The sequence below is a fragment of the Triticum aestivum genome, chromosome 6A (genome assembly GCF_018294505.1).
Source record: "Triticum aestivum cultivar Chinese Spring chromosome 6A, IWGSC CS RefSeq v2.1, whole genome shotgun sequence".
NCBI lineage: Eukaryota > Viridiplantae > Streptophyta > Magnoliopsida > Poales > Poaceae > Triticum > Triticum aestivum.
The window spans coordinates 279292781-279364869 of record NC_057809.1 but is presented as its reverse complement, the minus strand read 5'-3'; positions in this window follow the sequence as shown (position 1 = coordinate 279364869).

The window sequence follows — 72089 nt, the reverse complement described above, 5'->3', positions numbered from 1 at the left end:
GTGGCTGGAGCAGAGAGGTTATGGCGGCCTGGGATTTCGAATGGCGAAAAGGGGGCGATGGGAGGGGGTGAAGCATGACTTAGGGACGCGCTTGTCCAAAATGTAGGGTGTGTTACAAAAGTACCCCCCACTGATTTGAACTAGCGGCCCTTTAGGCTGAGGGTTAGAAGGGGGATTTCATGTGTCGGGATTTGGTATCTGGAGGGAGTTTTCATGCGCGTTGTAATTTCGAGATAGGAAGGCGTGGGTTGTGAAGGCGCCAATTTTGGCAGCACGATATTTGAATTTTCGGGATATAACAAGACACGGGTTGAATTTTAGGGACAAGCCTAACGTGTAGTAATATTGTACTTGTACATACCAAATCAATTCGCACTTCCCTCAACCAAAAAGAAAACGAAAAAAATAAAACTATTCACACCACACAAAGGGAGAGTCTTGCCCCGTTTTACTATACAAATGTTATTCAAAGCCACTCCCTCCTTCCATCTATAAAGGGCCTAATGCGTTTTTCGATGCTAACTTTGACCAAATATTAGAGCAATGATATATGACATGCAACTTACACAAAGCACACCATTAAATTCGTCTGTGAAAGGTTCTTTCAATGATATAATTTTCACATTGTGCATGTCATGTACTATTAATCTTATCAATAGTCAAAGGCGGTCTTAAAAATCTCATTACGCCCTATATAGATGGAAGGAGGGAGTATGAATCCATGTTATGTCCGATTAATTTTTTTCGCTTGTTGTATAATGCATGTAACCTACTCATACCGACAATTTAGTACATTCCAAATGTCTATACTACTGCTGCAATTCGAACTAAATTTGAATTTGTTTCTCTATTTCAATAAGAATCTACAATCATGATTGTTGCCAACTTCAACCATCATAGTTTCCTTGCTATCCGCCAGATATAAATCGGACGGCCTATAATGCAGGATGGCAGGCACACCATCATCAACAACTCCATTTTTTATAAGAGTAGAGATAAAATATATTAAATGTAGTATAACATGTTCATAACCACACCATGTGTATCACCGTTATATATATTCACACATGCGTCGGTTTGAAACACTATGATAAATTCTTCAAATATCTGAATTCGCTTTTTATAATGAAGTATATATGATCTCTATTCCTCTTTTACACCCACACAACCCTCTTATCTTTGTAGCTAGCGCTAACTTTCTCTTGTGCATGCACACGCCCGCATCCATCTCACCCTCCCTCGGCATTCTCTAGCTCCATCGCGCAAATTCGTCTTTTCACTTTAGGTCGTTCACCCACAGTGTGTGTAGGCCCCCAGCTCCTTCTTTACGGCACACATCGATTGATATGCCTCTCTAGCCAGGTGTGCCTAGCACAAACACAAGCTTCCCCTCTTCTCTTGTCACCGTCCATGCCTCACTCCCACCACTCTTTTCATCATTCTCGTACTCGCACACTCCTCCCCCTCGATATAGTATGCCTCTCGTACCACCTACTACATGCATCCCTCTCTCTCTATCCTTCTCCTTGTGCCTCATTTGCTTCTAACACACACATGCATGTATAGCGATCGATCTCCCACCACATACCTACATCGACTTTAACTACCCCCCCATCGATCGACGTACCTCACAAGTTATGTCTCTCCTTTCTCTAACAAAGGGCGATTGATCTTCCTATGTAGTTACGTCTTCTTACCACAGCCACATCGTCCCCCCTCATCATTCGTGCATGCCTCCTGACCCGTCTCTCACACGTACTTGCACAGATAACAAGCACTCCTCTCTTATTGATATTGCGGTCATGCCCTCCATTTGTCTAGCAAGCCTACCCCACCATTTGTTAGAAGCAACTCCACTACCACCCCCTCCAACACTCTAGCTCTGTCTCTCTCCCAACCTTATTCTTCTCCTGCACATATGCATGGATGCCGATCGATCTCCCTTAATACATGAGGCAGATCGATCTCCTTAATACATGAGGTAGGCCTCTCTCCTCCTCCACACATATACCAGCCATTGTACCTCTATAGTTAATTGGGCCTCCCTCTTCCCCCACCACACACCGATAGTCGAGCGCTGCAGGTAGGTATCCATGCCACAGAGACAAACTGCACATGTCCCATCTCACGTTCTAGTAGCCCAGCCACTCTATATCTTTGACGTGGGCACACACAAATTTGATGGCACTCTTTATCGATCGCGCGCGCGCACACACACACATCATCCCTCTCTTCAATTCTATGGACACCTCAAGCCGATGATACCTCCACTCTCTTCTCGTGGATCGCCCCCTCTATATATATGTTATATCCGGGACTCTATTTCACACACATTGCATATGTTACATTTTTTTGATTGACCCCCCCCCCCAAAAAACTCTCAAGAACCCACACACTATATCTCTCTAGGTTTGTATCTCTCTCACACAACCCCATGTAGGTGGTGTATGTATACAAGAAGAGAATAGGTGCACCGTGCACATACTCACGCTTCGTGCCCAGCCACACCTGCGCAGGTACACGGTGGAGCTCATTTCTTTACGAAATGGTAGCCCACGTGCTAATTTGAACGCCTGTAGCGGTTGTTTACCTAGGGAGGTCGTGTACCACGCGTGCATGAAACAAAGTTTGACTTGACGCTTTGTCGAGTTATTTTAAAATAAAGTTATAGCACTCAATGGCACGTACACAGAATATAAAATAATTTTTATGGAGAAAAAGGTAGTACGCTCACTATATACAATGGAGCCTGCCTGCCTGGTTTGTCTCTCTTCAGAGTATCTCACACAAGGCTGCGGTGGCCTCTCTCTCTCTCTCACCGTTGGTCACTGATCCGGCCGCATCCCGTCCGCTGGGGGAAAGGGAGTGCGGTGGCCTCTCTCTCTCTCTCTCACCGTTGGTCACTGATCCGGCCGCATCCCATCCGCCGGGGGAAAGGGAGGAAGTGCATCGTTTCTCCGTTCGACGGCGCCGAGGAAGCACGTCCCGATCTGTGGTACATGTCGTTCTCTCTGACCAACCTCTGGCGCGGCAGGGCCTACGCCACCTGCTCGCAGATTCCGCCCGCTGCCGCTCACCTAGTTAGATACCGATGACCTCCAGGTATCCCCTCCGGCCTTGCTCCATTGCCCATCTTCCCACGTCACTGCATGTGGATATTCCATAGTTCTTTGCCCAAAACGTAGCTCGTCTGGCGTACTTTCCATATTGCATTCTCGTCCTCACACCGTTTTAGACAAACACAACCGTGTTCTTATCTTCCCTTAGGACAAGGACTATGCTTATTTTTTGTCGTCACATGTGTCATCAACTGTTATTGGCCAGTAATTGTTTCCTTTCTACCTCTTTTTTGCAAACAGGGCTATCCATTTCACCTTGTTGCTATTGCGACCTTTTGGTGAACTGCACAAATCACTTTTTTCTTAAGAGTGTTTTGTGCAGTTGTACTATAATGTCACATGGGCAACGTCTCTACAGTTCAGTGCGACTGCACAAAGGGAGATTGGTTTTGCTCTATCCTCCTCATCCAACTCTGAGCCTAATCTTCTCCAACTAGTTAGTCTTAAGAGAGACTACAAAGGTGTTCGGCTTCTATTTGTGTGTTTATTGTTTCATCAACAGTCCTCTATTATCGTAATCACACTTAATATCTTTGGAACAGGGATGCTCAGCTCTATTTTAGTGGAACTGCACAAAATGATAGAAATGTTGCATGCTCCAGACAGCTACTTTTTTCCCAACATGCCTTGTTGATTTAGACATAGCTGGGGGGACATTGCTGCCAATGAAAGCATGGATCAATTTTAATTTAACACCTTCTCACAACTCTGTCTTCAGTTGTGATGTAATTATTAGCTCTGATCTGCTAATAATTGACATGCATTAGCAAGGAAGTTAGTTTTTTATTGTTTCCGAAAGAGCATAGATGGCAAGACACGCGAAACAAAAGCTGAAAGCTCACACCATTGTACAATATCATGTTGTTGGAAAATTATTTGTATAGTATGTCAATTATGTAAACAAATGATGGAAGCTTAATAGCATTGCCAGAAGCCTCTTCATCATCCGGGTCCATGTGCCATGCACAAAATTATACTCCTTCGTTCCTAAATATTTGTCTTTTTACAAATTTCAAATGGGCATATTTTAGAGTGTAGATTCACTCATTTTGCTTCGTATGTGTACTCCCTCTGTTCCTAAATATTCTATTCGTCTTTCTAGAGATTTCAACAAGTGACTACATACGGAGCAAAATGAGTGAATCTACACTCTAAAATATGTCTATATACATCCGTATGTGCCAGTCCATTTGAAATCTCTAAAAAGACAAATATTTGAGTAGTCACTCGTTGAAATCTCTAGAAAGACAAATACTTCGGAGTATATTTAAGAACCGAGAGGGTAGTGCACAACTGCATGCGAGACTCAGCCCAGTCGTTGCGCCGCATTAATAGTGAGTAATGAGCAGTCAAATCATAAGCCCCACCTTTCCCACTGTAAGTTGCTTTGAAGAAGCAACCATTAATACGCTCTTCTTTGAATCCGCTCATACTACTCCATCTGTCACTGTTTATACAGCACGCTTCAGAAAAAAGAAAAAAATCTGTGGGACCAAGGCGACTAGCGATCGGCCTGAAAAATAGCATTGGTAGTTATAGCATGGCGTCTATTACTAGAGGGAATAATGCATACACACATGCATGCAGTGCTTCCACCCCGGGTACACACATGCATGCACTTACTCCACTCTGTAGTAGTACAATACATGGAGAGAAAATTGTGGACTTGATTGCGGTTACCACACCCTAATTAATTGAGCATTAAACCAAACGCGTCTAAAGTCTCTCTGGTGGTGGAAATGCATTGAGAGAAATGCATCATAATGAAGCGTGCCCTGTAAACTGTGACGGAGGGAGGAGTAGTATGAAGATGCAAAATCAAGTAAGCGTATGGCCAGTCGGTCAACGCACTTCCTCTTGGCATATCACTGACATGTGGGACAGGAGTGTGAGCAAACCGATCTCAATTGACGGCAAAGAGCCAGCCCGCCGTTCCTTGAGAGAGACGAGGAGCGAGAACACATAGACGTGATCGCACGGAGGCCAAGATATATTCGAGCATGCTTAGTTGATCGATATCATTCGCTACATGTTGGGCTGCCGTTTTCCGCCCTTCTCCGGAATAAATGTGTACTTTATCAGAGATAAAAAAATAGAGTACAGATGCTCCACCATGCGGTTCTAGTAGTAGTACTACTCGTACTACTGCACTTTATTCTTCGCCTCTTTGTGAAGTCGAACAATGATGGTACTCCGCATGTTGGGTACTACAGTGTATGCCTTTAACAATCTGACACCGAATGGACTGATGCATGTCCACCAAGGGTAGGTTGCATTAGTCAAAAGGCATAAGCGAGCTTCACCTTGTCCTGCAAGCTCCTCCTCGTTCTGCGAGTTGATGGGACACACCAAAAAGTAGTGCTAGTCCATACTCCCTCCTTTCCGGTTAATATGGATTAATCTTTTTTGCGGGTAAATGAGAGAGCTTTATTCATATATAAGCATTCTTAGGATGATCAGCCAAGACACTGGTCACTAGGAAGCGAGGTACCCCGCAAAAAAGTAGGAAGCAATGTATTTCATCAAGCCAGCTCTCGGCCACATTCAAAGTGCAGCAAGCACGGTTCGCACGAAGATGCGCCGCAAGGTTTGCTGACCTGTTTACGTGCTGAATAACAAAAAAAAGAGGAAATATTACCGAGCGCTACTATTTTTAACAGGATATGAGCCAGAATTAAGCGAGAATTGTGGCGAGTGTTCCATGCAATCAACTTCCATTATCACATGCGAGAACCCTCGAAGAGAACCAAATGTGTTGAAGATTGCTTTATCACATTATAATAAGAGTGTAGACGCTCCTCCATCCGGTTCCTAGTACTAGTATAGTACGTACCTTTATAGACTATAGTAGTAGTACTAGTAAACTTTGCGCTTAGCTGTTCGCCTATTCGGGAAGTCGAACAATAATAGCACTAGTAGTATAGTGTATGCTTCTGGTAATCTGACACCGAATTAACTGTTGCACGTCCACAGCCTGAGCGAGGGAGAGCTTGCATTAGTCAAAAGTTTCTCCTTGTCCTGCGAGCCACCGCGCACAAGCTTCTCCCGTCCTGCAACCTTCTCCTCATTTGGCAAGTTGACGGGACACATCAAAGTAATGCTAGTCCATACTACCTCCTCTCCGGTTCATATGGCTTAATTTCAAACGAGATAAATACACTGTCTGATGAGGACATCAATACCATTGTTACACCCACAGCCCCTGCTGCTATACATACTGGACCAATTACTAGAGCTCGCGCATGCCAATTGAATTATCAGGTACTTTCGTTTCTTGGTAACGATTCTAATGTTCATGAGAATATGATGCTGCCTAAATTGGATACATTTGTTTTGCTTACAAATGAAGGGCCTAGCTTGGACAAGAAAGATGAACCTTGGAGCAAGTTCAAGCATGGAGATGATGGCATGCACAAGGGGAACAAGAACAGAGTTACAAGTGATGATTCCAGGACTCTGAAGCCACCATAATGAGTGCATGAAGCATGGGACGAAATATACAAGATGCCACTTCATAAATTTCGTCCAGAGGCTATTTTAGGTGCTGCGTCACCTTATTATTGGGCCAGGCCCATGTATTTTCGAAATACTTAAGTATAGGCTGTTTTTAGAGTCCGTATGTGTGGGGAAACAAGAGTTAGGGTTGGTTTCGGACCCCTCCTCCAAGGGCCACGAAATTCCCCCCTCTTCCTCCATATATACAGCCCTTAGGGCGTCGTTTAGACTTTGGGTTTTGTTTAGATTAAAAGTTCACCATAGCTGCAACTTCGCGTACTTCGTTTGTGTCCAACGACCAGACCAAGACGTCACAGAACCCCACCTTGATCAATAAAGCTTTCATCTTATATTCGCAATATCCAGATTGCAATCTTAGTTTCTTGCTTGTTCTTCGTTTGCTCGCAGGAAACAGACCCTTGTGGTTAGGTTGATCGTGCTCCGGCGTGGTCAATAACCCCTCGGAAGTTGGTTTAGCGATTGCTAAGGCGCGATGTCTCGCACGTTCGTAGTCGGATCGTCAAGGTCGACTCCCACATAAACGATAGCCACCATCTCATCAAAACATCGGGACACCTTTGCCTCTATCAAGTGGTATCAGATTTCCAGGTTGCTCGGTGAGATTTTACAGTTTTTCGTAGTTTAGATCGAGTCTATTCTTCGTACCTATAGTCCACGAAAAAGCCAAAAAAATTAGGGTTAGTTCATCCTATCCGAACCAATCTGAGCCTTTTCATAATCTTTTTTGTATTTGCTTTGTTGAATTTGTGGTTGCATCGTCGTGTCAAGTTGCTGGTCTTAGCGTCTAGTCCTTTAGAGTTTCGTGTTCTGTTCACAGGTTGTCACGTCGCCGCTGCCATGTATCACCACCGCATCATCATCATTGCTGCTGCCATATACCACGACCACACCAACTTCATTGTCGCTGCCATATTCACCACCACATATTCACCATCAATCCGAGTCCATATACGCCACCACATATCCGCCGCCATCACGCCAATCCGAGTCCACCTGCAACATATATCTGCCACCAGTCTGATTTCCACCAGATTCATCGCCGCCACCAGTCCGAGATTCCACCAGATTCATCTACACCACCAGTCCTAGTCCGAGCCCAGTAATTGTTGCATTGTTTTCGATTTCCGAATCATGTGATACTTCGAGTCGTGACAGAATAGGACTCCTGAGATTCCGAACTACCCGCAGAAGAAAAATAGTTCCAAACTCTAAAAAAAATCTAAGTCTGGAAAATTCTGGCTAGGCAGTTTTTAGACCATTTGTAGACTTTTTCGAAAAAAAATTGTTGCGGAGCAAAAAAAGAGAGGAAAAAAGTGCAAAAAAGTGAAAAAAAAATAAAAAAAATTCAGAGAGTGCTCCTCCCTTGTTTACGTGCAGCGCCGTGATTTTGTTAGTGTTCTAGGCTCGCGTCTCTAGCACGGTCTAGCCTAGGTCCAGCACAGTACCATCGTTGAGCGTTTATTCAACTTTGCATCTCTGAATTGATTATTGCTGACCCTTTTTGCTACCATATTATAAGCCTTCCCAGCTCCACATATATCTACGTCGTGCGTTTGACTCTCCCTGGTAATCGCTCTATCCAAGCTTTGAGAGTTTTGACTACGACGGTTGCTGATCACCGCCTGCTGCTGGGTAAGAACTGGTAAGAATCTGAGATTTGCTTGACGGATTTGTGGCATCCACCACCACCTCTTGTTAGTAGTCTGTAGGATCATATTCTTGTGTGTTTCTATTGCTGCTAACCATGGCAGGATCACAAGCCGACGAGACTGACTGGGAGAACCTGTGAATAAGGAGTTGCATGATAAATTTCAGCAAATGATGAGTGGACAGGTGCAAGATGTGCTAAACAGATTTGACGAGGCCATGGAGAAGATAGATGGCATGGAGAAGACGTTCGAAACAAAGCTCGATAACAAGTTTAATGAATTGCTCGCGCGTCTTCCACCACCACCACCGGCTGCCCCTAACGCACCTCTCTAACAACAACAACAACAACAACAACAACAACGTTGCTTTCCAAATCAAGTGGGACGAGCACATCGCGTTCCCATTGACCCTGGGCAAACTTCTGGTGCCGCTGTTGATGCTTCTGCCGCTCATGCTGCTACTGTAGAGGTGGAGGACCATTACGAGGATGAGGTTGACCAAAATTAGAACTACGTGCCACCACCAGCACCACCACCACTAGGTCGTCCTCATGCATATCATCGCAACGGTAGGGCTGCACCACCACCTGAGGTACATGACCATCTTCCTAAACTAAAATTGAATATTCCACCATTTGAGGGTAGATATGTTCCTGATATATATCTTACTTGGGAGTTAGAAACTGAACAACGATTTACATGTTTACAATATACTGAGGAGAGACGTGTTCCTGCTGCCGTTTGTGCTTTCACTAGCTTTGCATGTGTTTGGTGGTCTGAACATTGTAGATTATATCCTATTCCAGCTACTTGGGCTGCTTTGAAAACTGCTATGCGTACTCATTGGGTTCCACCATATTATCAACGTGAATTACTTCAAAAATTGCAGCGTTTAAGACAAGGAAAAAATTCTGTAGAAGAATATTATCAGGAATTACAAACTGGCATGATTATATGTGGTATTGTTGAGGAGAATGAAGCTATGCTTGCACGTTTTATGGGTGGATTAAATAGAGAGATTCAGACCATTCTAGAGTATAAGGAGTATACTAATATCACTCGTTTATTCCATCTTGCTTGTAAAGCTGAACGTGAAGTGCAGGATCGACAGGCATTGGCGCGAACTAACTTTTCTACAGGTCGATCTTCATCATGGACACCACGTGCATCCTCTACTTCCACTCCACCAGCACCTCCATCAGGTGCCACCTCCAGCCGTGATACAAGAAAGCAGGCACAACCACCACTATCTGCCAAGAGCACACCTGTCGGACCTGCGCAGAGCTCTTCTTCTTCCATGGCATCAACAGGGCACACAAGTGATATTATTTGTCATCGTTGTAAGGGAAGAGGACATTTCACGAGAGAATGCCAATCTCAGCGTGTGATGATTGCTACTGAGGATGGTGGGTATGAGTCCGCTAGTGACTATGATGAGGAGACTTTGGCTCTTATTACACGTGAAGAACACGATGGAGATGATTCTGATCATGAGACGCAATACATGGCTCTGAAGATGCTGACAGGTATGAATGTTTAGTTGCTCAACGTGTTTTGAGTGTGCAGGTCACACAAGCTGAGCAAAATCAGAGGCATAATTTGTTCCATACAAAGGGAGTTGTGAAGGAACATTCTGTTCGCGTCATCATAGATGGAGGGAGTTGCAATAACTTGGCTAGCATGGAGATGGTGGAGAAGCTATCTCTCACCACAAGACCACATCCACATCCTTACTACATCCAATGGTTCAACAACAGAGACAAGGTTAAGGTAACACGTACTGTTCATGTGCATTTTAGTATCTCTACATATGTTGATTATGTTGATTGTGATGTGGTACCTATGCAAGCATGTTCCTTATTACTTGGTAGACCATGGAAATTTGATAAAAAATTGTACACCATGGTAGAAACAATCAGTATACTCTTGTTCATAAGGATAAAAATATTACTTTGCTTCCTATGACTCCTGATTCTATTTTGAAAGATGATATTAATAGAGCTAATAAAGCAAAACAGGAGAACAATAAGAGTGAAAATCAGATTGCGGCAAAAGAATTTGAGCAACAAATGAAACCTAATAATAAACCATCTAGTGTTGCTTCTGAAATTAAATTGAAAAGTGCATGTTTACTTGCCACCAAATCTGATATTGATGATCTAGATTTTGGCAAATTTGTTTGCTATGCTTTTGTGTGCAAAGAGGCATTATTTTCATTCGAGGACGTGCCTTCCTCTTTGCCTCCTGTTGTCACTAACATTTTGCAGGAGTTCGCTGACGTCTTTCCACAAGACGTGCCACCGGGATTACCACCTATTCGAGGGATTGAGCATCAAATTGACTTAATTCCCGGTGCATCATTACCCAACCGTGCGCCATACTGTACCAATCCAGAGGAGACGAAGGAGATTATGCGTCAAGTACAGGAGCTACTTGACAAAGGTTATATACGTGAATCCCTTAGTCCTTGTGATGTTCCTATCATTTTAGTGCCGAAAAAGGATGGTACGTCGTGTATGTGTGTTGATTGTAGAGGCATTAATAATATTACTATTCGTTATCGTCATCCTATTCCTAGGCTAGACGACATGCTTGATGAATTGAGTGGCTCTACAATATTCTCCAAAGTTGATTTGCATAGTGCATACCATCAAATTCGTATGAAATTGGGAGATGAATGGAAAACAACATTTAAAACTAAGTTTGGTTTATATGAGTGCCTTTTGGGTTAACTAATGCACCTAGTACTTTCATGAGACTAATGAACGAAGTTTTACGTGCTTTCATTGGACGATTTGTGGTAGTCTATTTTGATGATATACTGATTTATAGCAAATCTTTGGAGGAACATTTGGAACATTTACGTGTTGTTTTTATTGCTCTACGTGATGCACGTTTGTTTGGTAACCTTGGAAAGTGCGCCTTTTGCACCGACCGAGTATCTTTTCTTGGCTATGTTGTTACTCCACAGGGAATTGAAGTTGATAAAGCCAAGATTGAAGCTATTGAGAGTTGGCCGCAGCCCAAAACGGTCACACAAGTGAGGAGTTTCCTTGGCCTCGCTGGTTTCTATAGGCGTTTTGTGAGAGATTTCAGCACCATTGCTGCACCTCTCAACGAGCTTACAAAGAAGGATGTGCCTTTTGTTTGGGGTACCGCACAGGAAGAAGCCTTCACGGTATTGAAAGATAAGTTGACACATGCTCCTTTACTCCAACTTCCTGATTTTAATAAGACTTTTGAGCTTGAATGTGATGCTAGTGGAATTGGATTAGGAGGTGTGTTATTACAAGATGGCAAACCTATTGCATACTTTTTTGAAAAATTGAGTGGGCCTAGTTTGAACTATTCTACCTTAGAAACATGGCAACATTATTTATGGCCCAAGGAATTTGTTATACATTCTGATCATGAATCTTTGAAACACATTAAAAGTCAAGCAAAACTGAACCGTAGACATGCTAAATGGGTTGAATTCATTGAGACTTTCCCTTATGTCATTAAACACAAGAAGGGTAAAGAAAATGTTATAGCTGATGCTTTGTCTCGTCGTTATACTATGATTTCACAACTTGACTATAAAATATTTGGTTTGGAGACCATCAAAGATCAATATGTGCATGATGCTGAATTTAAAGATGTATTGCAGAATTGTAAGGAAGGGAGAACTTGGAACAAGTTCGTTCTTAATGATGGATTTGTGTTTCGTGCTAACAAGCTATGCATTCCAGCTAGCTCCGTTCGTCTTTTGTTGTTGCAGGAGGCGCATGGAGGAGGATTAATGGCACACTTTGGCGTCAAGAAGACGGAGGATATACTTGCTACACATTTCTTTTGGACAAAGATGAGACGGGATGTTGAGCGTTTTGTTGCTCGCTGCACTACATGTCAAAAAGCTAAGTCACGACTCAATCCTCATGGTTTATATATGCCTTTGCCTGTACCTAGTGTTCCTTGGGAGGATATATCTATGGACTTTGTTTTAGGTTTACCTCGAACAAAGAAGGGGAGGGATAGCATATTTGTTGTCGTGGATAGGTTCTCGAAAATGGCACACTTTATACCATGTCATAAAAGCGATGATGCTGTTAATGTTGCTGATTTGTTCTTTCGTGAAATTATTCGCTTGCATGGTGTGCCAAATACTATTGTTTCAGATCGTGATACTAAATTTCTTAGCCACTTTTGGAGATGTTTATGGGCTAAGTTGGGGACTAAACTGCTTTTTAGTACTACTTGTCACCCCCAAACTGATGGACAAACTGAAGTAGTCAATAGAACATTGTCTACTATGCTTAGGGCTGTTTTGAAGAATAACAAGAAAATGTGGGAAGAATGCTTGCCTCATATTGAATTTGCTTATAATCGTTCATTGCATTCTACTACTAAGATGTGCCCTTTTGAAATTGTGTATGGTTTCCTACCTCGTGCACCTATTGATTTGTTGCCTCTTCCATCTTCGGAGAAGGTTAATTTTGATGCTAAAGAACGTGCTGAATTGATTTTAAAAATGCACGAGTTAACTAAGGAAAACATTGAGCGTATGAATGCTAAATATAAACTTGCTGGAGATAAGGGTAGAAAACATGTTGTGTTTGCACCTGGAGATCTTGTTTGGTTACATTTGCGTAAGGATAGATTTCCTAATTTGCGCAAATCAAAGCTAATGCCACGTGCTGATGGTCCTTTTAAGGTGTTAGAGAAAATAAATGATAATGCATATAAACTTGAGCTGCCTGTAGATTTTGGGGTTAGTCCCACTTTTAACATTGCAGATTTGAAGCCTTATTTGGGTGAGGATGATGAACTTTCATCGAGGACGACTTCATTTCAAGAAGGGGAGGATGATGAGGACATCAATACCATTGTTACACCCACAGCCCCTGCTGCTATACATACTGGACCAATTACTAGAGCTCGCGCACGCCAATTGAATTATCAGGTACTTTCGTTTCTTGGTAACGATTCTAATGTTCATGAGAATATGATGCTGCCTAAATTGGATACATTTGTTTTGCTTACAAATGAAGGGCCTAGCTTGGACAAGAAAGATGAACCTTGGAGCAAGTTCAAGCATGGAGATGATGGCATGCGCAAGGGGAACAAGAACGGAGTTACAAGTGATGATTCCAGGACTCTGAAGCCACCATAATGAGTGCATGAAGCATGGGACGAAATATACAAGATGCCACTTCATAAATTTCGTCCAGAGGCTATTTTAGGTGTTGCGTCACCTTATTATTGGGCCAGGCCCATGTATTTTCGAAATACTTAAGTATAGGCTGTTTTTAGAGTGCATATGTGTGGGGAAACAAGAGTTAGGGTTGGTTTCGGACCCCTCCTCCAAGGGCCACGAAATTCCCCCCTCTTCCTCTATATATACAGCCCTTAGGGCGTCGTTTAGACTTTGGGTTTTGTTTAGATTAAAAGTTCGCCATAGCTGCAACTTCGCGTACTTCGTTTGTGTCCAACGACCAGACCAAGACGTCACAGAACCCCACCTTGATCAATAAAGCTTTCATCTTATATTCGCAATATCCAGATTGCAACTTCGGTTTCTTGCTTGTTCTTTGTTTGCTCGCTGGAAACAGACCCTCGTGGTCAGGTTGATCGTGCTCTGGCGTGGTCAATAACCCCTCGGAACTTGGTTTAGCGATTGCTAAGGCGCGACATCTCGCATGTTCGTAGTCAGATCGTCAAGGTCGACTCCCACAGAAACGATAGCCACCATCTCATCAAAACATCGGGACACCTTTGCCTCTATCACTGTCTGTCACTGTATATTTGTAAAAATACGGTCAGCGGACTTCATAATACGCTCATTGTGCTCGATATATATATTTTCTGATGTTTATACGGTCACTAGCTCACCCTGACTGAGTATGTGTGTGCATGCACGTGTAGGTTGAGCACTTGAGCGTGACCGTGTGTGTTCCATCGTGTGCTCGGACATGCATGCATTAGGGCATCGTGCGTGTTTTTGCGTCCATGTGTACGTGTGACTGTTGCATACATGTAGGGGGAGTACGTGTAGGGGCCACTAAGGTGCAGTCAAATCACACAGTAAGTTAGTCGGAAGAAGCAACCATCATCTCACTCTTGAATGACACGTACGCAATATAAAATGGTTGATATGGAGAGAAAAAGAAAACCACTATATATACACTAGCAGGAGCCTAAGCTACAAGCCTGCTTGCTTAGGTTGCTCTCTTCACAAGCATAGAACAACGGGCCTGATCCCGCAGCTGGGGGAAGGGAACAATGTTCTGCATAGACGCAGTCGACATCGGCGAGGGAGAAAACCCACAGTCGGGGCATCCCAATCGGGGGTCACCGCGGTATGGGCTGATGCCGCGTCCCAACCGCCCTTCTAGCTACAGCCCGACGTCCCAGATAGTCCATCTTCCTTTTGGAGCCGGCTTACTCCACTGCCGTAGCTCCATCTCCATGTCGATCTTTCTCTACTTCTACCGGCTTCTACTTGTGATGAGTTTATGTCTCATGAACTAGTGCCAGTACTATTATTCTAATCACACTTCTTCAATATCTTTGCCATCAGGGATACTCGGGTCGATTTTAGTGGAACTGCACAAAAGCATCTTATGATCCGAGGGTGCCAGCCGTCTTTCCTTCGACAGGTTCTACCTGGCCAGGAAATTAAATCATGTTTAGGGTTTAGGGTTTAAGTCGTAGTGACCCCATCAGTAGTTTTTATTTCGTACACGCTCTCACAACTTTTTTCTTTAGTTGTGAAGTCAATATTGGCTATGATGTGTGAATCATTGAGATGCATCAGCATGCGTGTTAGTTTTCCTTTGTATTTGATGGAATATTGTAACGGGGCACCTTGGAATAGGAATGAAAATGGAGTGGAAAGTTTCCGTTTTTCCGGAGAAAAATGGAAATGGAGAGAAACCAACGTTTCGTTTCGTTGGATCGCGCCATCGAGCAAAACCAACGTTTAAATCATGTCTGTCGTCTTCGTGTCTCACCCTCCTCCATGGCTCGACACCACACGGTCGCTCGGCATGCCACTCACCGCAAACCGAGTATACGATAACTTTCCCACCTGCTTGTCGATGGATCGCGCCATGGAGTACTAGCACTACAGGAAGAGATTGACGAGTTGGGGGAGGACAGCTAGCTGTAGCACGGACTCCCAAGAACTTTTTACATGCTTGTTGTAGCTGGCTATTGCGACCTTTGAACACGGAGCAGCCGCGTGCACCCGGAAGCGGCGCGGGCGACGCTCTGTCGGCCGGCGCGCCGCTTCAATGCCGGCGGCAGTGAGAGGTCGCGTCCGCTCTGGCTGGGCATGAATGCGGCACTGACCGTTTCGGGCGGGAAGCACGCGCGGGTGATGAAGAGGGTTCGGTTTGGTCAGGACCGGCCGTGGCAGCGGTCCGGACGTGCGCAAACAAGAGATGATGTACGTTAATATTGCTGCGTATATAATTAACAACGTAAATAATGTGCTAGTTGGACAAATATGATTGGAGATGGAGATGGAAATGGAATTTTACGTAAACACGGATATGCATGCCTATGTCTATGTGTGTGTGTGCAACGACTCTCGCGACCTGGAAGCGGGGGCGTGTTTTTGATCGAGTTTTCTTTCTTGGTACGTTAGAAAATCAGTTTGTACATTAAATAAAGAGTTTTGTTTGGTACTTACACAATTTAAAACGATTGTTATGGAGAGAATAAGAAAACCACTCCACTATATATTAGTCGTATACACGATAGTACTATATGGACGCAGTTTCATTGACTTAGTGCACCTGCCTTTGGATTCATGACAGGTGGGCCCAAAATGTGGCTGGCTCACCTATCATACAGCCAAAAGCAGGTGAAGTGATGGCACCGGAGCTCAGTCCGTACTACAGTATATATATATATATATATATATATATATATATATATATATATATATATATATATATATATATATATATATATATATATATATATATATATATATATATCAGCACTTGTTCGCTAGGGTTTGCACTCTCCACACGCTCGCCGCATTACATATATGTTACACGCTGGAGGCTCAACATTCATTTGCTAGGGTTTGCTATATTCACAGTCTCTCAACCTCTCTTCACCAGATCTAAACAAGACTGCGTTGGCCTCTTGTCTCTCTCTCCCCCCTCACAGCTGGTGAAGGAGGCGTCTGTATCCCGTCACACCGGGAAGGGGAGGAGGTGCAGCGTTCACTCTATCACCTTCGGCGAGGGAGGCAATCCACTGCCGGCTGCGTTGTTCTCTTTCACCCAGCGCCTGTGCGGGAGGGCCACCGACCCCTTCTTCCTCGCTGTCGTACATAGTGTGGGCAGATCCGGCCTCCCGCCGCACGCCTTGCCACATCCCGACGACCCTAAGGTATAAGTTTCTTTGAAACCATCGTTGCTCTATGTAAGACCCCGATAGTCATGCTATAGTAACCTCACCCTAATGTGCCAGGTCATCATGTTTTACTAAGCCATTTTGCCACTTGATGAAAGCCAGGGTCAAGTTTAAATTCCAAAGACAAGTCAAATTATAATTTCTTCAAACTATAAAACTAAAATGTTCGAATTTTAGTATAAATTCCCCTGATTAATTATCATGTTGACACCGACATTATTTGACCTACAAATTAGTCCCTAGCAACAATTGTTATGGACCAACATCACCTTTTTGTTCCGGTTACACTCAACACTAAATTCAAAATAATTCAAAGTGACCTCAAACTTTGTGAGCTAATGCAAAATATTACCTAGTAATTATGTGCCAAGTTTCAATGTGAACAAAGTCATTTGGTAATAAAATAAAATGCAAAACTGATACTGAAGAAGAAAACAGAAAAGAAAATGTAAAAAGAGAAAGAGAAACTGCCTAAACTAGTACTACTTAAGTGGGCTCTAGTGTGCACATGGCCCAGCCCACTCCCAGCCTTTCCCCCCACCACCACGTACAGGGGAGGCAGGTGCCATGGCGTGGCAGCCATCCCACGACGCCATGGCCGGATGGCCACCACGTCGCCTCCCTCGCCCTATAAAGTTGCCCATCGAAACCCTAATTCCCATCTCACTCATAGCCCCCGGATCCCCCATCGGCCTCCTCCTCTTCTTCTCGAATTCGAGCTCGAACAACTCACGGTCACCATTGCCTCGTTGTCATCGTCGCGGCCACCGACCTCTCCGTCATGCGGGAGCATGTCCGGGAGGTCCGTCGCAGCTGGCTTCGTCTGTTCCGGACCCCAGACCGAGCCAAGGCGATGCGTCGCCAACGCCATCATCGTCTTCATCATCCGGCCGTCGCCATCTCGCCATCAATCCGCACCGCTCCGACCACCCCCGGCCTTGCCGTCTACACCTCCGGCCTTACGGTGAACTCCCCCTCCATCTCCCCCTATTTTTCCCTTCGATTCGATGCCGTAGGCTGCTCTTCCCATCGTGCTCGAAGTTTCGTGTCGTGGCCATCCTCAGCCGCGCCCATGTTCGTGTCCGACGGCATCTAGCCGCGCGCGCCGCTTCCTAGCCGCACCCAGGCGCGCGACCGCTGCCTGCCCTGCGCCAGCGCTGCTCGCGCCCGCGCCTCCACGTGCGTGTGGCCTCGCCCGAGTCGCCGCTGCTCCCTGTGTCTGTGCTGTTTATTTTTCTTTTGTTTTGCTGCTGCTCCTCTTACCTGCTGCCGCTACTGCTTGCCACATCGTTGGCTGCTACTATCGCTCCTGCTTCCTTCTAGCACCACTGATGGTGTTGTAACTTTGCTGCTGCTGGCCGTGGCCCGTCCGCCGGTGCTGTGTTGCCGCTGCTGCTTCGTGCTTGCTATTGTTGCCGTATGTAGCTACTGCTCAAGCTACACCTGCTGCTGCTGATCTGCTGGACTCCAGTGCGTGCGTACTCATGTGGACTTAGTGCGTGCGTGCTCATGTGGAATCAGTGCATGTGTGCCCAATGCAAGCGGCCAGCTTGGCCATGGCTGGGGCAGTTTCACCCATCGCTGCTCTACTGCTGCTTGTGTGCTTCTAGCCACCGCTGCTACCTTTTGTATACTACTGCAAGTACTGTAGTGGGTAGCTAGCTTTTGTATTTCTACAATATCCTTCAACTGCCACTAAACAGCGATAAGACAAGTCCTAATATGGGTAAAAATTATATAAATGAAAAGTAGACGTAACAAGCCTCATTTTGTTCCATTGGACCTGCTTTAAATAATGCATGGATTAAATCCTACAAAAATCACAAAATGCTATCTTATGTTAAAAGGAATAGAGTTACTCCCTAGCATTGTGTGTGTGCGCTGTGTGCGCGTGGGCTGTGCCACAGCCTTGTGTGGCCGGCTTGATTAGTTTAGGCTAATCTAGATTAATTGTGTAATCTTTGTTAGGTTAGTAGGCAGGTGGACCTCTTTTAGTTAAGTTAGATTTTATTTATTTTGTCTACATATAGTCTATGCCATGTGGGCTTTACCTTTCCTTTTGACCGGTCAATTTGACTTGGTCAATTCAAATTAAATAAATACTAAAATTTCATAAAATTATATAAACTTTGGAAATTCATAGAAAATGAACTGTAAGTCGGATGTAAATAATTTATATACAAAAATTGCTCAGAAAGACGAGATGAATCCGAATACGCAGTTTGTTTGTCAGCCACACGTCTCTAGAATAGCGGACACGTAACTTTCCCCCTCCGGTTCATCTGTCCAAAAACGCGAAACACCGGGATTACTTTCCCGGATGTTTCCCCCCTTCACAGGTATCACCTATCCTTGCGTTAGCTCACCCCTAGCGCCACGTATTGCCATGCTATGTTTTGTGTTGCTTTGTTTGCTCTATTATTTATTTGTGTTTCCCCTCCGTTACTTCTTTCCGGTAGACCTCGAGACTGCCGCCGATATCCCCCCGTGATCGACTACATCGACGACGACCCCTCCTTGCCAGAGCAACCAGGCAAGCCCCCCCTTGATCATCAGATATCGCCTACTCTTCTCTCTACTGCTTGCATTAGAGTAGTGTAGCATGTTACTGTTTTCCGTTAATCCTATTCCGATGCATATCATGTCATTGTTGCTACAACTGTTGATACCTTACCTGCAATCCTAAATACTTAGTATATGATGCTAGATTATCATCAGTGGCCCTACATTCTTATCAGTCTGTCATGCTGTACTATCGGGCCGTGATCACGTCGGGTGTTGATCATGGCTAAATACATACATATATACATACTATATAGGTGGTGACTAAAGTCGGGTCGGCTCGTTGAGTACCCGCAAGTGATTTTGATGTGGGGGCTGAAGGGGCAGGTGGCTCCATCCAGGTAGTGGTGGGCCTGAGATCCCGACGACCCCCGACTGTTACTTTGAGGCGGAGCGACAGGGCAGGTTGAGACCACCTAGGAGAGAGGTGGGCCTGGCCCTGGTCGGCGTTCGCGGTTATTTCAAGATAACACGTTTAACAAGATCTTGGTATTCGATATGAGTCTGTCCATTGGCCTATACGCACTAACCATCTATACGGGGATAGTTATGGGCACTCGACGTCGTGGTATCAGCCGAAGCCTTCGTGACGTCAGCGACTGAGCGGCGCGCGCCGGATTGGACCATAAGCCTGCTCTTGTATTAAGGGGGCTAGTTCTGCTTCCGGCCGTGTACGCAACGTGCAGGTGTGCAAAGGACGATGGGCCCAGACCCCTGCACCATAGGATTTAGACCGGCGTGCTGACCTCTCTGTTGTGCCTAGGTAGGGCTGCAACATGTTGATCTTTCGAGGCCGTGCATGACCCAGAAAAGTGTGTCCAGACAAAAGAGATCGAGCGTGTTGGGAAATGTGGTGCACCCCTGCAGGGAAGTTAATCTATTCGAATAGTCGTGATCTTCGGTAACAGGATGACTTGAAGTTGTACCTTGACCTTATGACAACTAGAACCGAATACTTAATAAAACACACCCTTTCAAGTGCCAGATACAACCCGGTGGTCGCTCTCTAATAGGGCGACGAGGGGAGGATCGCCGGTTAGGATTATGCTATGCGATGCTACTTGGTGAACTTACCATCTACTCTCTTCTTCTGCTGCAAGATGGAGGTTACCAGAAGCGTAGTCTTCGAAAGGACTAGCTATCCCCCTCTTATTCCGGCATTCTGCAGTTCAGTCCACATATGATATCCTTAATCCATTTGATACAAATGCATACATATGTAGTGTAGCTCCTTGCTTGCGAGTACTTTGGATGAGTACTCACAGTTACTTTGCTCCCTCTTTCCCCCTTTCTATACTTGATTGCTGCGACCAGATGTTGGAGCCCAGGAGCCAGACGCCACTTTCGATGACGACTACTACTACTCGGGAGGTGCCTACTACTATGTGCAGCCCACTGACGGCGACTAGGAGTAGTTTAGGAGGATCCCAGGCAGGAGGCCTGCGCTTCTTTCGATCTGTATACCAGTTTATGCTAGCCTTCTTAAGGCAAACTTGTTTAACTTATGTCTGTACTCAGATATTGTTGCTTCCGCTGACTCGTCTATGATCGAGCTCTTGTATTCGAGCCCTCGAGGCCCCTGACTTGTAATATGATGCTTGTATGACTTATTTTATTTGTAGAGTTGTGTTGTGATATCTTCCCGTGAGTCCCTGATCTTGATCGTACACATTTACGTGTATGATTAGTGTACGGTCAAATCGGGGGCGTCACACTCTAGCTGCATGTGGATCTTTTTCGATCTGTAGTCGAATCTAGGTATTGGTTCAAAGAGGAAAGAAGGGTCCGGTGGGCTGGAGCAAGACCCTAGGACGTGGTTCAATGAGGAAAGGAGGGGCAGAAAGTAGTATAGACTGGCTATCCAACCGCTTTGTAGGTCGAAAAGGAAAAAAGGGGGTAACCCAGTACACACATCTGTAAGGAACCGATCTCTTTGTTGAAAAGAGAAAGAAACTGGGGGTCGGGTAGTTTGTGTAGGACTAGATTTGCTGCCCTCACATAGGAAGAAGGTTCAAAGAGAACAAATATCGGACCAGCACATATATGCTGCTTGGCTACATACTCTGCATCACCCATTTATACGTTTGGACGCACATGGTGCTGGCATGTCCCATACAGCTATTTTGCTGTTGTTAATCTAAGAATGCCGCCGAAAAATTGAAGCAATGCCACTATTAAAAGTAAATTACATTTTTTTAACGAATGTTGTTTCAAGAGAATGTCTCTGTTAATATGAATCAATCCAACCGTTTTAGAAATGCTACTGTCCTACTTTGTTTTCCATCCAAGGTAAGTTAGATGCTTCTTTCTGTCATCATTTGTTTCATCCTCCTTTATCGGCAAGTAATTGTTTCCTTTTTTGCCTCTGTTAAAACAGGGGTATTGATTCAACTTGTTGCTATTGTGACATTTTGCTTCTCTACTCGAAACACTTATGTTTTAAGAATGTTTTGTGCAGTTCAACTTGAATATCACACCGGTGACTTTGTTTAATTTTGGTGGAGCTGCACAAAAGGAGATCGAGATTTGTTTCCTGTCTTCGTGGCGAGTTGTTTCAAATCTTGGTCTCAACCATATGATGTGCAGTGTGCTTTGAGATGTTGTGCTACTTGTTTTGGTACTGTTTTAAATAAATGTTGAATTGAAACTATTGTATTGCTGTCTTTTCCCATTAAATAGTGAACAAAAATGGGACCAACCCAGACATGATGCTTGTTGCTTTCTTACAACAAATTCAGCATCACCCCCTTTATAAGCCAGTAATTGATGCCACTCTCAGAATTAACTACTGAATCTTATTTCAAAACTGCAACACTTGTTAGGGATTGGCGGGATTACCATTTTTGTGGCTGCATGTTTCATCCTCCTTTATTAGCCAGTAATTCATTCCTTTTTTGCCTCTGTTTAAATAGGGATATCTATTCAACTTGTTGCTATTGCGACATTTTGCTTCGCTACGCAAAACACTTTGCTTGATTTCAGTGCAACTGCACAAAACAAGATTGGATTTCCTATTCGTGTTGGCAGATTCGTATTTTATCTTGTCCGTCTCACGAAAGGTCAGTTAAGGCCTTCATCCACATGATTGTGCAGTGTGCTTTGAGATGTTGTGCTAATTGTATTGGTACTGTTTTAAATAAATGTTGAATTGAAGCTATTGTATTGCTATCTTTTCCCATTAAGTAGTGAACAAATATGGGACCAACCCAGACATGATGCTTGTTGCTTTGTTACAACAAACTCTGCATCACCCCCTTTATAAGTAGATGGAAGCACATACTGTTGTTGCGACCACTCTCCCCTGGAACTGTTTAAGCTTTTCGTTAATCTAATGCCGCTGGTAAAATTAAGCAATGCCACTCTCAGAATTAATTAACTACTGGATCTTAGTTCAAAACTGCAACACTTGTTAGGAATGGTACTATCCTACTTTGTAGTTCTTTCTACATGTTTAACCAAGGTATTGTTAAGATAATGTCTCTGTTAAAATGAATCAGTTGCATTGTTTTAGGAATGGTACTTTTCTGCTTTGTCGTTCTTTATACATGTTGAAACAAGACATTGTTAAGATAATGTCTTATTCAATATGAATGAATCACACTGATGGAGAATTGCTACTCTCTTGCTTTGTTTCCCATTAAGATAAAGTAGATCAATAGACGCTTTTCTTCTGGGAGTACAAGTCATCAACCATTATTTCTCAGTAATTGTTTCCCTTATACCTATTGTTGCTTACAGGGATATCAAAATTAAAGCTCGGTTTTATTCCAACTTCGATTTTAGTTGAACTGCACAAAAGGAGCCAATGTGTAAGGCAAACTGCTGCATTACTAGGTCCAGTTGGTCGTTCCACTTTGCAGAAAGAAGCAATCACTATTTGCGCTACATTACAGAAGGAATGACCAAGAAGCTTTACAGAGTATTATTAGACACCGATGACAAGACTAGTCTGCAGAGACCATTGGCAATTTAACAACACGTGGAGTGCCCTGGGAAAAAAGTGCCCAAACAAGAACAAGAAGCTACGACAGGACTCCACGATCATAGGCATTACATATTTTGAATGGGAAAAGCTTGTCAAAGTTTAATCATTGATGTTAGCAAGAAGACGTTAGTTTCATATATTGGAATTAGAAAACCTTGTCAAAATTTGCTCATTGATGTTAGCCAGAAGACATGCATTTGATATTTTTGAGTGGGACGCCCTTGCTGTGAGCAGCGTCGAGTGTTTTTTGCTATTCCTGTGTTCAGTTTAGAAGTAAATAGTTACTCTGCTGAGATATTCCTGTGTTAAGAGTTTGTTCTAAATATTGTCTATGTAATGCCAGGCCTTGTGTTTGATTGCAAAGTTGAGCTTGGAATGTTGTGGCATGCGGCATCACGAGCTGTTCACCGTGCCTCCTAAGAATAATGCTTCGTATTGTTTTGCATGTCGATCAAATGCCAGTGATTTGCTTGTTAAGAAGATCATCCTCTTCTGTTGTTTCCGTGCTTAAGAAGTTCATCGTCTGATGTTTCATTCATAGCCTATACGACAAGTCGGGTAGGTTAGACGTGAAACCATATGATCTTCTGACCAACTCATGATATTAGGCCGTGATTGGATCATTGTTTTCCAACCAAAACCGCTTGTAAAACTGATGCTTGTAAATTAAAGCAGATGGTCTCGGGCGAAGGCGCTTGGTTGGTCAATTTCGACTAGTAAAATATCGAAAGTACTTTACACACGATAGAAACGCTGAACGACACTCGGACGATTGCTAATCCAGCCGTTAGCTATTGTTTCAGCCTTGCCCATGGATGGCATGATACACACGTCGTGCATGTATCGTCTGGTAATGTCGTCCATATAGCAGTGCTCGTAAAATTTACACTGGTCTCTCAAATTACACGCGTAGCCCGCCGGTTTTACTTACAGACCTCGGGCCCTCGGTTCCATTACGCCTGTATTTTACGCGTTGTTTCCGATGATGAGTAAATTACACTTGTATGTTAATATAGGTTTGAAATAAACCAGAGCTCCCAAGCGCGGCCTTACCGTTCATGCCGTCTCAGTTTCTCGAAGGTGCTCATAGGTGTCCGATGATCCTGGCTTCGTGAATGAGCAGCGGGCGCTATATCAGACCATCCATAGGGCCCGGGAGGCCCTCTCCGTTGTCCTTCGAGTTGTTGCGCTCGCCGTGGCGCCGAGCATTGTTAACATCGTCAAAAAACATGAGGATTCAGGAGATGACTTTATTTTGACTGTATGACACTAGGGACCCACTAGGGCCATAGCCGTACGTACTCAAGTGCCTCCTTATTATGTACAACTATATTTTTTTGCTTTCTCCTGGTTTCCTGACATCATGGTCCCACACCATTGTCAACCTATGTAGTCAATATAAACGAGAGAATTGCACAAGGTGCGACCGACAGCTGGGACCAAGCAGCTCGAGCAGTATTTGTGTTTTTGAGGCGTGAGCACTGCAGAGTTTTTCTTGGCAATGATTTCGTTGTTGTTCAGAGGAGAGCAGGCTATTAACTAGGCGGGCCGTGGCCCGTCTAGCTCAGTCCAGATATCCAGCCCAGATACTATTTTTTTCAAGATGAAAATGGCTAGCCTAGCTATACGTCTTTTTGAGGAATACCCAGGCAAGGTCAACTTGTTATTCTCCGCATTAGGCTTAACAGGAAAATGGGCTTTAAAAAATAATAAATGGGATGTAATTATAAAAACTGGGCAGTAACTATAAAAAATGCACCAAACACGAAATTAGTTTATAAAATATTATTTATGGATTTTGAAAATCTTAAATTTTCATTGTTGCGCGCGCAATGTTTCGTTGGATTTTTACGTAATACAAATTTATATTTAATCTGAATAGAAATTTTGGGATAAAAATATTTCGGATCCCATCAAAATGTGGGAAATTTTATTGATTTCTGTCTTCAACGGTTGGTTGAAATTATTAATCGTTGTCCTAGCTAGAAAATGGGCTGCACTTTTAATAAATTGTAAATGGGCTGTTGTAAATTCCATTAGAATTCAAAAATGGGCTGTACATTCTTACAAAACGCAAATGGGCTATAAGTTCTCTGCCACACACTTGTGGGCCTACTAAGTGACACGTCCCCTAAAAAATAAGTTGATGTGTATGCAAGGCTTTGTCAACTTATTATAGTCAACACACGGTTCTAGTAGCAGTGGCCGTTGGATGTCTATCCAACGGATGTCGTGCTTCTTCTTCAATCTCGGATATTCTTAGCTTCGGCCGCCCAAAAAATGATTCTTCCCCCTGATATCTGTGGCGCACTGTTTCGGAGGATGACCTATGGGCCTACTAAGTTGGAGCGTACCAAGGGCTTTGTCAACTTAGTCAATATAAATGATTCTAGCTTCAGTGACCGTATGATGTCCATCCAACGACCGTAGTGCTTCTTCAACCTCTGGTCTTCTTGGTCCAGCCACCCAAAGCAGCGCCGGTCGTGCCGCCTGCTCCTGCCTCCCGTGGACGGCTGTGCTGCAGCGGAGGCCTCACCGCCCCCATACTACTCCCACCGCTGGCCAAGCCATCCCTCGACTCACCCACACCCCCTGTTATTCTGCGGCGACGGCGGCCTCACACCGCAGCCGAACCAGTGAAGCCTCGTACTCCTCTCCGTGCGGGCTCCCACTGCTGCGTCTTCCCCAGCTCCGTGTCATCCCCTTCCTAGGCCTCGCCGTCGTCCACCGCCCTGGTGCTCTCGGCGCGGCGTGGTCAACGTGGTCAATGACCGACTTCCATCGGAAGAGTACTGTACGTGGAGAGGCTGACAGCTGGGTCCACAGCGGCTGCAAGGAAGTGCCTCCTTATTACACGCAAAATAATTATTCCTCCACCTGACAGCGGGGACCCACCGGACGGGCCACCTTATTTCACAAAAAAAGTTTCTCCCTGACTGCTGGGACCCACTGGACGGGCCACCGTATTTCGTGAAAAAAACGTTCCCCCCAATGTCAGCTCGGACCCACCGGAAGTGCCTCCTTATTATGCACAAAAAAAATGAATACTCCCCCTGCTAGCCGGGACCCACCTTGGTGGGAGGCTAACTTGTGGGCCTACTAAGTTGACGGGGACGGAGGGCTTTGTCAACTTAGTCAAAATGAACGATTCTAGCTCTAGTGACCGTATGATCTCCATCCAACGGCCATAGTGCTTCTTCAACCTCTGGTCTTCTTGCTCCAGCCGCCCAAAGCATCGCCGGTCGTGCCGCCTGCTCCTGCCTACCGTGGCCGGCTGTGCTGCCACGGAGGCCTCACCGCCCCCTACTATTCCCACCGCTGGCCAGGCCCTGCGACGACGGCAACCTCACACCGCAGCCGAACGAGTGAACCCTCATACTCCTCTCTGCGTGGGCATCCACTGCCGCGTCTTCACCGGCTCTGTGTCGTCCCCTTCCTAGGCCTCGTCGTCTTCCACCGCCCTGGTTCTCTCGGCGCGACGTGGTCAACATGGTCAACGAACGACTTCCATCAGATGTGGACTGTATGTGGAGAGGCTGACAGCTGGGTCCATGGCGGCGGCAAGGAAGTGCCTCCTTATTACGCGGAAAATAATGATTCCTCCACCTGACAGCAGGGACCCACCGGACGGGCCACCGTATTTCACAAAAAAAACGTTTCCCCCCTGACTGCTGGGACCCACCAGCTACACCTTCGCACACAAGGAAATGCGTCCAGGCAAAAAAACGATTTGCCCCCCTGACTACTGGGACCCACCAGCTACATCTTCGCACGCAAGGAAGTGCGTCCTGGCAAAAAAACAAAATGATTCGCCCCCCGACTACTGGGACCCACCAGCTACATCTTCGCAGGCAAGGAAGTGCCTGACAGTCGGGACCCACCTGGTCGAAGCGTACGTAGCATTGTCATTCTGGCCGCGAACGTGTACGTACATATATACTAGTTGATGTAGAGGCACGCATGTGTCGTAGTAGAGGCGCGTATGTGTCATAGTAGAGGTGCGCACGTAGCATGTACACGTACGTACAGCGGCCTAGGTGCAAGAAAGAAAATACGGCCACGTACGTACATACGGGAAGGGTCTCGAATGCCTACTCACGCATACTTACGGCGAGGGCTCGTGTACATGGCTGGGTCGAAACGAAGAAACAACGTTGTCGTCGTGTTCATGGGGAGGCAACGGAATGCGTCGTGTTCATGGGGAGGCAACGGAATGCGTCGTGTTCATGGGGAGGCAACGGAATGCATCGTGTTCATGGGGAGGGGTGTGGCGTACCGCAAAACAGAGGAAACGAACCTCCTACGGTCAAAACGGGGGTCCTGTTGATCGGGAGGAGTGTGGCGTACCACAAAACGGAGGAAACGGACATCCTACGGTCGAAACGGGGGTCCTGTTGATCGGGAGGGGTGTGGCGTACCACAAAACGGAAGAAACGGACCTCCTACGGTCGAAACGGGGGTCCTGTTGATTGGGAGGGGTGTGGCGTACCGCAAAACGGATGAAACGAACCTCCTACGACCGAAACGAGGGTCCTGTTGATCAGGAGGGGTGTGGCGTACCGCAAAACGGATGAAACGGACCTCCTACGGTCAAAACGGGGGTCCTTTTCATCGGGAGGGGTGTGGCGTACCGCAAAACGGGACTCCACGGGATATTGTTCATCTCCACCGTTGACCTCCTCCAGCCTCCACGGGCAACCGTCGACCTCCTCCAGCCTCCACGGGCTCCTGTTCATCCAGCCTCCACCGCGCGGTACTCCACCGGCTACTGTTCAACCACCCCTCCACCGTCTACTGTTCATCCAGCCCTCCACACCACGGGGTCCTGTTCAACCACCCCTCCACGGGCACCCCTCCACCGTCTACTGTTCATCCAACCCTCCACACCACGGGTTCCTGTTCATCCAGAGGCAACGCCACCGCTCACTGTTCATCCACCCCCCCCCACGCAATGCTCACTGTTCATCCAGTCGATCAGCTTTAGTTAGCAGCAGTAGCGAAGGAATCGATCGCTCGGGTTCAGTAACGCGTAGCCTGCAGTGCAATCGCTCGGGTTCAGTTAGAGCCCAACGCCTCGCTCAGGTTCAGTTAGAGCCAATGCCTCGCACACACGCACGTATGTGTATGAGAGAAACGCACATCGCTCGGCCCCCGACCTCCCACCGTAACCGGGAACTCCCTGAAATTTTCCTCGCCCTCGCTTCTACCATGGTTTTTTCTGTCATGGATGGCCCAAAGAATGTCATGCAGCTGCGTCTCCGGCCCGCCAGGATGGAAAACCCATTTTCTGTCATGATTTTTGTCACAGAAGTAGGAGCCCACCACATCTATGATGATACCGGGTTTTGTCACAATTATCGTCATAGAAGTGTCATATGTATTACAGGAAAAAAATTTGTTCGGCCCAAAATGTCACGGATGTGTCTTTTTTTTGTAGTAAAAACACTAGGCATACAGCCGAGCCTTCCACCCTTTACCAAGTATATAGATTCATTAAAGTAAATAAGATATAATAATGATATCCCAACAATAAACATGTTCCAACAAGGAACAAACTGCATCTTCACCTGCAACTAGCAACGCTATAAGAGGGGCTGAGCAAAGCGGTAACATAGCCAAACAATGGTTTGCTAGGGAAGGTGGGTTAGAGGCTTGACATGGCAATATGGGGGCATGTTAAAGCATGTGGTAGGTATCACGGCATAGCAATAGAGCAAACAACTAGCAAGCAAAGACAGAAGTGATTTCGAGGGTATGGTCATCTTGCCTGCAAAGTTCTCCGAGTTGACGTAAGCTTGATCCTCGTAAGCGTACTCAACTGGTTCCTCGATCACGAACTCGTCTCCCGGCTCTACCCAAGGCAAGAACACAATCAAAGGTAACCACAATCAACCACGGTGCAATGCGCAACCAACATGATGCAAAACATGGCATCATATGCGGGATGTGATATGCAATGCATATGCGTGCTTCGGAAGGAAAAGATTGAACCAGGCATTAACTTGGCAAACCAAGTGCGCCGCTGGAAAGATGACCAGAATCGGATGCACGGTTCGCAAATGGCAAGCAAAACAAGAATGTCACAGTTCTGCCATTAACAGCACGATGCCATCTAGAATGCAACAAGCAACTAAGCTACTGCACTCTAACATAGGAACAAAGCACATGGCAGTGATCTACTCAAGATGCTTGACAAAATATGAACACTGAGATACGGCTAAATCACATAAGAGCAGGTTCAAACAAGCATGGCAAAAGTGCAAAAGATATCAGCTTCACAGACTTTGTGAAAATACTAACATGTCAGGAATTAACATCAGGAAGCAATGTTTAGAGCAAGTAAATAACATGCTACAGGAACAGAACATAGCAATACAAGGCACGACATGAATCTACTCAAAGCATATAACAAAAGTCCCTTACTGACCATAAGCCAAAAGGATCAGAAGATATGATGGCACCCATGTAAACATAGCAAGTTTCGTTAACAGATTCAGACTTAGCAGAAAACTGGACATGGCAAAACAGAATTATGAAGGCATGTTTGCAAGCTCGATGCACTCAACACAAGGCATTGCATGGCAAGATAAGCATACTACCAGCAAGAAGACATGTTCAAGAAGCTAACCATGGCAAGAACCATCTCATAGCATGCATGGATCAACTACAACAACCTTGGCAAACTTGATTAACACGAAAACAATCTGCCAGGAACATTTTATAGCAAAAGTAGAGCCAGATTGAGTCATGCTAGGGCACTCCATAAATGCAAACAGGGACATGGATGGATAGAGCACAACCATATGCCCAAATCATCCTTACTGAACATACTCAAAAAAAGCATGGATCTCTCTGTAGCAACATGAACACATGCATAAATATAACAGCAGAGTAATGACTTGGTGAAATTCTAAGTCCCTGAAAACAGCAATATTACGAGAGCTACTTTCCATGCATGTGCTAGTCACCACATTGATCACAAAAATACATGGCATACACCCCTGTAAATATGGCATGGCATAGCCCAAAACACATGTAGAGCTCATGTTCATATGCAGCACACAATAAATGTAGCAAAAATGACAAATGCTCAAGATCTGCTAAGAATCCACACCTAACATTTTATAGCACTGTTGCATCAACTATTTGGGCATCAATATGGAGTCAAACAAGCAGGTCATGATGGAACGAAATTAAGAGCACATCCAGATGAACAATTTGATATATTATGCGCAACAAACGGAGCTACAATGACACAGTTATGATGCGATGAACAGGGGCTCAAAATACTGCATAAAATGACTTAGAGGAAAAAGAGAGGTCAACCCTAGGGTTTGTTGGATATGGATCTGGACTCGGGCACGGACTCCAAGGATCGCCAGGGTTCCGGAGGGAGTTGGAGGTCGCGGGCGACAGCGGGACTTGGCGGGGTCGACGGGGACGGAGGAGGAGCGGCCGACGGGTGAAGACGCGGTGGTCGGCGGCAGGGAAGAAGGGCGGCGCCAGCGGGAGGAGCCGCGGGCTCGGTGAGGAGGCGGTGGCGCGCCGGCGGGCTTCGGCGGGGAAGTGGGCGCGGCGCCACTTGGCGCTCCCTGATTGGCCGAGCGGTGGCGGTCGGACACATCCGGCGGACGCGGACGTGTCCGGCGGCGCGGGAGGAGCGAGGCTAGGGTTTTTGGACCCTGAAAATTGGACTGGGAGGACATATTTATAGGTAGAGGGAGCTAGGAGAGTCCAAATGGGGTGCGGTTTTCAGCCACGCAATCGTGATCAAACGACCGAGACGACGGATGGGGTTTGGATGGGTTATTGGGCCACTTTGGAGGGGTGTTGGGCTGCAACACACACGAGGCCTTTACGGTTCCCGGGTTAACCGTTGCAGTATCAAACAGACTCCAAATGGCACGAAACTTGACAGGCGGTCTACCAGTGGTGTACCAAGGCCGCTTGGCAAATCTCGGTCCATTCCGAGAATGTTTAACACCCGCTCACGAAAAGAGGCAAAAGGGGGTGCCAGAGGACGTAGGAGTGTCGGATCGCAAGATGGACAACGGGGAGAATGCTCGGATGCATGAGACGAACACGTATGCAAATGAGATGCACATGATGACATGATATGCAATGCATGACATGGACAGAAAGCAAAACAAAGACAAAACCCAACCACGGGGAAATCTCATAACTTAGAGCCAAAAATGGCAAGACTCGGAGTACAAATATGGTAAGTTACATCTGGGGTGTTACAACACTCCACCACTACGAAAGGATCTCATCCCGAGATCTAGGACTGAAAGAACTCCGGATATACGGAACGAAGGTGGTCCTCGCGTTCCAGGTGGCTTCTCGGTCGGAATGATGTGACCACTTCACTTTCAGGAATTTGATAGACTTGTTGCGAGTCTTGCGATCAGTTTCTTCAAGAATAGCAACGGGATGCTCATGATAAGACAGGTCTTCTTGGAGATCAATCTCTTCGAAGTTGATGGTGCGATCAGGAGTCTTGAAACACTTGCAAAGCTGTGACACATGAAACACGTCGTGCACATTTGCAAAGTTGGACGGCAGCTCAAGTTGATAGGCGAGGTCGCCTCTTTTGCCAATGATCTTGAAAGGACCCATGTATCTAGGGGCAAGCTTCCCTTTGATACCGAAGGAACGAGTACCTTTCATTAGAGAGACACGAAGGTAGACATGGTATCCGATCTCGAAAGCCAAGTCATGATGCTTGCTATCATAGTAACTCTTCTGGCGCGATTGCGCAGCTTTGAGATTTTCACGGATGACTTTACACATTTCTTCAGCCTCTGTGATTAAGTCATTGCCAAGAAGTTGGCGTTCACCACTCTCTGACCAATTAAGAGGAGTACGACACTTTCTGCCACAGAGAATCTCGAATGGGGCCTTGCCTGAACTCACTTGGAAGCTGTTGTTGTAGGAGAACTCGGCATATGGAAGACAATCCTCCCACTTCATACCAAAGGAAATAACACAAGCCCTGAGCATATCTTCAAGAATTTGATTGACTCGCTCGACTTGTCCACTGGTTTGAGGATGGAAGGTTGTGCTGAACCAAATGTTGGTGCCCATGGCCTTCTGGAAGGAGTCCCAGAACTTAGAAGTAAAGATGCTTCCACGATCTGAAGATATCAACTATGAAATGTCATGCAAGGAGACAATCCTGGAGGTATATAGCTCTGCCAACTAAGCTCCTGTGATAGATTCTTTGATAGGAAGAAAATGAGCCACTTTAGTAAGCTTGTCGATGACAACAAAGATAGCATCATTTCCACGCTTGGACTTGGGAAATCTAGTCACGAAGTCCATCTCAATATGGTCAAACTTCCATTCTAGAATGGCAAGAGATTGGAGGAGACCAGCTGGCCGTTTGTGTTCTGCGTTCACTCTTTTGCAGACATCACATTCATTCACGAACTAAGCAATTTCTCGCTTCATTCAAGTCCACCAATATGACTGCTTGAGGTCATGGTACATCTTTGTACTTCCAGGATGAATAGATAGAAGTGAATTGTGAGCCTCGTTCATAATGACTTTATGAAGGTCACCTTTAGGAACAACAATTCGATCCTCGAAGAATAGCGTATCTTTGTCATCAAGGCGATAGCACTTGTACTTGGGTTGGCTCTTGGCAATCCCATTCTTCCCCTTCTTCACCATTGCATCAAGAAGTTGAGCCTCACGAATCTGATATTCCAAAGTAGGAGAGACTTGAAGGTTGGCAAGAAATCCTTGAGGAACAACTTGGAGATTAAGTTTGCGGAAAGCTTCACAAAGATCCGGTTGGAAGGGCTTGAGAATCAAACTGTTGCAGTAAGCCTTCCTGCTCAAAGCATCTGCAATGACATTGTCCTTTCCTGGAGTATATTCAATACTCAGATTATACTCTTGAATCATTTCGACCCAATGAGTCTGCCTGAGGTTGAGGTTGGGTTGAGTGAAGATGTACTTGAGACTCTTATGATCAGTGAAGATGTCCACTTTCCTTCCCAACAAGAGATGTCTCCATGTTAAAAGAGCATGGATAACTGCCACCAACTCGAGGTCATGAGTGGGGTAGTTCTTTTCGTTGGGCTTCAAATGGTGAGAGGTATACGCCACAACTTTCTTCTCTTGCATTAACACAGCACCGAGACCTTGCAGGGAGGCATCACAGAAAACTTCGAATGGTTTGGATTTATCAGGAGGAGTCAGAGCTAGAGCTCTGACTAACTTCTGTTTGAGGGTGTTGAAAGCGATTTCACATTCTGGCATCCATACATACTTCACATGCTTCTGGAAGAGGTTGGAAAGAGGCTTCGCGATCTTAGAAAAATTCTCAACGAATCTTCAACAATAGCTTGCAAGCCCAAGGAAACTGCGAAGCTGCTTCACATTCTGAGGCGGTTTCCAATTCACAATTGTAGACACCTTCTCAGGATTAACAACTATGCCCTTGACGGAGATGATATGCCCAAGGTAGAGAACCTCATCGAGCCAAAACTCACACTTTGAAAACTTCACATAGAACTGATGTTCTCTGAGTTTGTCCAATACCAATCTCAAATGCTTGGCATGATCCTCCTTGTTCTTGGAAAAGACCAAGATGTCATCAAGATACACCAAGACGAAATCATTTGTGTAGGGGTTGAAGATGAAGTTCATCATGCGAGAGAATGTTGGAGGAGTGTTGACAAGGCCGAAAGACATGACAGTGTATTCATAGGAACCATATCTTGTTCTGAATGTTGTCTTGGGGATATCTTGTTCACGAATGCGAATCTAATGATAGCCCATACGGAGGTCAAGCTTGGAGAATACTTGAGAACCTTTGAGTTGTTCGAATAGCTCATTGATGTTGGGAACTAGGTACTTGTTCTTTATGGTCTTCTTGTTCAATGGACGATAGTCGACGCAGAGTCAGTCCGTGCCATCCTTCTTCTTGACAAAAAGAACACCACAACCCCATGGAGAAGAACTCGGTCAGATCAGACCCATGCGCTCTTGTACATCGAGTTGTTTCTTCAGCTCCTTCAACTCTTCTGGTCCAAGCTTGTAAGGACGTTTGCAAACAGGTTCCGTGTCAGGCTCAAGATCGATGACGAATTCAACTGGCCGGTGAGGAGGCATTCCTGGAAGCTCTTCTGGAAAGACGTCTTGATATTCACAAACGACTGGAATCTGAGAGATGGCATTCAACTCACCCTTCTCATTGAGAGAAAATAGTCGAATGGTATCATCACGAGCGGCATAGATGATCACATCCTCAGACGAGTGTGTCAATTGAATCTGCCTGGCAGCACAATCAAGCTGAGCCTTGTGCTTAGAAAGCCAGTCCATGCCGAGAATTAGATCAATATCCGAGTTACCAAGAACAATTGGAGAAGACAGAAACTTATAGTCGCCCATCTTGATAGAAACATCCGGAACCATCAAACTGGCACTCAACCGTTTACCCGGAGAAACGATATCCATGGATTTGCCCAAATGAGAAGAAGTGAATTCATTATTGGCAAAAAAATGGTCTTAACATGAAACAATGTGATGCACCAGTATCAAAAAGGACTTTTGTAGGAATATCATTAATAGGAAGGTTACCCATGATCACTTCTGAAGTATCCTCTGCCTGAGCTGTGTTCATCATGTTAACCTTGACATGCTTGGGATTATGCTTGACCACTACATTGCTGGCAGATCTCACAGGAGGAGGAGGCGGAAGGCACCTGGTTGAAGCATTTGTTTGCATAGTGCCCTTTCTGCTGACACTTGTTGCAAGTAACCTCTGAGAGCGGACGGTGATACGGAGCACTTAACCTTGGAGCATGAGACGGAGCTTTGTTCTGGTAGCCTGGGTTGGGTGGGTGCGAAGATCCATTGCCACCTTTACTCTTCTGCTGATAAGGCTGACGGAACGGAGGAGGAGGAGGCAACCAGAACTTTTGCTGCTTAGCTGCCACTTGAGTTGAAGAAGAAGAAGGAGTTGCATCCCTGACTCTCTTCTTAGAAGCATCGCACTTGAGCTGAGCGGCCTCTTGCTTTAGTGCCATGTTGTAGAATTCATCATACTCGGTCGGCTCAAAAAGCACGAGAGCTAGTTGCAAATCTTCTCTGAGGCCACCTCTGAATTGATAATCATGCTCTTATCGTCAGGGACGTCTTGTTTGGCGAAGCGAGCGAGCCTCTGAAACAGGATGTTGTATTGGTAAACAGGCGTGTTGCCTTGCTTCAGATTGCGAAACTCCTCGCGCTTACTCTCAGCAACACTTTGAGGAATGTGGTGAGCTTTGAAGTCTCGGCGGAAATCATCCCAGGTAATCACACGACCTCCTCTGGAATCTTTGTATTGTTGATACCACTCAGCGGCTTGGTCTTTGAGTTGGAACGAAGCAAACTTGACAAAGTCCTCAGGCCTGATGTTGCTACACTCAAAATGTTTGCAGATATCCACAAGCCAATCGTCAGCGTCTGTGGCCTCGACACAGTTCCTGAAGGACTTCGGCTGGTTTGTGAGGAACTGATTGAGGGTAGCAAACTGAGCTTGATTGTCGCCTTGGCCTTGATTTCCTTGGTTACGCTCTTGCAAGAGTTACAAAAGCATCTGCGTGTTGGCGTTGGTGGCGACCATGACAGCTTGCCATGCCTCCGGAGGTGGAGGTGGTGGCGGAGGTTCCGGATTCTGACGCGTTGGAGGAGCCATCATGAAGAGGTTGACATCCGTTAGCATCTTGAAAGACATATATTCAAGCTGAATCAATGGATCGTAATTGCAACATATAGCCTTAACATTTGAACAAGGATGAATGAATGAATTCCAAAGTAAATGATCACACTTCCATAAATTGAGAAGCCACTTAGATAAAGGTAGATGAATAAAACAACAAGGTACGGACATGAACAAATAATTGGTAAGGATTACCCAATCACAAACCAAATTTCTGCGGGAAGAAATACTAGAGCTACATGAATTCCCACCTATGAAACTCCCGAAACTGTCTGGTTATCCAATCAGGTGTTGGGGATACAGGGGAAGCATAATATCTCACCCAAAACTAGCAAATCCTACATCCAGCTGTATCCATCCTTCAACACATAACCAAGAAACCTTCGGAAATCATTTACCTCAACCTTCAAAAAGCATCCGTTATACGAGTTATGACAATACTCCCGAACTCCCGCCCCAGTACTAGGTGGCGTTGAGGTTATCTCACAACAACTGCATAAAGGAGATTTTTTATGTCGGCGAACTCAGGTATTCCAGAACTGCAACGATAAAATTGTGATGACAACACCTCGGAGCTCAACTCCCCGGGACACTGCCACAACCCCTAAATGTCAGGAGCACCAAGAACAATGTTTTCGTCACAAAACCATCGAAACGATTCCAAGATACCCATGTGATCCTAAATTTTTTTAGTGAAATTTGAGAGAAGAGTCAAAACTCTACGTCAAGAGGCCTCACCAAAGCGACGAAGGGACTGAGGAGTAAAAAGAATCCTACTCTGCGATATATATAATCCTATAAGACTCAAAACATTTTTCTAGACTCAACAACGTCAACGATTCGATCAAGCAGGGGGCTCCTAAGTTGGGGAAGGCTCTGATTACCAACTTGTAACACCCACAATGCGGCTATATCTCCCATGTGTCGGAGCACGACTTAGAGGCATAACCGCATAGTAGGCATGTCGCAAGAGGGGTAATCTTTACACATCCCATGTACTAAATAAGAAAGGGATAAAGAGTTGGCTTACAATCGCCACTTCACATAATACATAAATATAGCATTACATCATCCAGAATACAATCAAGGTCCGACTACAGAACCAAATAAAGAAAGACAACCCCAAATGCATAGATCCCCGATCGCCCCAACTGGGCTCCACTACTGATCGTCCAGAAAGGAAACATAGTAACCTCATGAATCCTCGTCGAACTCCCACTTGAGTTCTATAGCGTCCCCTGCATTGGCTTCATCGACACCTGCGTCTAGTTTTTGGCGTAATCTGTGAGTCACGGGGACTCGACAATCTCACACCCTCGCGATCAAGACTATTTAAGCTTAAGGTAGGAAAAGGGGGGTAGTGGGGTGGAGCTGCAGCCAGCACTAGCATATATGGTGGCTAACTTACGCAAATGAGAGCGAGAAGAGAAGCAAAGCACGATCGAGAAGCTATAAAGATCAAGAAGTGATCCTGAAACTACTTACGTTCAAACACAACATGAGACCGTGTTCTCTTCCTGGACTCCACCAAAAAGAGACCATCACGGTTACACACGCGGTTGATTCATTTTAATTAAGTTAAGTTTCAAGTTTACTACAACCAGACATTAACAAATTCCCATCTGCCCATAACCGCGGGCACGGCTTTCGAAAGTTCAAAACCCTACAGGGGTGTCCCAACTTAGCCCATCACAAGCTCTCACGGTCAACGAAGGATATTCCTTCTCCTAGGAAGACCCGATCAGACTCAGAGTCCCGGTTACAAGACATCTCGACAATGGTAAAACAAGACCAGCAAAGCCGCCCAAATGTGCCGACAAATCCCGATAGGAGCTACACATATCTCGTTCCCAGGGCACACCGGATTGTCCAAGATTCCGGTAGGCCAGCCCAGAGTTTCCCCTGGTGGCCACCGGCTGCTGACAGGTTGAATCAACACTCAGAGGAGCACTGGCCCAGGGGTTTAAAATAAAGATGACCCTTTAGTCCGCGGAACCCTAGGGAAAAAGGCTTAGGTGGAAAATGGTAAAACCTAGGTTAGGCCTTGCTGGAGGAGTTTTATTAAAGGCAAACTATCAAGGGGTTCCCATTATAACCCAACCGCATAAGGAACGCAAAATCAAGGAACATAACACTGGTATGACGGAAACTAGGGCGGCAAGAGTGGAACAAAACACCAGGCATAAGGCCGAGCCTTCCAACCTTTACCAAGTATATAGATTCATTAAAGTAAACAAGATATAATAATGATATTCCAACAATAAACATGTTCCAACAAGGAACAAACTCCATCTGCACCTGCAACTAGCAACGCTATAAGAGGGGCTGAGCAAAGCGGTAACATAGCCAAACAATGTTTGCTAGGGAAGGTGGGTTAGAGGCTTGACATGGAAATATGGGGGGCATGCTAAAGCATGTGGTAGGTATCGCGGCATAGCAATAGAGCGAACAACTAGCAAGCAAAGATAGAAGTGATTTCAAGGGTATAGTCATCTTGCCTGCAAAGTTCTCCGAGTTGACGTAAGCTTGATCCTCGTAAGTGTACTCAACTGGTTCCTCGATCATGAACTCGTCTCCTGTCTCTACCCAAGGGAAGAACACAAGCAAAGGAAACCACAATCAACCACGGTGCAATGCGCAAGCAACATGATGTAAAACATGACATGATATGTGGGATGTGATATGCAATGCATATGTGTGCTTTGGAAGGAAAAGATTGAACCAGGCATCAAATTGGCAAACCAAGTGCGCCGCTGGAAAGATGAGTTGATTTCGGTCAAAATCGATATAAAGATCACCGGAATCGGATGCATGGTTTGCAAATGGCAAGCAAAACAAAAATGGCACAGTTCTGCGATTAACAACACGATGCCATCTAGAATGCAACAAGAAACTAAGCTACTGCACTCCAACATATTGACAAAGCACATGGAAGTGATCTACTCAAGATGCTTGATGAAATATGAACACTGAGCTACGGCTGAATCACATAAGAGCAGGTTCAAACAAGCATGGCAAAAGTGCAAAAGAAATCAGCTTCACAGACTTTGTGAAAATACTAACATGTCAGGAATTAATATTAGGAAGCAATGTTTAGAGCAAGTAAACAACATGCTACAGGAACAGAACATAGCAATACAAGGCACGACATGAATCTACTCAAAGCACATAACAAAAGTCCCTTACTGACTATAAGCCAAAAAGGATTAGAAGATATGATGGCACCCACACTACTAGGAAAAGGGTTGTAGATAGGATTGATACTAATGGCGCACCAGGGAAGCAGTGCGCCACTACTATATACTAATGGCGCACCTGTTGGTGATACGCCATTAGTGTGGAAGACACTAATGGCGCACCAGAAACAGGGTGCGCCACTAGTATAATTTTTTTCCATTTTTCCATACATACTAATGGCGCATCAGGTAGACAATGCGCCATTACTAGTTCTAACTAGTAATGGCGCACCTCGCAGAGAGTGCGCCATTACTGTAATTTTTTTCTTATTCTTTTTTTTGCAAAACTACTAATGGCGCACCGTTTCACAGTGAGCCATTACTAGTTTAAACTAGTAATGTCGCACTATTAGACGGTGCGCCATTAGTATATATATTTATATTTTTTACTTTTTTGCAAAACAGTAATATTTTTTGAACTCATGCATGAATATTTTTAAATTTCATGGGCACGTTTTGAATTCATGAATATTTTTTCAAATTTGATGATATTTTTTTATATTCATAAATGTTTTACCAATTCACAAATGAATGCAACTAAAAATCCAAAAAAACAAATTTGATGATATTTTCAAATAACAAATTTGATGATATTTTTTCATATTCATAAATATTTTCAAATAACAAATTTGATGATATTTTTTAAAAAAATATTACTATTTTTATAAAAAAATATTACTGTTTCATATTCATATTCATTTTCTAAAAACTTATTCGATGCAAAAAAAATAATTACTAATGGCGCACCGCTGGGTGGTGCGATTGATATACAAAAAAAATAGTTACTTATGGCGCACCCCAGGGTGGTGCGCCATTGCTAAGCCTCCCCCACACTAAAATCCCCAATCTCCATTTCTCTCTAATCCCTCCCATGCCTCGTCTCGCCCGCGCCTGACCACCACCGCCCACCACTTCCCCCATGCTCGCCGTCCCCGACCATGCTCGCTTCCCCTGCCGCACCCGACCACCTCCCTCACGGTCCCCCCTCCGCCCGCGCCCTCGTCGTCCCCCTTCCCCCGCGGCCCCGCCTGCGTCAACCTCCCTCCCGAGCGCGACAACTAGGGTTCCTAGCCGCTGCCACCGCTGCCGGCCCCGGCCCGCTCAAACGACCCCCGCGCCCGCTCCACACCCGCTCCGGCTCCCCCGCGCCAGCTCCGACGACCCCCGCGCCCGCTCCACACCCGCTCCGGCTCCCCCGCGCCCGCTCCGACGACCCCCGCGCCCGCTCCACACCCGCTCCGGCTCCCCTCGCAGCCATCCCCAAGGTCTGTTCTTGCCTACTGTCGATTTGCTACATAGAGTAGAGCAGACCAGTAACAGTGTCCTTGTTCGCGTTGCAGCCGATCCAGGAGGGGGACTGCACTGGATCTGCCATCGCCGAGGAGCCGCATAGCACCGGATCCACCTCGTCCTCTTCCTCGGGTCGCCGTCGTCTTCCTCAACTCCGGCCACCTCAATTCCAGTCTCCTCTCCACCTCTACTCCGTGGTTCAGTACACTAATCCTATTGTCTTTGACTACTTGATTTAACTTGCTGTACTTCCCACTACAAGTTGATTTACTGAATATGCTACTCTAGTTCCCGGAGCTGGGTTTCTATTTGTGTGTTTGGTATACAGTTTCTAGTTTGTGCATCACTATAAGAGGAGTGCATTTTTCTAGGTTCTCTCACAATCTCCATATGTTAGTTTGTTATCTTTTATACTTACAGTACAACAGGTTAACAGTTTGAAAGCCAGACAGTGAGGCTTTCTAGTGTATGGTCCTAACACACAACAATTTTATTAGTTGAGGTTCACACTAGACAAACTTGTGCCAGCTAAGAAAAAAATAGAGTTCTACATTAACTTGTCTGCCAGCTGGAGCAAGAAGCCTGAACTAGTTTTCCTTAGCTATCGCCTCATTTAGAAAATATTGGACAAGATCCCAAGAGACTTGGAGATATGTACAAGATCAGTAAGATAATAGCTTGCTGTTTAAGCATCGTTGCAGTCAAACTCTGGAATATTTACAACGAAAATGACCAAAGGTATGGCCAGTGCCATCAGGAAATCACAGGTGAACCAATGCATCATAGTGGAACACTAAACTGACAATTCCATCATATGTATCACCAATCTTCTTGATTAGTGATTACCTGAATTAGTTTGTAAACTGTAGAGGTGGTTAGGCTCTGGTTAAAAATAAAAACAATAATAGAAGTTTTGTATTTTCTAAGTAAAAAACCCCACATATGCACCAGAGTAGACCTATGCATCAGAACCAAAGTAGACCTAGCTCTGCATTAGTTGTTTTGTGCTTCAAGTGTCCCAGTCAAGGACAAACTGAGTGGTTGCAAAATAATATTATGTGGTCAATGTGCATTAGTTCTGAACTGGTCAACCATGAATTGGGATGATAATGTTATTTTTCCTTCTTAACAGAATGGTGTCATAATCAGAACAAAGCTGCTGCAAATGCATACTTTTTTTACAAGTGCATCTGCACCTTCTGATCCATTTAGAGTTATCATAAATATATTTCCAAGGTTTTTTTCATTTCACTGTAGAGTCTTTGCTTCTGGACTCAATGCACATTCATCAGTCATAAGAGATAAATACTAGTAAGTCAAGGGCACCAGAATTTGATCATGCCTCTTTTGAGAAGTATGTCTATTGATTCAAAATTGCCATGGCAAAAATATGTTTCAGAAAATGACATAGACTATAATTTCCTGGCATGATCCATAGAATAAAAATGTAGAATAAAAAATGCCATGATCCATACACTATAATTTTTTGTTGGGTGACATATTATATCTGGAATGGAAGCTCACATAAGTTGAGCTGATTTTTGTCCATATGAAAGCAGAGGACCATATGGTCTGTGGCTGGGTTTTGTCTCCGACCATTGTGTCGTGATGATTTTGCAGGTACCCCGAGAGGCCCTTGAGTTTGCCGGAATGTCGATTAACTTCCGTTCCGGCAAATTCGGGTACTCCATATGTCCTATTTTCAGCAAAGGTCATGCTGAAATTTTCCGTGAATTTTAGCATGACTTTGCTAAAAATCGGACATATGAGGTACTTGCTACTAATGCATGGGCCGGGGTATCTTAGTACTTAGTTAAGTAGGATCAACTGCCCCTTTATTCTTGCTGCATTAAACCATAGGTGGCAATAGAGCCAAGTGATTAGTGCCAAGTGATTAGGCCCAACCTAGGGTGCCTCGGCATCGATAAACCCTAAATGATGAAAACTTAACTTGGCTGCCCCGGATGCCTCGGTGTCGATGAGAACCTAAATGATGTACGCTTAGGCTTTTAGGGTGCCTCGGCGTCGACAAACCCTAAATGATGAAAGCTTAGGCTTTTAGGGTGCCTCGGTGTCGACAAACCCTAAATGATGAGACCATGATCTTGTTCCTTGACAATAACCAACTTTTTGACCAAACTTTTTTCCTATTTAGAGCGAAACATGGCCCACAACGATGAGGCCGGTGGTTCGGGCGGCAAGAAATTCTGGGAGCTGTCCCAGGAGATGGAGGAACAACCTCACCGCTATGAGGACGCCGCGGAAGACACCGATCCTGATTACACAACCCCTAGTGGCGTCGGGGATGACACCACTGATGGTGCCGCCGAGGATGCCACCACTGATGATGGCGGCGCACACACAGATGGCAGCCAACCGAAGAAGCAAAGGAAGGACCGGCGCCCGAATGCGCTCCGCACCCTCAAGGAGGAATTCACTCAAGTGGACTCCGACGGGAATCCAACGGAGCCCAAACATATAGTCAAGGGGTACTCGCTTCAGCTCGGGTGCATTCTCCGGAGCACCGCCTCGATCAACACCGAGAACCTTAGGCATAAGGACCGAGGGAATTTGCGCAACCTCCTCTTCACGAAGCTGCACGAACGATACAAGTTCCCCGCCGAATTTGAAAACACACGCCTCTCAGGGAATAAAGTGAACAATGCCGCCCTCACGAAGATGAGCACGGCCCTGTCTACTTGGAAAAGCGCGGTGAAGAGAATGATTGATAAAGGTGATAGTTATGAGAAGATCAAGGCGAAATATCCTTTGATGAGCGAAGATGAGTACAAGGAGTTCAAGATCAAGTGCGAGAGCAGTGCAACCTCCGAATCAAGTCAGTGGGGGAAAGAAATGCGGGAGTTGAACTTAGGGGAACACAAACTCGGTCCCGGCGGTTACAGAGTGGCGGAGCCTATATGGGACAAGGAGGACGCGGAGCGTGCCGAGCAAGGCCTACCGCCCCGCTTCGAGAAATACAGCGGTGACAAGCAGACCAGGAACTATGTCAGGGCCCGGTACAAGGAGGACCCGATAACAAAGGAGCTTACCACGGATCCGAAGACCAGGGCGCTTGAGCTTCTTCTGGTAAGGAATACACCCCCGCGTAATTAGCTCCATATGGTTGCACTCTAATTAATCCCCAATATTTCTAAATGGTTCACGTTCCTTTCGCAGGAAACTGAAAGCAGTAGCGCGGGGTCGTCTAAGAGCTCCCCTTTCAACACCCCTTTAAATAGGGCGTTGAACGTAATGAAAAACAAGGATAAGCTCACTAAGCCGACATCAGCTGGTCGTGTGGCCGGCAAAGGCTTGTCCACAAAATGGGGGTCATACTATACCGCTGGTGTGTGGAAGGAGAAAAAGACCAGCTCGGAAAGCCACACGCGCGAGGTTGAAGAACTCAAGGCACAAGTGGCGCGGATTCTGGAGCTTGTCCAAGAGCAAGTGCAACAACAACTTGGAACAACGCTCAACGCCATGGTGCCTACATTGATTCATGGGCTGACGACGTGGATTGCGGGCGGCCAACAGGGGCCTCCCCCGATTCCCAGCTTCACAGCCAGCAACTCGCACAGCGCGCAGGCGGCGCCATTGGTGTCTCCGGCGGCGGTGCCATTGGTGTCTCCGGCGGAGGCGGTATTCATGTCTCCGGCGCCGGCACGGGCATTGAAGCTTAATGCACTCGGGTGTACGCCAGCCGGCACCTCGCCAGCAAGCGCCCCCTCCGTCAGTTGCACGCCCGCCATTGGCGGTGCCTCGACATTAGCCGAGCTCGACGGCATCACGGTAACCAAGCCTCTCGGCCGATGACTTCATCTCCTTGCCTTTGACTGGGCATCCCTGACGCCCTATACATGTTTTCACAGGGCACCGCCGATGTTCCTTGCACTCTTCTGCATTTCGTGGGCGCCGAGTTGGTCGATGTCGCCAAGGACAGAATCGTTCAACCTGGCAACCCCATGTTCCATGGTAATCCGATGCCACCCACAATGTATAGGGTTGAAGTGGTTCGGGTGCTGCCAGGCTGCGACGAGCTGTTACCTCCGATTCGACCCGCTGGGGCCGACGAAGAAGATGAGATGACCCTCAGCACCTGCGTAAACTGGCCCCTGCTTTGGCCGAAGAGCCAGATTCGTTTGGGGGCGGGGGACACCACCCCACAGACAAGACCGCCAGTCGTGCCGGCGCCAAGCCATGGCAAGAACGCCGCAACGCTACCGGACCTGCCGGACATCCCTATGGCACAGGATCCGGACAGCCCTATGGCATAGGATCCGGACGGCGACGACAACGACGACGGTACATTTACCAAAGTTGATAAGTACTTTGCCGAACATGGGTACGCTGACGAGTTCTGCGGGCCTCTTTCTCAAGAACCCAACCAAGACGACCGCGATCTAGCTGGTACGGCGGAGAAATCCAATTGCAACAGGCGTCGTCTGGCGTTCAGTTCTCAGGACACGCCTCCAGCTCCCGCCTTCACCGAGCCTCAGATAGCTGAGGTGCGAAATATTATCAGCCCCAACACGCTCAAGAAGGCGGTCTGTGAGCAGAACTCGGTCCCATTACAGGAGATCAAGAAGAAGGGACGGAAACGAAAGACTAACAAGGGCGCCGGTGCGAGCCAGCCGGCACCGAGTTCGATCCGTGCTCAGGACGGGCCACCTTCACCTAAGGATATCTCGAGGAGGGTGCATGTGGCGGGTAGGGCGATGCTACCGCCAAATATGCTGAATGCTGCAACCGGTGCTATGCGGAGTCTGCACGACAGTGTTCTTTCTTTGGAGAAGCGGCGTCTCAGAGAGAAGGATGTGGCATACCCGGTTTTCGTGGCCAAGGTGCCAGAGGGCAAGGGCTTTGTGGATGGCGACATCGGGGGTACGATCGTCCTGCGGTTTGATGACATCTTTGCTATGTTTAACCTTCATCCGCTGCATTACACCTTCGTTCGGCTGTTTTCGCTGAGTATGGAGATGCGGATCATTAGAGACAAGACCCCGGACATCGTGATAGTCGACCCCTTCTACATGCGTGCCAAGCACTTGAGCAGCGCTGGGGACCGCCAAGTTGCGAGTTCACACCTCGAAGGCGTCATTCTGGCAAACCCAGATAAGGATAACTTCCTTGTGCCTTACTTTCCCGAGTAAGTCATCCCTTAACCGCCCCGTAACATATGATTTCTTAGATTTCGATCGTTTTTTTCTAACATTCCGTGTTCTGTGCAGTGACACACATTGCACACTCATCCTCTTAAGCCCGAAATATTCCATGGCCACGTATTTAGACCCGAACCGTAACTCCAAGATAGACTACACAAATGTCAAGCAAGTTCTTGATGATGTTCTCCCCGCCTACGCCAAATTTGGAGGCACCTTCACCAGGGCAGTTCGTAAGTATGGCAAGCACATGTTCTCACACAATACGAAGTTCTGCTGCGTCAAGCAGCCGCCTGGCGGTCAGAAGGATGCCTACTACGCCCTCCATCACATGCGGGCGATCGTAAGGGACCATCATCAACTTCTGCTACCAGATAATCTCAAAGATTGGGCCACGAGCTTGTCGGCAGTCCAGGATGCGGACCTCAGACAAGAATTCTTTCGCATCCAGTCGGAGTTTGCGGACATCATCCATCAAGATGTCCTTCATACCTCGGGGCAGTTCTTCCTCAGATATCAACCGTCCAACAGTGAGATAGATGAAATGCTACAAATGCAGGGTGACAATGACCGCGATTTCATGACCATCACGACAGACGGCGGCTTCATCCACGTTCCTGTCCGATGAGTCGAGTCGAAAGTAGTGATGTGTAGTTCTGAAACATTGATTGGCTCATGTTGTAATTATACTTTAATGAATTCGTATGTCTCTTTGGTTTGGACAGTCGTTCAACTTAGATGTAATCGATGCTATTTATTAGTAGGACCATGAATCGTGCTATTAATGTCTTGCTTTTCTCTTCCGATCCTTTTGTTGCATACTTACATATTGCTTATGTATTGTTTGTTGTTTGGCTTGTGCATAGAGATGCCGTCGTATGTCGTGTACAAGGGTAAGGTTCCCGGAGTCTACGACGACTGGGAGGAGTGTCGGAGACAGGTTCACCGTTTCAGCGGTAATAGTTACAAAGGGTACACCACTAGGGCGGAGGCCGAATCTAGATACGCCCGCTATCTAGCGGGAGAGAGGAGGGAGCGTTGGAGGAACCGGATGAAGACCAGTTTGATCGCGATGATGCTCATCGTGATGACCACAGCTCTCTTCTATGTGATGGTAGTTTAGATGATCGATATCGACTTGTAATGTGAAGACAAACTCGATACTCGCGGTCTTGAGACTTGTAATGTTTTATCTTTGTTCGGTCTTTTGAATTCGGAGACTAATATGATGAATTGTATTTGGAGACTAATCTTGTATTGTATTCGATGAATCTGATGTTGCTGTCTATATTCTGTCTAATAATATATTTTATATTCTGTCTAATAATATATTTTATAACCTACGCAAAAATCAGAAAAGGAAAAAAAACCAAATATTCATACTAATGGCGCATCACCACCAGGTGCGCCATTAGTATGCCAAAGGATACTAATGGCGCATCAACAGAGAATGCGCCATTAGTATGACAAAGCCATGCTTACGTATGGCCCCCCGGGAGGCACACTAATGGCGCATGCCGTTACATACTAATGGCGCACTAGGTGGTGCGCCAGTAGTATACCAGATACTAATGGCGCACCAGTGGTGCGCCATTAGTAAAAATTATTAGTGGCGTGCTACTAATGGCGCACCGCTGATGCGCCATTAGTAGGCCTTTTCCTAGTAGTGCCATGTAAACATAGCAAGTTTCGTTAACAGATTCAGACTAAGCAGAAAACTGGACATGGCAAAACAGAATTATGAAGGCATGTTTGCGAGCTCGATGCACTCAACACAAGGCATTGCATGACAAGATAAGCATACTACCAGCAAGAAGACATGTTCAAAAAGCTAACCATGGCAAGAACCATCTCATAGCATGCATGGATCAACTACAACAACCCTGGTAACTTGATTAACATGTAAACAATCTGCCAGGAACATTTTATAGCAAAAGTAGAGCAAGATTGAGTCATTCTAGGGCACTCCATAAATGCAAACAGGTACATGGTTGGATAGAGCACAACCATATGCCCAAATCATCCTTACTGAACATACTCAAAAGAAGCATGGATCTCTCTGTAGCAACATGAACACATGGCATAAAAATAACAACAGAGCAATGACTTGGTGAAATTCTAAGTCCCTGAAAACAGCAATATTACGAGAGCTACTTTGCATGCATGTGCTAGTCACCACATTTATCACAAAAATACATGGCATACACCCCTGTAAAGATGGCATGGCATAGCCCAAAACACATGTAGAGCTCATGTTCATATGCAGCACACAATAAATGTAGCAAAAATGACAAATGCTCAAGATATGCTAAGAATCCGCACCTAACATTTTATAGCACTCTTGCATCAACTATTTGGGCATCAAGATGGACTCAAACGAGCCGGTCACAATGGAACAAAATGAAGAGCACATCCAAATGAACAATTTGATATATTATGCTCAAGAAACGGAGCTAGGATGACAGAGTTATGATGCGATGAACAGGGGCTCAAAATACTACAGAAAATGACTTAAGAGGAAAAAGAGAGGTCAACCCTAGGGTTTGTTGGATCTGGATCTGGACTCGGGCACAGACTCCTACGATCGTTGGGGTTCCGGCCGGAGCTGGAGGTCTCGGGCGACGGCGGGACTTGCCGGGGTCGACGGGGACGGAGGAGGAGCGGCCGACGGGCGGAGACGCGGTGGTCGACGGCGGGGAAGAAGGGCGGCGCCGGCGGGAGGAGCCGCGGGCTCGGTGAGGAGGCGGTGGCGCGCCGGCGGGCTTCGGCGGGGAAGTGGGCGCGGCACCACTTGGTGCTCCCTGATTGGCCGGGCGGCGGCGGTCGCACGCGTTCGTCAGACGCGGACATGTCTAGCGGCGCAGGAGGAGCGAGGCTAGGGTTTTTGCACCTGAAAATTGGACTGGGAGGACATATTTATAGGTAGAGGGAGCTAGGATGGGGTGCGGTTTTCGGCCACGCGATCGTGATCGAACGACCGAGAGGATGGATGGGGTTTGGATGGGTTATTGGGGCACTTTGGAGGGGTGTTGGGCTGCAACACACACGAGGCCTTTACGGTTCCCTGGTTAACCGTTGGAGTATCAAACAGACTCCAAATGGCACGAAACTTGACAAGAGGTCTATCGGTGGTGTACCAAGGCCGCTTGGAAAGTCTCGGTCCATTTAGAGAATGTTTAACACCCACTCACGAAAAGAGGCAAAAGGGGGCGCCGGAGGACGTAGGAGTGTCGGATCGCAAAACAGACAACGAGGAAAATGCTCGGATGCATGAGACGAACACGTATGCAAATGAGATGCACATGATGACATGATATGCAATGCATGACATGGACAAAAAGCAAAATGAAGACAAAACCCAACCACAGGGAAATCTCATAACTTAGAGCCGAAAATGACAAGAGTCGGAGTACAAATATGGTAAGTTACATCCGGGGTGTTACATCGAACTTGTAAGCAACTTCTCCCATTCGTTCCAAAACTTTGTATGGTCCCACAAAACGTGGCGCTAACTTTCCCTTAACTCCAGAGCGCTTTAATCCTTGAAGTGATGATACTCGAAGATACACTCTGTCTCCGATTTCATAGACTACCTCCTTGCGTTTTGAATCTGCATAACTCTTATGTATGGATTGAGCTACCTTCAGTCTATCTCGAATCAGTTTAACCTTCTCTTCTGATTCCTTAATCAAATCTGGTCCAAACAACTGACGGTCTCCAACTTCATCCCACAACAACGGTGTCCTGCACCTCCTTCCGTACAAGGCTTCGAACGGTGCCATCTTCAAACTGGCCTGGTAACTGTTGTTGTATGAGAACTCCGCGTAGGGCAGGTTGTCATCCCAACTAGATCCATAATCTAGTGCACAAGCTCTCAACATATCCCCCAGAAGCTGGTTGACTCTCTTGGTCTGTCCATCTGTTTGCGGGTGAAAGGCTGTACTAAACTCTAGCCTGGTTCCCAAAGTTTCATGCAACTGATTCCAAAACTTTTAGGTAAACTGGGTTCCTCTATCTGATACAATGGTCCTCGGAACTCCATGCAAACATACGATCCTGGTCATGTATATCTTGGCCAACTTCGCACTTGTATAGGTTCTTTTCACTGGGATAAAGTGAGCCACTTTGGTCAAGCGATCAACTACTACCCATATAGAATCATACCCTGATTTGGTCCTGGGAAATCCGGTGATGAAATCCATGCCAAGCTTATCCCACTTCCATTCGGGTATCGGCATAGGCTGTAACAATCCTACTGGCTTTTGATGTTCTGCCTTCACTCTCTGACATACATCACATACGGCCACATACTCGGCAATATCCTTCTTCATACCAGTCCACCAGAAACGCTCCTTTAAATCCAAATACATCTTGGTGTTTTCGGGGTGTATCGAGTATGGTGAGTCATGAGCCTCCTAAAGTATTAACTTCATGATCTCTGTGTTATTGGGCACATAAACACGGTCCTCAAACCACAAGGTGTCGTGTTCATCCTCATGAAAACCTTTGGCCTTTGCTTTGCTCATTCTCTCTTTTATCTCGGCAATCTCTTTGTCATCCTTCTGAGCTTCTCGAATCTTTCCTAACAATGTAGACTGAACTTCCATTGTTGCAACAAACCCTCTAGGGACAATCTCCAATTGAAGTTCCCTGAGATCCTCTGCTAAATCCTTTGGCAATCCTGTGCTTACGAGGGTGTTAGCATAAATCTTCCGGCTCAAAGTGTCTGCTACGACATTGGCCTTGCCTGGATGATAGTGAAGCTTCATGTCATAATCCTTTATAAGCTCCAACCATCTCCTCTGCCTAAGGTTCAGCTCCTTCTGTGTGAAAATGTACTTCAAACTCTTATGATCAGTGTACACATCACAACGGTTTCCAATAAGGTGATGTCTCCAAGTCTTCAATGCATGCACTACGGCAACCAACTCCAAATCATGCGTGGCATAATTTAACTCATGCAGTTTCAGTTGTCGCGAGGCATACGAAACAACTCTTCTGTCCTGCATCAGTACTCCTCCAAGTCCTAAGCGAGACGCATCACAATACACTTGGAAATCCTTGCGTATATCCGGCAGAATCAGCACTGGGGCTGTAGTCAGACATTTCTTTAACTCCGGAAAACTCGCCTCACACTCTTCCATCCATTTAAATTTGGTATCCTTCTTCAATAACTCCATCATTGCCTTCGTAATCTTGGAAAAATTCTCAATGAATCTCCGTTAGTATCCTGCGAGTCCAAGAAAACTGCGGATCTCGCTAACTGAAGTGGGTGCCAACCATTCAGTTACTAACTGAACCTTGGTGGGGTCTACTGCTATACCTTCGCCTGATATAACGTGTCCAAGGAATCCAACTTCCTTCAACCAAAACTCACATTTGCTAAACTTGGCATACAACTGATGTTCCTTGAGTTTCTCGAGAACTAAATGCAAATGCTCCTTGTGCTCCTCTTCATTCTTCGAGTATACCATTATATCATCAATGAACACCACAACAAACTTATCCAAATATTCCATGAACACCTTGTTCATCATGCTCATGAAATAGGCAGGGCATTAGTCAGTCCAAATGACATGACCGTATACTGATATAACTCGTACCTTGTGGTAAATGTGGTTTTAGGTATATCCTTCTCCTGGATCTTCAGTTGGTGATATCTTGATCATAGATTGATCTTCGAAAAAACCTTAGCTCCTTGCAACTGGTCAAACAAATCATTGATCATCGGCAGTGGGTATTTGTTCTTGATCGTCACTTCATTCAACGCACGATAATCAACAACCATCCTTAGAGACTTATCCTTCTTCTCAACCAAAAGCAATGGGGTTCCCCATGGTGATGAGCTCCGTCAGATGTAACCTTTCTGCAATAACTCCTTGATCAGCTTCTTAATCTCCTCCAGATCATTTGCGGGCATCTGGTAGGGTCTCTTTGATATTGGCCCTGTACCTGGCAATAGCTCTATCAAAATCTCGATGTCTCGATCCGGTGGCATGCCTGGTAGCTCCTCTGGAAAAACATCTGCGTAATCCTTCACTACAGGCACTTCCTCCTGAACAACTCCCGTGTGGGTATTTACTTGGCTCCTCCTAGGCGCATGCCTGGATACCCTGAACAACTCCCGTGAGGGTATTTACTTGGCTCCTCCTAGGCGCATGCCTGGATACATACTTGATCCTTTTTCCCTCTGGGGTGGTGAGATAAATCGACTTACTAGCACAGTCAATGCTTCCTCCATACTTTGACATCTAGTCCATGCCTAATATCACATCCAATCCTTGTGACTCCAAAATTATCAGATCTGACGGGAAAACATGGCTACCAATGGTTAAGGGTATCCGGTCGCACCATCGGCTAGCCATATACTCTACTCCAAGTGAATTTACTAACAGATGGGTCCTAAAGGCTTGGGATGGTAGTTTAAACTTATCCACGAATCCCCTTGATATGTATGAATGTGATGCACCAGTATCAAAAAGAACAAGGGCGGTAAAAGACTTAACCAAAAACTAACCGATAACTACGTCTGGCTGCCCTTCAACCTCCTCCATGTTAACATGGTTCTCTTGTCCTTTGTTCAATGGATTGGGATTCTTCCTAGCGCTCCCATTACCGTTTCCATTCTTCGCTTCAGGGCCCTCCGTGGCATAGTGTCCAGTCTTCCCGCACTTGAAGCAAGTAATGTGACTTAGGTCTCTCTTGGCGGGTGTGGCTGGATTGGAGCGGTTCTGATTGTTGCTTGTTCCGTTCCCAGTCCCATTCTTAGAACCATTGTGGCTATGCGAACTTCCTCCGTTGTGGTTATGACCTCCATGGTTATGAACAAGTTGTCCCGATTTCGGGGTTAGACGAGGCTTCTGTTGAGCTCCTGAGTTGTTCCTTCCTTGTCCATACTTTTTTCCGGCTCTCAATTTGCTGCTGCTTCCCTTCAATCATAAGAGCCTTGTTTACCAACTCCTGGTAGTTGTTAAATGTTGCCACCATCAATTGCATGCTCATCTCATCATTCAGCCCTTCCATAAACGTCTCCTACTTTGCGGCATCTGTGGCCACATCGTCAGGGGCATAACGAGACAACTTACTAAATTCATCCACGTACCGCCCCACAGTATGGTTCCCTTGGCGCAAGTTGCGAAACTCACGCTTCTTCATGCTCATAGCTCCCATTGAGACATGGGCGGTGTGGAATGCTTGCTGAAACTGATCCCATGTAAAAGTGGCTATAGGGTAGGTGACACTGTAATTCTCCCACCATGAGGTTGCTGGTCCATCCAACTGATGTGCGGCAAAACGCACCTTCTCAGCATTTGTACATCCTGTAGTGGTTAACTCCCTTCCAATCCTGCGGAGCCAATCATCTGCCACTATCGGCTCGGTGCTACTGGAAAACACCGGCGGCTGCAGCCTCAAAAAGCGGGCTAAGTTGTCAACTAGTGGTGGTGGCGGTGGGTTGTTGTCATTGTTGTTGCCTTGGTTCTGAACTAACAACTGCATTAGTGTATTCTGCTGCTGGATCAACTGAGTGAGCTCCGGTGGGAAGGTAAATCCGGGGTCATGTCTCGGAGGCATCTGAGGGTTTAGAGGGAAGAGAATAGAATAGAATGAGGTCTAGGGAGAGAAACACTACCCATATGCACATGAGACAAACACAATCATATCACTCAATCAATCAAACAAGGGCATACAATCGATCTAACTATCGTTACAGAAGTGCTCGGACTATACTATATACATGGTGGAATACTACTACTGATGTGGTGGTCTACTAGAAATATTGATCGGACGAAGACTCCATGATGTCTGCTCCAGCTTCGTCTTCATAGTTATCATCACTATCGTCAGGGTCTGAGTCGGTGTCGTCGATGATGATGTAGTCCTCAGAGCGAATCTCCTTGGGTTTATCGTCTTCTCCTCCTGGCGCAGGGTCTCCCATGAAGACTCCTAGCTTCCTTTCCAAATCGTCATTATTCTCAACTAGTACGACGATTTCCTCCTCATAATCTTCACGAGTAGCCTTGAGTTCTTCCTCTACTTCCGTGATCCTTGTCATCGCCTTCTTCAGATCTATCATGCCTGCGCACATCTGGTTCTCCTGGCGATGAATATGCTGGTTTAACTCCTGGATGAAAGCTGCGATTGATCTATCCTTCCTGGTGCTGATCATCTCCCATTGCTCATCTTGGCGCCCACAAATCTGATAGATAGTATCCTTAAGCTCCTTATGGTAAACTTCTCCAATGCGTCCCATGGTGATGTGAGCCGCCATACTCTTTCCTAGACTCTAGGTTGGTGCATCAAAGGAAAACTCTATGGGCTTAGTGACTGGCGCAAACGTCCTTCCTGGAACTTGAACTTGAATCGTCCATCGCTCCTCTTCTAGTAAAGTGGCGTTGTAAGTCCCGGTGAAGCTTGGTATTCCAATGTTCAGGTACTTAGTGACTTCCTTCAAGTGTCGTCCAAAAGGTGCTTCTTCATCCGGTTGTGCAAACTTGTTCCTTGCATCCGCCATCCTAAAGAGTAGAAAATGGAGAGGAGTCAGAAATGAGAAGAGAGTAGTGATCTAGGGCTTTAGCTTAGTGGTCGTGTCCTACACTCAGCGTGTGCTCTGATACCATCTTGTAGCGACCCGACCTCAAACGATCAAGTCTCTGTGCTTCAGTGTCATCCCTGGGTCGGTAATGCTGACACACACAATACTCGAAGGATTTATAACAGAGTAGCAATCACACACTTATTACATCGAATGTCTCAAAAGAGAACTTATTACAATAAATATGGCATAAGGCCATCTAATACAATAATAGCGAAAGGCTTGGAAGATAAAGTGAGTCCATCAACTCCAACGGCATAGCTGAGCTGCACGACAACGACCTATGAACCTTACTCCTCGTCTGAAAAGTCTGCAACATAATACGTTGCAGCCTGAAAATGGGTCAACACATGGAATATGCTGGCAATATAACACAGTAGAGCAAGAACTGAATAATGCTATCACTACATGCATATTTGGCTGGTGGAAAAGCTCTATGGTTAAAGTTTTGTGAAAAGCCAATTTTTCCCTACAACAAAGGAATATATTTTATTTAACTATCATGGTAGTTGAAACATCATTGAGAAGGTTCCTCAAACTCAATCCCAATTAAAAGTAATTATCAACTCAACAATATTAAATTTGAGCCATGAGATACATATGATAATCCAAGTACTAGATACTCAAGATGTCCATAACCGGGGACACGGCTAACCATGATTAGATTGTACACTCTGTAGAGGTTTGCGCACTTTTCCCCACAAGACTCGATCTCCTCCGTTGGATTTCTCGCACTACATGGTGTTTGAGAAACGGATGACCGAGGCACAGTCTTTCAGAAACATTAGCTCTAACCCCGGGTAGACAGTACCAACCTACATCCCTCTACATCTGCTAGCCTACCATTGGAAGATGTCATGCAACTTACTCAACTATGCTAGAGCCCATAATAGCTTGTGGATGCACACGGAAGTTTCTAGCATGAAATATCTCAGTTCCCTTTGAGCCTGGGTGGTGGACCTTAGGATTATCACACGGGTACTCTGGGATATCCTAGGACAACACTAGATTCTCCAGGTGCCCAACAAGCAATCCACCCAGATGTGTATTAAATTTGCCACCTTATGTTGAAGCATTAATTAACAATCTCACATCTGTCATGGATTCACTCACCCAAACCACGTCTATGAGCATAGCATAGCAATATAAGCAATACGTAGAAGTAACCCCCAAGGGTTTGATAATAACAGGGCAATAGGTTCTACCTCATCAACTACTTCCCAAACCCACATGTTATATCACAACCTAATCATGCAATGTTTGAGGATTGGAACTAATGCATAAAAACTGGGTGATAAAGGGGTATGATCAAAGTGTTACTTTGCCTTGCCGATGATCCGCAAAACCTAGAGACTCGTAGTAGCACGCTTCGCACTCCGGGTGTTCTATTGCAAACAAACAATAGAGTACATAAGCAAACAAGCGAAGAAGCACGGGTAAAACACGAATAAGAAGACCTAACTAGAAACTTCAACTTAAGAACTCCGGTTTGCAGAAAGAATCAAATCAAACAGCGAAACGAAACTCAAACTGCGAAAGAAACAAGATCCGGTTATTAAACTGGACTAAAGTCAAATTTTACAGTACCAAAATATTGTTCAAGTTGCTTAAAAGGAAAGAGGACTTCGAGACGAAGATCTAGGCACTTGAATCGCCTGATTTCGATAAATGAGCGAAAAGATAAACTAAAACGAAAAACGGATCAGAAATCGCGATCGAAAATAATCGCAGAAAAACCCTGGAAAAAGAAAAACTAACGAACGGGCTAACGAACGAACGTTCGCTATATGCGGCTAACGAGTGAACACCATTCATTAAAACAAACGTACAAACGAACGTCCGCTAAGTAACTAAACCGAGAAAACCGGCAAACCGATCTAATAAAAAAACCGAAACTAGGGTTTAAAAAAACCGACGGTTTTTACCTAAACCGAAAAAAATCGGACGGCGATATTTGCGAACTCCGGCGCGGCTCCGGCGGCTTCTGGCGAGCGGGGCGGCGGCGCGGGCGATGGCGGGATGCGGTGCGGGGCGGCGTGGGGCGGCGGCGAGGGGCGGCGGCGGCTGCAGCTTGGGGCTCCAGGGGGGCCCCGGGTCGGCTTTTAAAGGGGGGAGAGGTGGCTTGTGGGAGGGGGCGGGGAGGCATGGCCGACTCGGCCACGGCGAGCGGCGGCATGGCGGTCGCGGTCTCCGCGAGGGAGACGGCGGCGCAGGGAAGCTGGGCCAACTGGGCCTTGGCCCAGTTTGGTCCGGCGGGCCAACTCTTTTTTTTAATAAATCCTAGAAAAAGAAATAAAAATCTAAAAATGCCAAAACAAATTAATTTTCAACGTCTAAATAAAATATTTAGAACAAGATGAACATTTTTTTGGCCCTAAAATGCAATTGAAAACGTGCAATTTTTCTAATGCAAAAAAATTTGCAATAAAATCCAAATAAAACATTTATTTGATTTTAGTTTTTTTCCTCTAATATTTCATCTATCTTGGAGAAGTCATTTTATCTCCTCATATATTTTTATTTTAGAAAGATTAGGAAGGAAAAAATAATCAAAACCAAATGAAATTAACGAAATCCCCAACTCTCTTTGTGGGTCCTTCAGTTGCGTAGAATTTCTAGGATCAAGCCAAAATGCAATAAAATATGATATGCAATGATGACCTAATGTATAACATTCCAAATTGAAAATTTGGGATGTTACAGCAGGAAAAAATGGATTCGGTGAGAAATAATAGTTGATGAAGATCCCATAAAAATGTAGTTCCATGATATTCTCGAGATACCAGGGTGTAATACTCGACAGTAGATTAAAGTAGAGGTTGGACTAGTGTATTGATCCACAGAAGACAAGTGCTTAAACTTGCCCGTGAAATGGGATCAGAGAAGAACATATGGTTGGAAACACGATTGTAAAGCATAAATTCACCGATACCAAAGGATATTATTTCAAGGAAATAGTTATTATTACAAGAAGCTTCCATGATAGGATCTACACCGTGTCCATGGGCATGAACACAATGGTTCAAGGTCGACTCCCACTTCTTCAATGCATAACCTTCCATTCACCTCTCGTATTTTGAAAATGACATTAGTTGTTGAAAGTTTTTACCTGGTGCAATACCAGATAAGTATGACCCGTGAAATCTTTCGGGTTCACACAGATTAGGGAAGGTGTAGGTTCAACCCATCAGTGCATCTTAGGAACATATACCACAAATTACGGAGTAAATAATACAAGCTCGAAAGTAGAGCATGGTTCACAATGCAGAGTATACAATTTACCAAAGGCATTATATACCCATGGAAAGGCTCACAAGGTTATTGAATATGAAGGACACTGTCGGATAAAATCCGATAAAGGGTCTGGTGGTCCACAAGGGATCTGATGTGAGCATCGGTACTCAACCAGAGGAAGAAAGAATGCAAGAAGATGAGATTATAGAAACAACTGACTAACTCAAAGCTCAAATGCAAAGGAATTATGAATTCCAAGACAAGGGATCAGAAGCAATTCTCTGATTAGGGATGGATAAGTTGAATAGCCTTAGGGGTACAATCGATGGAAATTTGATTGGTCAAGATCTAGCTCATGTTTACGTCTGCGCTGGAAGGATGAATTCTAGGATCTGGTTGAGGATTGTGAGCATTCTCACTTATTGAATCAATGGGCTCAAAATGATAGTGGCAAAGGATGCCAATAAGATTACTATACTTATGGGATTAACCATAATGCAAGCAAGCAAGAATTTCAAGAACAATAAGATGCTGAGGATTTTCAGAAGATCCAATAGTATTTCAAAGACCTTTGTGAAATACATGAATCAACTGGGATGAGGGGATACTCGCTAAGTGCGAGAAATTATCCGTAGGGGTATTTAGGTGGCAAGGAACTTCAAGGCAGTAGGCACAAGTATTCTTGGAACCATAGAGAAAATTTCGAGGTATCTTGTAATAACAAGGTCAACTAGGAATAAAAGTAAGAACGCAGGTGTATGTATTGATCCATAGGGATATTTAGGTGGTAGGGAAGTACAAAAGCAACGGGCACAAAGTCTTGGGAGAACATCAGAGAGTATCTTCGGAATCCTTCGGTGTACCAAGAAATCATCTGGAGTGAGGGTCTCTTCAGAAGGAAGTAATTACGAGAACCTAGAGTTAGAGTTAGCAAAATCATTTAACCCGGATAGAAGAGAGTTCAGAGTCCCAGAGTAAGGACGAGGAATAAGAGATCCTAATACCACCCAAATGGCGATGTGGGCCCGTAAGACACACAACCATGTTAGTAAAAGTTATGCAATGTCTAGACTCGACTTCGACCAAGGAGTGTGGAAGGGGGATTCCTATAGGCAGTCGGCTCTGATACCAACTTGTGACTCCCTTGATTTGACCGTACACTAATCATGCATGCAAATGTGTAGGATCAAGATCAGGGACTCACGGGAAGATATCACAACACAACTCTAGACACAAATTAAAATAATACAAGCATCATATTACAAGCCAGGGGCCTCGAGGGCTCGAATACAAGAGCTCGATCATACACGAGTCAGCGGAAGCAACAAATTCTGAGTACAACATAAGTTAAACAAGTTTGCCTTAAGAAGGCTAGCACAAAAGTAGCAATGATCTAAAAGGCAAGGCCTCCTGCCTGGGACCTCCTAACTACTCCTCGAAGCCAAACTCCATGTAGAATCATCCTCGGGATCCTCTGGCTCCTGGACTCCATCATCTGGTTGCGACATCCGAGAAGAAAGGAAAAAGGGGGGAAGGGGGAGCAAAGCAACCGTGAGTACTCATCCAAAGTACTCGCAAGCAAGGAGCTACACTACATATGCAATGGTATCAATGAAAGGGGTAGTATATGTGGACTGGACTGCAGAATGCCAGAATAAGAGGGGGATAGCTAGTACTATCGAAGTCTACGCTTCTGGCAGCCTCCATCTTGAAGCAGTAGAAGAGAGTAGATGGTAAGTTAACCAAGTATCATTGCATAGCATAATCCTACCCGGCGATCCTCTCCTCATCTCCCTGTGAGAGAGAGAGATCACCGGATTGTATCTGGCACTTGGAAGGGTGTGTTTTATTAAGTATCCGGTTCTAGTTGTCATATGATCAAGGTACAACTCTAGGTCATCCTTTTACCGAGGGACACGGCTATTTGAATAGATAAACTTCCCTGCAGGGGTGCACCACATTTCCCAACACGCTCGATCCCCTTTGGCCGGACACAATTTCCTAGGTCATGCCCAGCCTCAGAAGATCAACACGTCACAGTCCTACCTAAGCACAACAGAGAGGTCAGCACGCCGGTCTAAATCCTATGGTGCAGGGGTCTGGGCCCATCGCCCATTGCACACCTACACGTTGTGTGGGCGGCCAGAAGCAGACCTAGCCTCCCTAATACAAGAGCAGGTGTTCCAGTCCAATCCGGCGCGTGCCGCTCAGTCGTTGATGTCAAGAAGGCTTCGGCTTATACCACGACATCGAGTGCCCATAACTGTTCCTACATAGTTGGTTAGTGCGTATAGGCCAGTGGCCAGACTCAGATCAGATACCAAGATCTCGTTAAGTGTGTTATTTTGCAGTAACCGCGGACGCCGACCAGGGCCAGGCCCACCTCTCTCCTAGGTGGTCTCAACCTGCCCTGTCGGGGGCCGTCGGGAACCCAGGCCCACCACTACCTGGATGGAACCACCTGCCCCTTCAGCCCCCACATCGGAATCACTTGCGGGTACTCTATGAGCCGACCCGACTTTAGTAACCACATGTATCATATATTATGGATATAAGTATAAACCCATGATCACCTCCCGAGTGATCACGACCCGATAGTATAGCCTGGCAGACGGACAAGAATGTAGGGCCACTGATGGAATACTAGCATCCTATACTAAGCATTTAGGATTGCAAGTAAGGTAACAACGGTAGTAGCAAGGACATGCTATGCATCAGAATAGGATTAACCGAAAACAATAACATGCTAAACTACTCTAATGCAAGCAATAGAGAGAAGGAATAGGCGATATCTGGTGATCAAGGGGGGGCTTGCCTGGTTGCTCTGCAGACAAAAACATACCCTCGAAGGTGAAGTAATCGATCACTGGTTCAACCATGGTCTCGGGGTCTACCGGAAAGAAGTAATGGAGGGGGACATAGTAAATAACAGAGCAATCAAAGCATCACAAAGCATAACATGGCAATGCGCGGTGCTAGGGATGACCTAACGCAGTACTAGGTGCTACCTGCGAAGGGGGAATTCATCCGAGAAAGTATTCACGCTGTTTTGCATTTTTGGACAGATGAACTGGAGGGGAAACGTTGCATGTTCGCTATGCTAGGGACGTGTGGTGAATGATACTCTCCGTCGTATATATAATTTTTGATTGTTCCATGCCAATATTCTACAACTTTCATATACTTTTGGTAACTTTTTATACTATTTTTGGGACTAACATATTGATCCAGTGCCCAGTCCCAGTTCCTGTTTGTTGCACGTTTTTTGTTTCGCAGAATATCCATATCAAACGAAGTCCAAACGGGATAAAAACTGACGGAGATTTTTTTGGAATATATATGATTTTTGGGAAGAAAAATCCACGCGAGACGGTGCCCGAGGTGGCCACGAGGCAGGGGGTGCGCCGGCCCCCCTGGGTGCGCCCCTGACCCTCGTGGGCCACCCGTAAGGCGGTTGATGCCCTTCTTTCGCTGCAAGAAAGCTAATATCCGGATAGAGATCGTGTCAAAATTTCAGCCCAATCGGAGTTACGGATCTCCGGGAATATAAGAAATGGTGAAAGGGAAGAATCTGAGAACGCAGAAACAGAGAGACACAGAGAGACAGATCCAATCTCGGAGGGGCTCTCGCCCCTCCCATGCCATGGAGGCCAAGGACCAGAGGGGAAACCCTTCTCCCATCTAGGGAGGAGTACCACCGGGGGCCATCATCATCACCGCGATCTACACCAACACCTCCGCCATCTTCACCAACATCTCCATCACCTTCCCCCCTCTATCTACAGCGGTCCACTCCCCCGCAACCCGCTGTACCCTCTACTTGAACATGGTGCTTTATGCTTCATATTATTATCCAATGATGTGTTTCCATCCTATGATGTCTGAGTAGATTTTCGTTGTCCTATCGGTGGTTGATGAATTGCTATGATTGATTTAATTTGCTTGTGCTTATGTTGCTGTCCTTTGGTGCCCATCATATGATTGCGCACGTGGATCACACCCTAGGGTTAGTTGTATGTTGATAGGACTATGTATTGGAGGGCAGGAGTGATAGAAGCTTCAACCTAGCATAGAAATTGATGCATACAGGATTGAAGGGGGGCCAATATACCTTAATGCTATGGTTGGGTTTTACCTTAATGAACATTAGTAGTTGTGGATGCTTGCTAATAGTTCCAATCATAAGTGCATAGAATTCCAAGTCAGGGATGACATGCTAGCAGTGGCCTCTCCCACATAATACTTGCTATCAGTCTAGTATAGTAGTCAATTGCTTAGGGGCAATTTCGCAACTCCTACCACCACTTTTCCACACTCGCTATATTTACTTTATTGTTTCTTTATCTAAACAGCCCCTACTTTTTATTTACGTACTCTTTATTATCTTGCAAACCTATCCAACAACACCTACAAAGTACTTCTAGTTTCATACTTGTTCTAAGTAAAGTGAACATCAAGCGTGCATAGAGTTTTATCGGTGGTCGATAGAACTTGTGGGAATATTTGTTCTACCTTTAGCTCGTCGTTGGGTTCCACACTCTTACTTATCGAAAACTGTTGCGATCCCCTATACTTGTGGGTTATCAAGACTTTTTTCTGGCGCCGTTGCCGAGGAGCAATAGCGTGGGGTGAATATTCTCGTGTGTGCGTGTTTGCTTTATCACTAAGTAATTTTTATTTGCTGTTCTTAGTTGTTCTCTATCTTTAGTTATGGATATGGAACATGAAATACCAAAAAAATTAGGTGTACTTGCTACTCATGGAGATGGGGAACCTCCTAAAACCCTCGATGCTGGTTATGTGAAATGTACTAGTTTAAAAATCCTGAGAAAACCCCATTCAATTATGTAATGGGAGTAACGTTGGATCAACGTGAATACTTTAGGGATTACCGCTTGATCCAAAAAGGGAAACTATTATGGGATCAAATTCATATATTGAATTGGTATGCTAGGCAACTATGCTTGAGATATGATTATACTTGTTGCTCTAAGGTGAAGGCTCCACACCTTCCCTTTTCATGTGAATTTAATGATAATGAAACCTTAGCTTCTTATGATAATGGTATATATGATTACTATGATGTGGAACAAATAGAAGAATTTGTTGCTTTTAAGGGTGCTTATGAAATTGAATCTTTGTTTGAAAAGCATGAAGCTTATGATGATGATGTTTATAGGCCTGACAATTTAGCTATCTTAAAATATTGCTATGATAATTATGAATATAATTCCTATATTAATGCGCTTATTGAGAAAGTCTCCGCTGTCCAAGAAGAGACTAATATTTTGCAGGAGTCTATGGAAGAAGAAATTGATGAAACTGTGAGCTCATTGGATGAAAAAGATGAGGAGGAGAGCGAAGAACAAAAGGAGGAAGAGCTGATTAGCTACCCGTTCCCACCTTCTAATGAGAGTAACTCTTCAACTCATACATTGTTTAATTTCCCTTCGTGCTTGCCGAAGGATGATTGCTATGATGATTGTTATGATCCCGTTGATTCTTTTGAAATATCCCGTTTTGATGATGCTTGCTATGCTTGTGGCCAAGATGCCAATATGAATTATGCTTATGGAGATGAACTTGCTATAGTTCCTTATGTTAAACATGAAATTGTTGCTATTGCACTCATGCATGATAGTCCTATTATCTTTTTGAATTCTCCCGACTACACTATATCGGAGAAGTTTGCCCTTATTGAGGTTTATATTAATGGGTTGCGTTTTACTGTTGCACACGATGATTTTGAAGAATATAATATGCATGTGCTTGCTGCTCCTACTTGCAATTATTACGAGAGAGGAACTATATCTCCACCTCTCTATGTTTCCAATATAATAAAATTGCAAAAACTGCTTATGCTATGCATTGGCCGTTACTATGTGTGCATGAATTGTTCTTTTATGACATGCCGATGCATAGGAAGAGAGTTAGACTTCGTCATTACATGATATATGTTACCTTGTGCTCACCACTAAATTACAAATCATTGTTAATTAAAATTGGCTTAGATATACCTTGGGATCCAGGTGGATCCATTACCTGAGCACTATATGCCTAGCTTAATGGCTTTAAAGAAAGCGCTGCCTGGGAGACAACCCGGAAGTTTTAGAGAGACATTTATTTCTGTTGAGTGCTTTTATATAGTTTAAAAACAACAAAAATAAAGAGGGGAACCCAAAACTTTTTAAAAAAGGAAAGCGAAAGTGAGAAAGACAAGCATTGTTGAAGTGGGAGCTAGCCTTGAACTTTGTTCATGCTCACGGAAACTTTGTGAATCTAGATTACAGAAACTTTTCAATAAAAATAATTATCCCCTTGTACAATTCCATTGTATTATAAAAATAGTGTGCCAAGGTTTGTCTTTAGGATGTTTACATTTGGTTGATGGTTTGTAAGGTGCAGGACAGAAACTTTGGCTGTAGTGCGCGATTTTACATTTTTTGCTGGAAGGTCAAATGGTTCTGATTATTTTTGCACCGTCTTCCTATACAAATTGTTTATTTTTCCTCATTTTTGTAGAATTTTTAAAGTATCATAAGTATGGTGAATGTTCAGATTATCACAGACTGTTCTGTTTTAGACAGATTCTGTTTTTGATGCATAGTTTGCTTGTTTTGATGAAACTATGAATTTATATTAGTGTATTAAGCCATGAAAGAGTTATACTACAGTAGACACAATGCAAAAACAAAATATGAATTGATTTGCAACAGTACTTAGAGTAGTGATTTGCTTTATTATACTAACGGATCTTACCGAGTTTTCTGTTGAAGTTTTGTGTGGATGAAGTGTTCGATGATCGAGAAGGTCTCGATGTGAGAAGAAGGAAGAGAGGCAAGAGCTCAAGCTTGGGGATGACCGAGGCACCCCAAGTAAAGATTCAAGGAGACTCAAGCATCTAAGCTTGGGGATGCCCCAGAAGGCATCCCCTCTTTCTTCAACAAGTATCGGTATGTTTTCGGATTCGTTTCGTTCATGCGATATGTGCAATCTTGGAGCGTCTTTTGCATTTAGTTTTCATTTTTCTTTTATGCACCATGCTGGTATGAGGTAGTCCTTGGTTGATTATAGAATTCTCTTTGCACTTCACTTATATCTTTTGAGTATGGCTTTATAGAATGCTTCATGTGCTTCACTTATATCATTTTAAGCTTGGATTGCCTGTTTCTCTTTACATAGACAACCGCCATTTGTAGAATGCTCTTTTGCTTCACTTATATTTGTTCGAGCATGGGCATATCTTTTGTAGAAAGAATTAAACTCTCGTGCTTCACTTATATCTATTTAGAGAGATGACAGGAACTGGTCATTCACATGGTTAGTCATAAAATCCTACATAGAACCTGTAGATCACTGAATATGATATGTTTGATTCCTTGCAATAGTTTTGTGATATAAAGATGGTGATATTAGAGTCATGCTAGTGGGTAGTTGTGGATTAGTATAAATACTTGTGTTGATGTTTGTGATTCTCGTAGCATGCACGTATGGTGAACCGTTATGTAACAAAGTCGGAGCATGATTTATTTATTGATTGTCTTCCTTATGAGTGGCGGTCGGGGACGAGCGATGGTCTTTTCCTACCAATCTATCCCCTAGGAGCATGCACATAGTACTTTGTTTCGATGACTAATAGATTTTTGCAATAAGTATGTGAGTTCTTTATGACTAATGTTGAGTCCATGGATTATACGCACTCTCACCCTTCCACCATTGCTAGCCTCTCTAGTACCGTGCAACTTTCGCCGGTACCATAAACCCACCATATACCTTCCTCAAAACAGCCACCATACCTACCTATCATGGCATTTCCATAGCCATTTCAAGATATATTGCTATGCAACTTCCATGATCATCATATACATGACTTGAGCATTCATTGTCATATTGCTTTGCATGATCGTAAGATAGCTAGCATGATGTTTTCATGGCTTGTCCGTTTTTTGATGTCATTGCTATGCTAGATCATTGCACATCCTCGTACACCGCCAGAGGCATCCATATAGAGTCATACTTTGTTCTAGACATTGAGTTGTAATATTGAGTTGTAAGTAAATAAAAGTGTGATGATCATCATTATTAGAGCATTGCCCCAGTGAGGAAAGGATGATGGAGACTATGATTCCCCCATAAGTCGGGATGAGACTCCGGACTTTACAAAAAAATAAAAGAGGCCAAAGAAGCCCAAATAAAAAAGAGGCCAAAGAAGCCCACCAAAAAAATATAATAAAAAATGAGAGAAAAAGAGAGAAGGGGCAGTGCTACTATCCTTTTTCCACACTTGTGCTTCAATGTAGCACCATGTTCTTCATATAGAGAGTCTCTTGAGTTATCACTTTGATATACTAGTGGGAATTTTCATTATAGAACTTGGCTTGTATATTCCGATGATGGGCTTCCTCAAATGCCCGAGGTCTTCATGAGCAAGCAAGTTGGATGCACACCCACTCAGTATCAGTTGGAGCTTTCTTACACTTATAGATCTAGTGCATCCGTTGCATGGCAATCCCTACTCACTCACATTGATATCTATTGATGGGCATCTCCATAGCCCGTTGATACGCCTAGTTGATGTGAGACTATCTTCCCCTTTTTTGTCTTCTCCACCATCATATTCTATTCCACCTATAGTGCTATGTCCATGGCTCACGCTCATGTATTTCGTGAAAGTTGAAAAGGTTTGAGAACGTCAAAAGTATGAAACAATTTCTTGGCTTGTCATCGGGGTTGTGCATGATGTGAATATTTTGTGTGGTGAAGATGGAGCATAGCCAGACTATATGATTTTGTACGGATAACTTTCTTTGGCCATGTTATTTTGAAAAGACATGATTGCTTTATTGGTAGGCTTGAAGTATTATTGTTTTTATGTCAAATGATAGACTATTGCTTTGAATCACTCGTATCTTAATATTCATGCCATGATTAGATTATATGATCAAGATTATGCTAGGTAGCATTAGACATCAAAAAATATATTTTTTATCATTTACCTACTCGAGGACGAGCAGGAATTAAGCTTGGGGATGCTGATACATGTCCGTCGTATCTATAATTTTTGATTGTTCCATGCCAATATTCTACAACTTTCATATACTTTTGGTAACTTTTTATACTATTTTTGGGACTAACATATTGATCCAGTGCCCAGTGCTAGTTCCTGTTTGTTGCATGTTTTTTGTTTCACAGAATATCCATATCAAAAGGAGTCCAAACGGGATAAAAACTGACGGAGATTTTTTTTTGGAATATATATGATTTTTGGGAAGAAAAATCCACGCGAGACGGTGCCCGAGGTGGCCACGAGGCAAGGGGGCGCGCCCCTGACCCTCGTGGGCCACCCGTAAGGAGGTTGATGCCATTCTTTCGCCGCAAGAAAGCTAATATCCGGATAGAGATCGTGTCAAAATTTCAGCCCAATCGGAGTTACGGATCTCCGGGAATATAAGAAACGGTGAAAGGGAAGAATCTGAGAACGCAGAAACAGAGAGAGACAAATCCAATCTCGGAGGGGCTCTCTCCCCTCCCATGCCATGGAGGCCAAGGACCAGAGGGGAAACCCTTCTCCCATCTAGGGAGGATGTCAAGGAAGAAGAAGAATGAGGGGGCTCTCTCCCCCTCGCTTCCGAAGGCACCGGAGTGCCACCAGGGGCCATCATCATCACCGCGATCTACACCAGCACCTCCGCCATCTTCACCAACATCTCCATCTCCTTCCCCCCTCTATCTACATCGGTCCACTCTCCGGCAACCCCCTGTACCCTCTACTTGAACATGGTGCTTTATGCTTCATATTATTATCCAATGATGTGTTGCCATCCTATGATCTCTAAGTAGATTTTCATTGTCCTATCGGTGGTTGATGAATTGCTATGATTCATTTAATTTTCTTGTGGTTATGTTGCTGTCCTTTGGTGCCCATCATATGATTGCGCGCGTGGATCACACCCTAGGGTTAGTTGTATGTTGATAGGACTATGTATTGGAGGGCAAGAGTGACAGAAGCTTCAACCTAGCATAGAAATTGATGCATACGGGATTGAAGGGGGACCAATATACCTTAATGCTATGGTTGGGTTTTACCTTAATGAACATTAGTAGTTGCGGATGCTTGCTAATAGTTCCAATCATAAGTGCATAGAATTCCTAGTCAGGGATGACATGCTAGCAGTGGCCTCTCCCACATAATACTTGCTATCGGTCTAGTATAGTAGTCAATTGCTTAGGGGCAATTTCGCAACTCCTACCACCACTTTTCCACACTCGCTATATTTACTTTATTGTTTCTTTATCTAAACAACCCCTACTTTTTATTTACGTACTCTTTATTATCTTGCAAACCTATCCAACAACACCTACAAAGTACTTCTAGTTTCATACTTGTTCTAGGCAAAGCGAACGTCAAGTGTGCATAGAGTTGTATCGATGGTCGATAGAACTTGAGGGAATATTTGTTCTACCTTTAGCTCCTTGTTGGGTTTGACACTCTTACTTATCGAAAACTGTTGCGATCCCCTATACTTGTGGGTTATCAGTGAACGAACAGACTGTGTATTCGGATCATCTCGTCGTTCCAAGCAACTTTCATGTACAAAGTTTTTTCATCCAAGTTACGAATTATTTTATATTAATTTTCAAAGTTTTAAATCATTTTCCGAATTTCTGGAATTTACTTAATTCAAAAATTAAATGTTAAAATGCTATGGGTACACAGAAGTGTACCCACAGAAGGGCTTGTGTGGCTGAGCAGTAGGCCAAGTTGACTTGGTCAACTGCCCAGTCAGCAGAGACTTACTGGTGGGGCCAGTCAAACTCAACAGCCAGTTAGCATTGACCTTGACCTAGTCAACCTGACAAGTGGGTCCCACTGTCATTGACTATTAGCTATCTAACCAAGTTAATTAGTTTAGTTAACAGATTAATTAGCTTAAGTTAATTAAGTTAATTAATTTAATTATTAATATTTTTGTTTTCCTTTTTCGTTTTAATAAAAGGGTCGTGGGGCCTGTTAGGCAGTGGCCCAGAGGGGTTAGCGGGCATGCGGGCGCTGGGCACAGAGCGCGGGCGTCGCCCGAATGGGGGGGGGCGGCGGGGCGCCGATGTGTGGGCGGCCGATGTCAGCGATGGCCGGTAACGATGGAAGGAGGCGGAGCCCGGGGGGCACTAGGCGAGGTCGTAGCCTCGTAGGGGCGCTGGCACGCGGCAGCAGAGGCCGATGCGGTGCGGCATGGTGCGAGGCATCGTAGCGCGAGGCGGGGACCGACTAGGTGCGCGTGCTGTGATACAGCAAGCAACGAAAGGGGGCGGCGACAGCGTGAGCGGAGGGCGGGAAATAGCAGCGGCGGCGGTTGTGGGCCGCGGCGAGCAGGAGTGGGGAGCGTGGCTGGCGGCGCTCGCAGCGGTAGGGCGGCGCGGGCGCGACCGGCGAGCGGGGCAGCTGCAGCAGCATCTGCAGCAGCAGGCGAGGGGAGGCGAGGGAAGAGGCCACAAGCTGCTGGGCACGACACGGTCGCAGCCGTGGGCGCAACAGGGCAGACGCATCCGCGATGACCGAATGGGGGCATGGCACCATAGTGCATGCAGGACGATGGGAACGGGGACAGTCGAGAGAGAGGGGAGGTGGAGGCCGGGGCTCACGGCGATTCAAAGGGGACTGGCAGCGGACCTAGGGAGGAGGGCAAGGACGACGAGGTCGGGGTCGGGTCGGCGACGGAGATGAGGACAACGGGGCGGCGTCGCAGCGTCGGGGAGGCGGCCGCAGTCCGGTGGGGAGGAAGGGGACGCGGCGATGGCGGGGCAGCGTCAAGCGGCTTCGGGTCCTCGTGCTGCGGCGGTGGTCGACGACAGAGGGTGGCGATCGTGACGGCGAATGGGGCCGGGATCGCTCCCCTTCCCGATCCATATCGAGAACGAGAGGAGGGGGGAGTGAGTGAGTGGGGGGAGTGGGGTGTTGGGTGTCGGTTAGGGTTTGGGTAGGGGATGTATAGGGAGTGAGGTGGGTCGGCCTGGTGGCCGGCTGGGCCGGTTGGCCCAGTGGGGGGATTTTCCTTTTATGTTAATTTTGTTTAGTATTTTCCTTTTTCTTATTTTTCTTTTCTATTTTAATTTATTTCCCAAATTGTTTTAATTTTGTAAAATATTCAATTAGCACCTAAAATAGTAACATTAATTATACCACCGCCACAATAACTTTGGCACCTAGCTAAAACAGTTTAGTATTTTATAAAATATAATAGGGGTATAATTAATTGTTTTTGCTGCTGTTTAATCACCTTAGGGTATTTAATTATTTTATAAAGATGTTGTTTCTTCACCAATGTTATCCATGATTTATTTGTCACATTAATAATATTTTAGTTTTGACTTTGAAAACTTTAATTTTTTACTTGATTTTGAATTTGAATTTTGAATCGGTTTTGAATCAACGCGAGGTTATCAACAGTAATCGTGGGGAAGTGGCATCATTAGCAGAGGGTTACTGTACCTTAATTATCCGGGCGTCACAGCACCCGCTTGACGAAAGAACTGCTTGATATGGCGGTCCGAGGGTGGCGCCTGAGAACCGCCGAGGAGGGATGCGACGGCGTGGGGCGCCGGTGCCGCGAAGTGCGTGACGAAGAGGCCTCGCAACTCCTTCCAAGAGGCCACAGAAGACTCCGGCAGGCTGAGAAGCCAGGCGCATGGTATGCTAGTGAGGGCCATGGGGTACTAGTTTGCCATGACCTTGTCGTCGCCGCCTTCCGCCGAGACGGCCTCCTCATACGCCTGGAGGAAGCCTGCCGGGTCCGTCGCGTCGTAGTACCGGGGCAGCAAGTCCGGCCTGAACTTGGGCGGCCACCGCACTCATAGCAAAGTAGGGGTGAAGGCTCGGAGGCCCTCGGCGCCTCCGTGCATGCCGGTTGATCCAGCTGGAGGGGCGGCGCCTACCATGGAAGCCGAACGAAGGGACGAAGCGAGCAGAGAGACGGAGCAGACGACGAGGCGAAGCTTCGACGCACCCCTACCTGGTGCGCCAAATTTAGGATTCGGGGTTCCGGAGACCCTTGTGAGGTTCGAACACTGGGGTGCGTACAAAGAACTCCCTCTTCCCAACCTGCCGGCTCAGCAATTCCACAACCTAGCTCGATGAACCCAAGGGACAAAGGACACAACAGTTTATCCTAGTTCAGGCCACCTTGCGGTGTAATACCCTACTCCAGCTTTGTGGTGGATTGCCTCGAGGGGCTGAGGATGAACTAGCACAGTCGATGAACAACCTCAGGAGGTGAGGTGTTCTTGAGCTCAATGAGCTAGTGAGGTGGTCAGGGTGGAATGTATCCTCTCCCTCTATGGTGGTGGCTATGTCCTATTTATAGTGGCCTTGGTCCTCTTCCCAAATGTAGGCGGGAAGGGATACCACAACAGCCAAATTCAAAGGGAGCCAACTAGTACAAGCTATCCTGACAAAAGTAGTCTTCGCCTGCAAAAGGCTCTGGTGGTGACGCTACAGTGGGCTCTGCGATGACCTCCATCCTGTCGTCCTGGCGGTCTTGGTCTCATTGCACCGATATGGAAACCATTGCTTGATTCCTTGGTACTCCGCGCATGCGCTTGCCCCCTTGGCACCAAAGGGGAAACCGGTACACTAGGCCCGCTGGCGCCCGCCTGGCCTTGGTCGTCATGGCTCATGTCATGTGAACCTCGCGAGGTGCACCTTGCGTTGATATCTCCGCTCCTCCAGAGCCAGCCTGGTGAGGCCGCCCCTTAGGGAGATCTTGGTGTCGTCCGCCTCGTGAGGCTTGGTCCCTCGTCAGGGTCTTGGGATGTTGTTGCTGAAACTGGGCCGTACCGGGCCGTCGATGGAGCCATGCCATGGGCCGCAGGTAGGCAAGTCTGGGCACCCCCGTTCCCAGGACGCTGACAAGTAGAGATACTACTTGTGCATCCAAAAACCCATAAACCCAGTTTCTTTCCATGAGTGTCCACCATACCTACCTACGGATTGAATAAAATCCTTCAAGTAAGTTGTCATCGGTGCATAAAGCAATAAAAATTGCTCCTAAATATGTTTGATCTTTTACTGTAAGGGGAAATTGAGAGTTGTACGAACTTGTGATGGCAAAGTAAGAAAAGCGACGGACGGCATAATAAAGGTTTCTATCATAAGGGGCAATATAATGTAACATTCCTTTGCATTAAGAGCTTGGGCATCCAAATAAAAGCGCATGGCGACCTCTGCTTCCCTCTGCGAAGGGCCTAACTTTTACTTGCCAGTATTTACTTTTATGCAAAGCGTTAATAGTATGCATTCTCATTTCAACCTCAATTATTATCTAGTTGGCAAGCATCATGTGGTGGGGAAATATGTAGGCACATATGACCAATCAAATATATTTGATCATGATTTATTATTGTTTACAATTATCTCTATGATAAGTGAGTTGGGAGGCAAAATACTAAGCCCCTATCTTTCTCTGTGCTTGATGGATGCCATTTGTTCTAAGAATATGCTTTGATTACTAACAATCATGGAAGACTATATGATGATTGAGTATGTGGAGCTCTTACTTAGACTCTGTTGAATAAGTTGAATTGCAATTGTTTGGTGACTAAGAATATAGGTTGTTAAGTTTTAAG